This window comes from Ceratotherium simum, chromosome 7, assembly GCF_057802395.1.
Source record: "Ceratotherium simum simum isolate JZ-2026a chromosome 7, ASM5780239v1, whole genome shotgun sequence".
NCBI lineage: Eukaryota > Metazoa > Chordata > Mammalia > Perissodactyla > Rhinocerotidae > Ceratotherium > Ceratotherium simum.
Window position 1 is genome coordinate 24,981,373 of NC_141906.1, and position 72,089 is coordinate 25,053,461.

The 72,089-nt window shown below is 38.5% G+C and overlaps 1 protein-coding gene and 2 pseudogenes across 2 annotated transcripts; all 3 read right to left on the reverse strand.

The window, feature by feature from the left end:
• Positions 1–8,903: 8,903 nt before the first annotated feature.
• On the reverse strand, positions 8,904–23,203 carry LOC101403177 (tripartite motif-containing protein 5-like). 2 transcript variants are annotated; one of them, XM_087433330.1, is made up of 8 exons: positions 20,852–20,912; positions 18,455–18,937; positions 17,762–17,857; positions 16,885–17,115; positions 13,231–13,253; positions 11,899–11,999; positions 11,597–11,623; positions 8,904–11,323 (listed from the first exon to the last, which is right to left on the reverse strand). In XM_087433330.1, the coding sequence occupies exons 2-8, from the start codon at positions 18,875–18,877 to the stop codon at positions 10,731–10,733; spliced, it is 1,494 nt and encodes a 497-aa protein (XP_087289456.1). In that variant the 5' UTR covers positions 18,878–18,937; positions 20,852–20,912; the 3' UTR covers positions 8,904–10,730. The 2 variants fall into 2 exon arrangements, with proteins under 2 accessions (XP_087289456.1, XP_087289455.1); XM_087433329.1 differs by lacking the exon at positions 20,852–20,912 and adding an exon at positions 23,116–23,203 and having other exon boundaries at positions 8,905–11,323.
• A 14,015-nt stretch (positions 23,204–37,218) lies between these two features.
• Positions 37,219–39,417, reverse strand: LOC106800751 (ankyrin repeat domain-containing protein 40 pseudogene; annotated as a pseudogene).
• Positions 39,418–39,626: 209 nt separating this feature from the next.
• LOC101402645 (E3 ubiquitin-protein ligase TRIM22-like) lies at positions 39,627–48,080 on the reverse strand (annotated as a pseudogene).
• Positions 48,081–72,089: the final 24,009 nt, after the last annotated feature.

Consider the following 72,089-nt stretch of genomic DNA (forward strand, 5'->3'; position numbering starts at 1 on the left):
CATCTGATCGTCCAGCTTGTCTTATCAGGCTGCCCAAAGGGCTAGTAATTTATAAGAAATATTATGAATAGCTTCCTAGAACTTACCAGGACTAGTAGAAAAGATGATCTTCAAGAGGTTCTTATCCTGGCAGAGCCCTTAAGATCCCTTTCCCTCCATCATGAATCCAGATAAGGGATCTCATCTCTGCTGCCTCTCACCAGAAGTTTGGGCTTTTATGAAGAGAGAAAACAGGGTTCCATCTCACATCTTCTCTGGAGGAGAGAAGGAAGGAGTTTTCTGCCTCTGAAATAAGACTATTCTGGCTCACCTTGGCAGAGTAGAAAGTCAAAACTAAAAAATAGGAAGAAACTGATGGTAAAAGCCTGGGGAAATAATGATTCCTTGAAGAAACAAACAAAGATCTTTACTTTTTTAAACCTCTCTTTCTTAAAGGACACTCCTCCCTCAGATTCAATGTCCCATCTTCTGCCACCTTAGCAGAAAACCTACAAGCTGGCTTTTTTTCTTATTTCAGAGCAACGTTGGAACCATAAATTAAACTCGCCCAAACACATTTAACCTGTTCCTCCCAAAGACTCCTGCCCGTTGCCCTCACAAACTACCCTACACACCTTCAGGAGAGGTGGAGGAGTCTTGACTCAGTGGAGATCAGATGCAGGTGTGGTCAAGATTCATGCACCAAGCCAGAGGCCTGCTCTCTACAGAGGAGTTCACCTACAGGAAATGGGTGAGAAATGAAAGTTAAGTCTATAGAAGCAGAAATGAAAGAAAGGAAGCAGAACAGAAACTTAAATACAATAACAATGGTGGGACACCACGTAGGACACGAGAGGAGGGTCGTGGTTTGGTATGTTCTAGAGCCTGTACCAGCTAGGCACCCAATTACTGCATCCTTATCCTACCACAGTTTATTTCAGCAAGAATATTTGAATAATAAGAATGTGAATTACAATGATGCATTCCCCAGGTTGCCTGAATACTCAGAATTTCAATTCAATCTTATAATTATTAGTTAAGCTTACCCTATATTCAGATCCTAATGAAGTCTCTTGCGATAAAATAACGATCCAGAAAGGCTCGGCACCTGACATCTTATAATGCAGAGTGTGATGGAAAAAATAATGAGTTATAAAGCCTTGTAAATTTGAGCTGGCACAGTGAGTATTAGTGGCTGTCATTGTGAGTGGTAAAAAATAAAATTAAAAAAAAAATTTCTTCAGTGTGAGCCTATTGAGAAAATATTTCCACAACATTATTGAATCTTAGAAGTCCATCAGTTTATTACCAGTTTCTGCTCCTTATCCAGGCAGGCTAGAAGAGGAAGGATTCCCAAGACTAATAATGGTAAACTATGTTATTTCCATGTTACCCAGCAACTTGGAGGAAGGTGAGAATATGGAGCTTAATAGATGGTGCTATTCCAGTATAATCTTTCACTGAGTAACACTCACACCTCCAAAATTTGTCCACTTTTCCCAACTTCCTTCAGGAAACATTTGTTCCTTTCTACACCATCAATCAAACATTTTAAATTTCCTACACATGCTCTCATGCTCTATTATCTATTGTGTTCCTGTTCTTACTACATGTTCCAGATGTTGCAGTTACAAGATGGTGGAAGCTCCATTATATGTGTCCCTGACAGACAGGACTGCAGAGCACACCAGTGTTCACACGTTAACTGATATGAGACATGTAGGGCACGTTTTTCCACTTAAAGCACAGATATTTTCATATTGCTTATAACCCACAGAAGAGTAAGCTGATCTTGGTTTATTAACTCTTTCTGACTCATATATCTGTGAGCTACAAAATGAAAATTATATAGACATATTTGTGGAGCCATATTGACAGTTTCCATTTCTTGGGTATGTAGAAAATTTGTTCTAACAACAAAGTCATGATGCTTTTAAAGTACAGTGATAATCCTCCACATTTTGTATAAATTGCATTTTTTCCTTTATCATCTTTGTTATCACATAATACTGTCATTGGGTATCCCTCCTCATCTAGCCCTGTGTCCAACAACAGTAAGTTATCTGAAGGCAGAAAAGGACCTTGTCTCTGTTGTTCCTTCTTGTCTCAGATCTATTACAAAATGTTGTATACAGATAGTGATATCTACATAGAAAAACTTGCACTTACATAGCTGTAGATATCATTTTAATTACATTGAACGTACTGAGGATAATCACGGTCATCTTTTATTGTTGTTGTTGGAGTGAACATAATCGCCATGATACATAATGAAATTCTTGTATTAGTATTAGCATTTATATGAACTCCCTTGACAAATTATAACCAACAACTTTTCATATCTTCTTAGGGGTTTTGTTCCTAAAATTGAGTCAGATACTTACTCAACACCTGTTGTTTCATCTATCTACACCACCACATTTTAGCCACATTACTTCCTGTGCCATGTGGTTTTTCAGACTGTAAACAGTAAAAAATCATGGTCTTGAAGTGGGAGATCTTTCACTAGACCCCTCTCCAACAGGAGATGTAGGGATTGGAGGGAAACACAGAGCCCAAAGGAATATTTATTATTCCTTGGGCCCTGGGAACATAACAAGCTACAATGTGGACCATAGCAATGTTTTCAGCTCTGCAGATAGACTTTGGGTCTTGGGAGAAGGATCATGGTTTCTTCTGGTTTCCTTTTGGAAGACATTTTCTTATACCCTGACAAGCTCTGATTTCCTTCTTGGTTTCTCTCCACCTTAAACCTGATGTCTCAGAGAAGGTTCCCAGGACATAAGTGACACTCTCCCTACCCTCCCTTCCTCTCTCAGGCCTCTGATTCTCTCCTACATTTTCCAGATAAATTTTTTATAATCTCTTGCCAGGCAAGCTCAAAAGCATCAGGTTTTCTATGTAGTCACAATTTTCAACTTATAGATCGATTCAAGGCTTATAGCCTAAACTATCCTATCTCAGACTACTCAGAAGTGAGTAGTGTGTACTGGGGTTAGAGGGTTTTTTTGTGTGTGTGTGAGGAAGATCAGCCTTGAGCTAACATCTATGCTAATCCTCCTCTCTCTTTTTTTTTTTTTTTTGCTGAGGACGACTGGCTCTGAGCTAACATCTATTGCCAATCCTCCTCCTTTTTTTCCCCCAACGCCCCAGTAGATAGTTGTATGTCATAGTTGCACATCCTTCTAGTTGCTGTATGTGAGACGCGGCCTAAGCATGGCCAGAGAAGTCGTGCATCGGTGCGCGCCCAGGATCCGAACCCGGGCCGCCAGTAGCGGATTGCGTGCGCTTAACTGCTAAGCCACGGGGCCAGCCCATCGAGCTCTTGAAGAAGGAGTTCTTTGGGGCCAAACAAAAGGGATCCAGATCAGCTAGCTTTTACACCCTCTACTGCCAAACAGATTTCTTTCTTCACATTCCAGAAGCACTTGCACCTCATACAAATATCTCAAAGAGTCTGGAGGGAACCCGTTAGTTGTCTGGGGCTCAGGACATGAGGCCAGATTAGAGATTCAAAGGGAGAAAAGACTACAGGCATGCCTTTCTTTATTATGCTTCACAGATATTGTTTTAATTTACAAATTGAAGATTTGAGGCAATCCTGCATCAAGCAAGTTTATTGGCACCATTTTTTCAATAGCATTTACCCACTTTGTGTCTCTCTGTCACATTTTGGTAATTCTCACAATATTTCAAAGGTTTTCATTATTATTATATTGGTTATGGTGATCTACGATCTGTGGTCTTTGATATAACTGTCATAGTTGTTTTAGGGTCCCACGAACTGAGCCCATATTAGACGACGAAATTAAACAATAAATGTTGTGTGTGTTCTTACTGCTGCACTGACTGGCCATTGTCTGACTCTCTCCCTCTCCTCAGGCATCCCTATTACTTGAGACACAACAATATTGGAATTAGGCCAATTAATAACCCTAAAATTGCCTCTAAGTGTACAAGTGAAAGTAATAGTCACACGTGTCTCACTTTACATCAAATGTGAGAAATAATTAAGCCTAGTGAGGAAGGCATGTGAGAAGCTAAGACAGACTGAAAGCTAGGACTATTGCACCAAACAGTTAGCCAGGGTGAATGCAAAGGAAAAGTTTTTGAAGGAGATTAAAAGTGCTAGTCTGTGAACATATGAACTATATGAAAGGGAAACAGATTTATTGTTGATATGGAGAAAGTTTTAGTGGTCTGGATAGAAGGCTACAACATTCCCTTTAGCCAAAACCTAATCCAGAGCAAGGTCCTAACTCTCTTCAGTTCTATGAAGGCTGAGAAGGTGAGGAAGCTGCAGAAGGAAAGTTTGAAGATAGTAGACGTTGATTCATGAAGTTCAAGGAAAGAAGTCATCTCCATAACACAAAATAGCCTTGTTTTGGAAGAAATCCCATCTAGGACTTCCATAGCTAGAGAGGAGAAGACAATGTCTGGCTTCAAAGCTTCAAAGGACAGGCTGACTCTCTTGTTACGGGCTAATGCAGCTGGTGACTTTAAGTTGAAGCCGATGTTCAGTTACCATTCTGAAAACCCTAGAGCCCTTAAGAATTAGGCTAAAAATACTCTGCCTATGCTCTATAAATGGAACAACAAAGGCTAGATGACAGCACATCTTTTTACCACATGGTTTCTTGAATATTTTAAGCTCACTGTTAAGACTCCTCAGAAAAAAGATTCCTTTCAAAATATTACCCCTCATTGACAATGCACCTGGTTACCCAAGAGCTCTGAGAGATGCACAACAATACTAATGTTTTCATGCCAGCCAACATGATGTCCATTTTGCAGCCCATGGATCAAGAGGTAATTTCAACTTTTGAAGTCATATTATTTAAGACATACATATTATAAGGCTGTAGCTGCCATAGATAGAATTCGTCTGATAGATCTGTGCAAAGTAAATTGAAAACCTTCTGAAAAGTATTTGCCATTCTAGTTGCCATTAAGACACTCATAATCCATGAGAAGAGGTCAAAATATCAACATTAACAGGATTTTGGGAGAAGTTGACTCCAATCCTCATGAATGACTTTGAGGGGTTCAAGAATTCAGTGCAGGGAGTAACAGCAGATGTGGTGGAAATAGCAAGAGAACTTGAATTATAAGTGAAGCCTGCAGATGTGAGTGAATTACTGTGATCTCACGATAAAACTTGAATAGATAAGGAGATGCTTCTTATGGAGGAGCAAACAAAGTGGTTTCTTGAGATAGACTCTACTCCAGGTGAGGATGCTGTGAAGATTGTTGAAATGACAACAAATGATTTTGCATATTACATAAACTGAGTTGATAAAGCAGCACCTGCGATTGAGAGGATTACACTAATTGTGAACGAAGTTCTACTGGTGGGTAAAATGCTATCAAACAGCATCACATGCTACAGAGAAATCAATCATGATAGAAAGAGTCAATCCATGTGGCAAATTTCATTGCTGTCTCATTTTTTAACTTTTTTTTTTTTCTTTTTGGTAGGGAAGACTATCCTTGAGCTCACATCTGATGCCAATCCTCCTCTTTTTGCTGAGGATGATTGGCCCTAGGCTGACATCAATGCCCATCTTCCACTACTTTATATGGGACACTGCCTCTGCATGGCTTGACACGCAGTGCATCAGTGTGTGCCCGGGATCCGAACCTGCTAACCCCCAGCCGCCACAGTGGAGTGCACACACTTAACCACTGTGCCACCGGGCCAGTGCCCATTGTTGTCTCATTTCAAGAAATTGCCTCAGCCACCTCAACCTTCAGCAACCACCACCATGATCAGTCAGCAGCCATCAACACCAAGAAAAGACCCTCCACCAGAAAAAAGATTACAACTTACTGAAGGCTCAGGTGATGGTTAGCATTTTTTATCAATAAAGTATTTTTTTTAATTAAGGTATGTACATTGGTTTTTTAGACATGGTACTATTGCACACTTCATAGAACACATAGTGTGAAGATAATTTTTATAAGCACTGGGGAACCAAAAAATTTGTGTGACTTGCTTTTTTGTGATATCTGCTTTATCACATTAGTTTGGGACCAAACTTACAATATCTCTGAGGTATGCCTGTAAAACGATGCATATGGGATTTGTGGGAGGCATGATAAGGAAGAAGTTTAGAGGAAAGGGAGGGCCTTGTACAACAGAGCTCATGTCCTTTGGTCCTCACAATCAATTCCCCTACCCTGTGCTGTGCTTGCCACATAAACACACTCAGACACACTGAGCCCTCCACTCCCCCCAGTTGTCAACAAGATTTACAGATCAAAAATAGACTACACCAAATGTCATGTCTACTGTATAGCTCTGCATTAACCACCATACTCCATACTATTGTCTTCTTTCTGAACTCTGAGAATGAAAAATGGGACAACCACTTTGAAAGAAATCTGACAGCTTGTTATGACATAAAATACACATGGACCCTAAAAACTTTTAAATCATCTTATAGTATTTACTCATGAAGAGTGATTTGTTTGTATTTCTAAAAGGCTGGATATGAGGATCCCACTAAGCCCTGTATGAATGAACACTGCAGAAACAATTCCCCTCCTTTCTCACTGAGGGAGGAGAAAGGGTTTTTGTAATTCTTGAGGACTGCCCTAGTCTGTCAGCTCACTGGAAAGAGTGTGGCTGACACGAGAAACGAAAGTGTGGCCTACAACATTATTGAGAAATCCCACAAAGTACGCTTGACTCTTCCTGTATTTCCATGAATAATAATTTTTTGAAGCCAGGCAAACAGAGAAAAGGAATTCTAATGAAACAGAATTACTGCAAAAATAGAAAAGAATATTAAATCAACTTTTAATTAGTATATTCAGTGAAATAAATTATTATAATTATAATATAAGATGAGGCAGCTATGAAGATGATAAAAAAATGTTTCACTCTGCTAAAATATTTATTTTACAGTTAGACAAAATTTTCTAAATTAACTTTGATTTCTAACAAGTTATTCTATTACTTAAAACCAATTAAAAGTAATAATTTTGAAAGCAATCTAATATATATTTTTAAAATAATTTATTTCAAGTCATAGGTAAAGGGAATAAGAAAAACAATTAACAGACAGCATTCTGGATCACTGCTCATGTGTTAGGAAACAGCAGCAGTAATTAAAACTATTCTACTGTTTAATTTTCACAATAGCTCGTCAGGTGATTTTCATTATGTGTTTTTTGTAAATGAGGAAGTATATCTCATAGAATTTAGATTAGCTGATAAGGCCTGTATGTGGCAACACTGGAACTGTAATAAAAGTCTTTCTGTGATATAGAAAGAAAAATATTGCATGATCTCACTTATATGTAGAATCTACAAGAGTCAAACTCATAGAAGTAGAGAGTAGGATGGTGGTTGCCAGGGGTTGGGGAGAGGAGGAATAAAGAGATGTTAGTCAAAGGGTACAACTTCTCAGTTATGCAAAATGAATAAGTTATGGAGGTCTAATGTACAATATGGTGCAATCGTCTGAATGTTTTGGTCCTCCCTCCAAATTCATATGTTGAAATCCTAATGCCAAGTGTGATGGTTTTAGGAGGTGGGGTCTTTGGGAGGTGATTAAGTCATGAAGGCAGAGAAGTGTATAAGGCCACAGTGAGAAGTTGGAAGTCTACAACACGGAAGATGGCCTTCACCAGAATGGCAACATGATCTTGGACTTCCCAGCCTCCAGAACTGTGAGAAATAAATTTCTCTTGTTTATAAACCACTCATTCTGTGGTAGTATGTTACAGCAGTCCAAACAGATAAAAACACATTGTGACTATAATTGAAAATATTGTATCATATACCTGAAATTTGCTACGAGGATATATATCTTAAATTAAATCTTCTCACCACACACACACACACACACACACACACACACAAGCACAGTCACAAAATGTTAACTATGTAGAGGTGATGGATTTGTTAATTAGCTTAATTGTGGTGATCATTTTACAGTGTATCTATATATTTAAACATCAAGTTGTACACTTCAAATATTTACAATTTGTATATGTCAATGTTATCTAAAAGCTGTCAAAAAATTAAAAACAAAAATAAGGCTGTGAGGAGCTGGCCCGGTGGTGCAGCAGTTAAGTGCACGCATTCTGCTTCGGTGGCCCAGGGTTTGCAGGTTTGGATCCCGGGAGGGCACCGATGCACCACTTGTCAAGCCATGCTGTGGCGGAGTTCTATATAAAGTAGAGGAAGATGGGCATGGATGTTAGCCCAGGGCCAATCTTCCTTAGCAAAAAAGAGTAGGATTCACATCAGATGTTAGCTCAGGGCTGATCTTCCTCGCAAAAAAAAAAAAAAAAAAAAGGTATACGGCTGTGAGATATGTGTGTGTGTGTGCGTGTGTGTACACCAAAAGCAGAACTGGAGTAATCTTGACAGAGGTATCAAGGACTTAAAAAATGAGCAAAATTGTACAAGGCTTATATTTTTATTATTTCTTCCATCTGTGTGTGAATCTACAATTATCTCAATTTTTTTTTAAATGTTGCCAATTTTACAAAGCCTTCTCTAGGATACAAGCGTTCCTTTGATTGTGCATCCTCCATTGAGCTTTTCATCTAGGTGTCAGACATAGCCCAAGAGAAGCATGAATGAGTTTGTTGTATACAGAGATCTGTTAGTATTTATGAAGGACTGGGCATGGGCTTCATTGTGGGACCACAAGTCTTTGTTAAAAAGGAGAGTCAGTCAGTGTGCAGATTTTTTCGGTTATATGTAAACATTCAGGTCTTTATTTCCTTGTAACTAGGTACTTCATCCTGAACTGGAGGACTGGGCATTCCAGTAAATGAAAAGACATGAATGTCCCTGTAGAGTCATTTGTCAATAATTAAACAGTCCAGATTTTAGCTAGTGAGTGAGAGCCTCAGTCATTGTAACAAAGGGTTGACAGAAAGGCAGAGGTCAAGGGAAAATTTAGAAGATCAATTTCCTCAAGATTCCATTGATGAGCAGTAAGATATGGATGTGTACATACAGACACAGACATACACACACATATACTGGAAATATTCACCTTGGAATCTCTCATCTCATAAAAGTTTATCCAAAGATGAAGAAGTTGGGAATTCCTGTGGACAAGCAGAGATGAGAGCAGATACTACTTGACCAAACAGCCTACTTTTTTTTTTTTTTAACTCTGAAGTTGGTTGAGGAAAGCGTTTTGAATAAAAATACCAAAAGACATAAGGAATCCCACCAAGTTCTGAATGAACACCCATTGTAGAAATAATCCCCTTCTATCTCACTGAGGGAGGAGAAAAGTCTTTCCTCTTTGTCCGTGAGAACTTTCACGTCACTGCAAAAGTAAAGCTGACCAGGACAAACAAAACACCTACACTGTTGTTAAGAAAAAACCCACAATTGTACTTCTGGCTCTTACTGTATCACTGTGAATAATAACTTTTTAATGTTGAGTAAAGAGAGCCCAAATTGAAATTCAATTTCAGTGACATAGAATTACTGCAGAAAATTTAAAAAAATAATAAAATAAGACTGGGTGGCTAGACAGAAACATTTATTTACAATAAGTTAAATTTAAAAGAATTGAAATTTTTTGCTATTGTATTTCTTAAAAAAAAAAAGCAAGGTTAATAATGTTGAAAGTAAACTAACATATATTCTTAAAGTCATTCATTTCAGTCACAGTGAGAAGGAGGCAAAAAATGATAGACACCATATTGGATACTGCTTAAGTGCTGGAAATGACAGGAGTTATTGAAAGCATTCTTTTTTTTTAAAATTTTCACAATATTATATCTGGTAAATTTCATATATTATTTTACAAATGAGAAACTGAATCCTATGGATTATACTTTACTTGATAAGGGCCAGTATGCATCAATACAAGAATTACAATAAAATTCTAACTGTTATACACACACCCACACACACACACATGCTTATGTATTACAGGCAGAGCAGGAGTAGTCTTGACAGCAGTACAGTGGTATCTGGGATCTGAAAAATGAGACTTCAGTGAAAACAACACTAGTGCCCCTGAAGACACAAACTTGTTTCATGAGACACTGACACGGCTTATGTTTTTCAGTAATTAGTAGAGCATATATATATTATTAAGTTGAGACTTACATGCTGTATACTTAATGGCATTTATCTACTCACAATGATCCTAAGTATGGTGTAATTCTTATACCAATATTATTCTAAGAAAATAAACACAGCAGTTAAGTATGTCATTCAAGTTTACACCGCTGAGATATAGAGAGACAGAACCTAAACTCAGACACTCTGGTCACAAAATATCTACTCTTAGTACATAGTATTTATGATATTTTCTCCTTTACTCCTTCATGAATAAGGGGTACCATGAGTAAACTGACACACCAATAAGGACTCCTTCTTTCATGGATAACTCCTATACAAGTACTTTGATAATATGCAAAAACTCTTGAAAATCTTTCCTTCATCTTCTCAGTCAATGGCAGAGGAAATGAGATTGTAAAAATTTGGCAGAGGTGTTACTTCAATACTGATCTTTCCTCATGAGTCATCAGTCATTTTTCCTTGGGACTATGGAAAATGATGAATTAAGATTCTCTCCTAATGATATTGGGAAAAATATGACACAAGGCAAATTGTACAACCAATTAGTGAATGAAGGACATTCAAGTGGAAAAAAAGGAGGGAGTGAGAAAAACATCATAAGAATGGTGCAAATAACCTGAGTGCTTTAGATGCACCCAAGGCAAGAGGTACTACAAAGTGAGTGAGGATGTAAGAAGGTTCAAGAGCTTGGCGAGCACAATGTCATGGGGGCAGGACATGTCATAAGACTGAAATATGGAAAAATTTCCTGAGAAAAGTAACACGAAGAGAATTTATAGATGAGAAACCCATGGTTTGTAACATTGAAAAATGAGACAGTGCGAGCCTCGTAGTCTAGGAAAACCCCCACACGACGGGGAGGAACAGTCAGAGAGAGGGTTAAGATCAAGGGATCTGAGGAGGAAGACTTCTCAAAAGCATTATATTCGAAGTGATTCCGTAACCCTATAACCCAGTAGCCATTTCTAGGTTGATATCTAGAGTAAACATGTGGATAATTTTCACCTTGTCTAAATAAAACCTTCATGTTGACTTCAGGGCACTTTCCACCATATACCCCCAGGATCCAGGCACGTTTCTCTGACACATCTACCTCCCAGTAATGTTTCCCTGATCTGATAACTGGGGAGCCCAGGACACTACAATCATCATAATCGTCATTCCGATATGTATTTCTCCTTGGTCTCAAATCGATCACATATCTCATTTGTCTCCGATCCGCAGAAATGGAAACATTTGATTTAGAGTTGAGAGGATCCAGTGTCACGTGAACTGTAAAAAAATTACAGGGTTGGGTGAGAGAGATGATGCAGCTTTATTATACATCATAAATGTATGACATTGTGAGAGGGATCTTGAGAATAACCTGAATGGGAATTAGGAAGAACTTTGTTCTGTTCTTGGGGAGATATAATACTGCAGAAACATAATATGTATATGTGTGTTAGACAGGAAACATGGTTCTTAAACATGTAGCCTACTAGAAATTCACAATTCTGAAAGATAAGAACAGGGTAACATGATGATACTGTGATTTCTACTTACCCCAGTAGCGTTGCACATCTGTGAGCTCTGAAATGACAAAAATCCATTGTATGAAAGGAGTCAGTACTGAAAACTATTTCCTCTCTGCATTAGGGGGAGGATTGGAGACTACAGTGAGATAGTGAACTGGTGAATGAGATGATGAACCAGAACCAAATAATAAATATGACCATATAATCAGCACATGATATCCATCCTTCTTTGTCTCCTCCATGCACACTTAGAAATTGTACCCTCTTCCCCATTCAGCCCCTGCTATGACAAGATTCCCACAGCCACCCACTTGCTCTAGCATTCCTCACCATTAAACACTCGCAAGATGCCTCTCAGATCAGGAGCTTGGAACACTCTCCTTTGTTTCATGGAATGAGTTTTTGGCTTCTTCAGAGTAAAGGTCTCACTCCTAAGGATGACAAACATTGATCCACACACTTCTGACTTTTTGTCCCTCCAAAGCCACTGACTTCCTATCATTTCACCCATTGATTCACTTGAAACCTCTTCCTTGGAGGCTCTGAGAAAGGAGATAGTACACTGCTGATCTGGGAGACAGAAGAAATGTGTTCCTGTCCACCTTCCCATTCACACCTTCTGTGTGACCTTGGGAAGATCTTGACCTCTCAGGTACAGATTTTTGCTTTTAAAAGGATATCAATAACCGGTCCCTCTCTACCTCCTAGAAATAATATGAAAAAATATGAAATAGTAGATTTAACAGACAAAACAAGATACTGTTACTTAAAAAAGATTAATATGTGGAAAAGCAACTGCATGGATGTGAGTTCCCACGGAGATGACCAGAAAATGAGGTTGCAGAATTGGTTTCCTGGGTGTTTCAGACATATCAAGTGTGAGAATACTGTCTAGAGACAAACATCTTCAAGTGTGCTCGTCAGCAAGCAGGCCCTCAGAATAAATCTGAGATTTCAGGTTCTCAGGGAACAATTACAAACACTTGGAAAACAAAACATTATGAGCACCAAACTAATAGTGGTCTGAATTTCATGTGTTTTGAAAGAGCTTGATGCTGCCATGTAGGTGTGCAAATTTAGACATAAGGATGTCGCCTTTCCATTCTGGATTCTCAAGTACGAGACCAAGATGGATCAGTCATTTGCACCAGGGCTAAAATATTCCATGACATTCAAGTCTATTTTTTGAAATCTAAACAGAACCATACAGAAAGACGTGGTCTCTTCAATTTCCAGGGCAGAAATTTAAATACAAAAGAGATGTCTCCCATTCTAGGTGCTTGGAAGATAAAGAAAACAGGACCTTCTCAGGAGAGGTTAATTGCCTGTGAAATATGGGAACCTGAGTTAGATACAGGCACACAGGGAAAATAAAATTTAGCAAGTCACAGGGGCTGATAATTGCAGCCTTTTCCCTAATACTGCTACTGACCCAAATCGGCAATTTCCCACCACCTAAATTCCCTACCCTAGAATCTGGTCCATTTTCAATAGTTAGAGAATACTCAAGCCATGATTTGTGAACAGAAATTTAAGATAAAACTGCACCCAAATTTTCTTGCCCTGAGGAATATTTTATCCTAATTGACTACCAGATAACTCTAATGGCTTTAAACCTGTCTTCATAGCACGAAAGGACTGTCTCTGGTTTCCCTCACTTACCTTTCCATGACGCAATTCACATCCTAGGGAGAAAAGAGGAAACGAGTCAAGAAGTGATACACCCTTCCCACTTACAAAACCTCATCACATCCCCACCACCCCCTGATTTGGGAATAAAAATGGTCCCAATGTGAGTGCCCAGGTCTTAAGAAAAGACTCAGGGCATTCCTTCCCGAAACTCATGTGATGTTGTCAGTTTTCCTAACAGGTAGAAACAGCTTTGGCCCTGTTTGGCCCTGTGGTGGAAGCACCACATGTGTTTTCCAGTATCTGGAGATGAGACTGAGGAAAACAAGAGGACCATAATATTTTCCCCAAATGCATAAGGCTCCTCATGAGATGATTTGAATAACTCATGGTTCTTTCATTTATTTGATGGAAATATAAAGTGATATACTATTATTTCCCAAGCATTATGGAGGGCTTTGAAGAGTCAAAGATGAGTAAATAATCATAATATTCCTCAAGATGTTTGCACGGTTTTTGCTGAGGGAATAAGCAAACAAATGTATCAATGTGGGCAGTTCTCAAGTCTTTTTCTTTTCATTTTATGTACTATCTAAAAATGACAGATATCTATTCCCTTTAATTCAACACACAAATATGTTCAGTTAGTTTCCAAATCTTTATTTTTACTCAATTTTGCCTCTTAAATGCAGTAGTAAAAAGGCCACAGGAACCAGTAACTTAGGCTATCTAATAGTTAACTTTCTATTCACCAGCCAAATTATCTCCTCTCTTATACCCCATTGTCCATAATGTTACCAATACCTACTTGGTCACTGTCCTAAAAACTACAATATTTACTGTGCACATCAGTCTCTAAGAAGCCAGTTTAGTCCACATCCTTAGCAGTTTTACCCATCAGATCTTCTTTATCATCACAGATATAGTGTTTTTTTCAGTCACTGCCACAGCATGGCTGAGAAGTGGTGTAGGTCCACACACGGGATCCAAACCTACAAACCCGGGCCACCAAAGCAGAGTGCATCCAACTTAACCACTAGGCCACAGGGCCAGCCACACAGATATTGTTTTATTTGTTTCAACAGATATGTACCAATATATTTGGTCATTTTTACCTCAAGCTTACTTCCTCCATGTCACCAACTAGGCCAACAGCTGGGTCTACACACACCGTAAAAATGCTTTTGCCCTGTGTTAGGGCTTTTTTATTGTAATATGACAAAAACCAAATAAAACTAAACTAAGTATAGAAAAGGATTTTGGGGGGCTGTTATAGCTTTAGTCAAAGCTTAATTTTGAAGTTCAAATCTTGTCATCAGGTTCTGGTCTATGTCTTTCTCCAAATTCTCTTTATTCTCTCTATATTGACTTTATTTTCAGTTCATGAAGGAAACATGAATCTCTGATATAAACTCCAGAAGAAAAGATAACTTCTCTTCCCAGTTATCACAAAAAATTCTGAGATATGCATAGCATTTTCTGCATTGGATCAGGTGCTCATATTAAAAGAATTACTGTGTTGTTGCTGAAAGGAAATGAAGTAATGTTGGTAGCAAATTTCTGTATTTTACTGGAATGAAGTTCATTTTAATCTGAAGTAGATCCTGATAGGATAAAATGCATATTCTAAGCACTAGAGCAAACACTAGGCAAAAACTTAAAAAAAATACAGTCAGAAAAGAGGAAAACAAAATTTCGTACTAAAAACATTTGTTTAACACAAAAGAAGCTAGTTAAGAGAAAGAGAAGAATAAAATCTACAAGAAATGTAAAGAAAGCAAATAGTAAACTGGAAAATTTAAATACAGTGATATCAATAATTGTATTAAATGTCATTGTCTGAATACTCCAACTAAAAGGCAAAGATTGTTGGACTGGATAAAAAGTAAGATTCAATTACTGTTATCTACAAGAGATATATTTTGGATTCAAAGACAGAAATAAGGGAAAAGTTGAAAATAGAGCAAAATATACACCATACAAATAGTAATCATAAAATTTCTCATCTATATTAATATTAGACAAAATAGACTTTAAGAAAATAAATATTATGAGAGATGAGAGTACAATTTCACAATGATAAAAGGTTCAGTATTTCAAGATATAACAATTATAAATGTACATACACCTAACAACAGAGCTTCAAAATACACAAAGTGAGACTGAAAAGATAAAAGCAAAATTCAATAATAATATTTGGATATTTCAATACCTCTCCCTCCCAGTAATTGAGAGAATTGCTTGTATGAAAACAATCAAGGATTAGACGACATGAACTATACTATTAACCAACTTACCTTAACTAACATCTTAGGACCATTTCACCCAATTAATGTAGAATACACATTCTCTCAAATTTGCATAGAGAAATTTCTACATTTAATATTTTAGGTCATAAAAAAGAGTCAATACATTTAAAAGATTGAAATACTGAAATATATGTTCTCTTACTACAGAGGAATAAAATTGGAAATCCATAGCAGAAGAAAAATTAAGGAATAGCTAAATATTTTTTAACTAAATAACGCACTTGCAAGTGTCCCAAGGGTTAACAAAAAATCACAGAGGAAATTTGAAAATAAATTGAACTGAGTGAAAATAAAAACTAAATAATCAAAATGTGTGGAATACAGCTAAAGCAATGCATTTATCATTAAACACTCTATCAGAAAAGACAGTCTCAAATCAATGATCTAAGTTTCCACTTTAAAAAAACTAGAGAAGGAAAAGCAAACTAAACCCAACACATACACACATGTACACACCTGCATATACACACACAAACAGACAATGAAAACATTAAAGGTGAGAGAAGAAATAAATGATATAGAAAGGTTACATAATAGATAAAAATCAATGAAATAATTAAATTTGTTCTTGAAAAAAGATCAACAAAATTGACCTAATATTACTAACTGACGACAAAAAAAAGTGAAAAAGAGAATCACCAAAATTAGGAATAAAAGAAGGAACATTATTGTGAGTGCCATTGAAATCCAAAGTTTTATAAGTGATTATTATGGTTAACTTTATGAATACAAATCAGACAACTTAAATAGAATGGACAAATTCTTACAAATTCATACATTACCAAAAACTGACTCAAGAACTGTAAGAAATATAAATAAACCTAGTATAAGGAAAAAAATTATTGTAAAGCTTTCCAAAAAGAAAATCCCAGAGAGACATAACTTCCCTGATGAATTCTATTGAATATTTAAAGATAAATAAGGTGAGTTCTGCACAAACTTTTTGCAAAAAATAAAGAAAGAGCGTGAAAACCTCAACTCATTCTATGAGGGAAAAAAAAAAACAGAAAAAAATTCTTGGAATCTGAAGAGCATTTGTTTCTCTGTGACTAAGCTGGATGATGACGAAGTACCTGATAAATGTTTAACGTGGACCCCAGATAATACAGGTCTATAGAATATCACTGGACAAAACGGATCTTCTCTCCACAGTCAAATTTTTGCACTGTACTTGATAAATTAATAAAAATGAGATTTTCTCTTGTTGTTTATGCATTTAATTATTCCTATAACCTCTGAAATAAATGCAGCAAAGGGGTACTACAGGGCCAAAGGAACCTTAGCGTCACCATGAGAAAGAGCACAGCAATATGACAAGAGGAAATTAGTCTTCATTTTTCTCAGATCTCAGAAGCTGAGGCTTCTTCCCAAGTCTTACCTGCAGCATCTCCATTGTTGACCCCTGCAACCGATGTTCCACGTCTGAGATGAGATCTCTCACCAACTGGCTCTGCTGGACCAGCTCATTCTCAGACTTGGCCAGGTTATGTAGAATATCTGTCGCCTCCTGCCCCAGCTTCTGTAGCTCCTTCTGCTCCTCAGAGTCCAGGATACCTCTCATTTGTTTAAACTCTGCCTGGACACTTTGTACCTCATTTTGTATTTGATTCTTCAGGGATGAGAAAGAGAGAGAGGTACTCAGGCTCTCAGGCAGAGACCGGGAGCCAGCAAAAGAAAGATTTTCTTTGTGACGTTTTCAAGGGAAGTGAATTAGAAGCATGGGAGAAATTCTGGGGAACCTGACTTTTCCTAATATTTTGTCTTCATCGTATTCCAAAATAACGCTCACAAATCTGCATTATTGAGACCACCTCTAAGCGAAAGTGGATAACTGGGTGTGGCTCAGCTTTCACAAGGCTGCCCAGGACAGTCAAGAGTTCATGCCTTACTCCCGACCCCTAGCCGAACCCTCTGTCCAAAGTTGAACACTGAGGATAGAACCATGAGCCATTGCCAAATGCCTTCCCTGGGGAAAGTCAAAGGCTCAAAAACATCACAGGACAGGAACGCAGAATTCACTAGCCATCCTCATCAGATAGTCCATCTATTTGAATACCTCCCTCCTAGTATCCATGTCCATTTGTTACATGTTCACTTTTCATCCACCACCCATAGCAAGGTAAGGATAAGAAGAGGGCTAATCAAAGGACTTTTGGACATATCGGCGGTCAGGGAACAAAGAGGAAGGGAGCTCTTTGTGACTAATACCCAAGAACTGCCCAGATTTCACTCCCTCAGGAAGTGTCTCCTCCTACCTTCCAGGAAACTCTCTTTTCTCTGATATCAGCTTCCAACTTCTCAGCTTCCTTCTGCTCCTCCCTCAGCCTCTCCAGAGCTGCCTGAAGCTTCTCCTGTGAGAAAAGAATCAAACGAAAGTTAGGCACTAGGCTTTCTCAGCATCAAAATACAAGATAAATAGGGAAGAAATCAGGATCTTCTCCAGAGAGACTTGAGTTTACAGAAAACGTGAGAACAGTAATTAGGATCTATGACTTCCAAGAAAACATGAGGTGGTGAATGTGTTCTTTAAGACTCAGGTGATAGAAGTCAGCATCCTCTCACCAAGAGAAGACTGGTTCTCTTTCTTCTAGAAGAAACCTGATCCTGAGGGAAGGAAAGTACTTATGTCTCAAGCCATCCAGCTCCCCAGTTACTCCTCCTGTTCAAAGGGGTAATGAGAGCTTTTCTTGGGCACCACATCTTCACCTAATAGCACAAGGTACAAAACTACATATTTCTGGCTGAGAGTCTGTATTGTAGCCTTATCCTTTTGTAATTGGATGGAATGCACAGAAATGGGTTTCAGGCCGAGGAAGGTGAGTGCAGGAAGAAAAGAGAGCACAGACCTCAGGGCTATGGTGACAAGGCAAGTAAAGTCCAAAGCAAAGTGGAGAATACCCATCAAGTACCATTTTCTGCATTGTCTTTGTTCTATCCTGGTCTCTTACCTGATATTCCTGGGCAACCTCCTCCATGAGGAATGTGTGGTGACCACGGTGCTCCTGAGACCGCTCGCAAAGCCAGCAAATGATCTTCCCATCCTCCTTACAGAAAAGCAGGAGTTTCTCTTCATGGCGCACACAAAGATTTCTCTTCTGCTCCTTCTCTGGGCTCAATTTGACCTCCCTGAGCCTCTCCACTATGCTGGCCACGTGCCGATTATGCCGCAGGTTGTCAGGCTGGTAACTGGCTCTGCACACAGGGCAGCTGTTCTCTCCTTCTTGGCCGATCTTGGACTCTTTGTTGTTTGTGGTGATGCAGGCTTGGCAGAAGCTGTGGCCACAGTCTAGGCTCAGGGGTTCTGTCAGGAGCTCCAGGCAGATGGGGCAGGTCACCTCCTCCTTTATGTTCACCAGGATTCCTGAAGCCATCACGGCTGCTCCCGTGTCCTACCTGTCCTGACTTCTGAGGCTCCTCTTGCTCACAGATCCCTACATGATTGGAAAGGTAAAAGGGGGCAGAATAAGAAAGGAAGGACCAAAGGATACTAATTGTGTAGACATCAAGGATCAGACAAGACCAAAATATCGAGGAACAAAAAAGAAATGGTAGAGAAACAAGGACAGGAGCTTGGTGACCTGGTAAAAAGGACTTTTCATAATAATTTCATATACTTACTCCCAGTTCATGTCACACGACAAATCCCATTCATACTTGTGCAATGATTGATATTTTCCTTTACTTTCACTGAGTGAAAGATGACCTTAGTCCATTTCTAGCAGGATCCTCATGTGACCCAGCATCTCTTGCATGTTGTTTCCCATGCCGAAAACATATCCTCAATGTTAAAAGCACCAAAGCACTCACGCCTCTGGGCTATTATACCTGCTCTTCACTCAGCATGGAATGCTGCCCCTGATATCACTTTGACTCACTCTTACACTTAAATGAACTCTCTCTAGACATGTTCTCATATGAGAAAAGTCTGCTGTGACTAACTTATTTATGATGTATCCATTGCCATCACTTTCTATACATTTGCGATGATTTCTCTTATTATCATGACATAATATATGACAATGTGTGTGTATGTGATAAGAGAAAACCCTTTATCAGATGTGTAAATAGAGATAATAAGTGACTTACAAAGATTATTTATCTTCAATAACACAACTGGAATTAACCTAGTGTTTGGGGTCCTACTTCAGAGATCTGTCTCCTCCTACACCAGAGTTATTCAAAGAAAAACAGAGGAAACTTCATGGACACAATCAATACCCAGAGCAATCAGGCCTGTGGTTGTGAAGAAATCCATAACAGCAGGGAGTTTCTGGGGAGCCTTGTGTTTGTAAATGGTGAGATTTCAACTTGACCTGGAAATATGCCAAGGACATTGACAGGAGCCTAAATGTGTGTATGTATGTGGATGGTAGAGAGGGAGATACTATGGATATTCTCATAAGATCACACGTGTCAGACCTGGACAAATAAAAACACAGATAAAATGAATTTGAATCTTCAGAAAGAAGTCTCAATATATTTGTCAAGATTATTCAACTAATTATGAATTATGTTAGCATATTTAACTCTGCCCATGGGCTGTGAAATGTTAGATGGATCCAGAGAGGAATTGGGAAGATCAGTTAGGAATGCATGTACAGTTGCTCAGGGGAGAGATGAGGATAGCTTGAGGGTCAAGGTTATAAAGGAAATGGTGAGAGACAAGATGAGGTAGAACAATAAGACTGAGGCTTAGATTGGGTATGTGGGAACAATGGGTTACCTTCATGCCTGAGCTCTTTCTTCCTGTTAAGAGGATATTGGCTTTCTCCTAGTAAGGTTTTTTTTTTTTTTTCTTCTCTGAGAAACCTACTGAATTACAATAAAGTGGAAGTTCAGCGTCTTGATAGTAAAAATGGTCTGATGTATAAAGTATATTTGTATTGAGAAGACTTTATATAGACTTTAAAAGCCAGTCAGTAAGCACACACCTCATTTTTCTCAAGGAAAATGTGACGCTTATAATCAAATATGTCTATTTTAGGCCCCTGGAAGCTATACTCATGGGCTGTCACAAGGTAATCAGTCCTTTGTAGTCCTAGGCTTGCTTAACCTATGATAGTTTCAAACATATCTACCTGGTCTGGCTTCTTATAGCCTAAGATGACAGGGATAAAATATATCCTGCACCACTGTAAAGTCCATCCTGAGAACTTATCTGAGGCAGCCATGCTGGCCTGCTGTGCCTCCTCTCTTGTATCCACCGGCTACACTAAGGGAACATGGCCGTATGTTTCTTATTAGGTCACATGGATGGAAATGACCATCCAGATTGCAAACCACTACTAATGATCAGTCAGACAGCGTGACACAGAGTGGTTGCACAATGATGCTTATATTCCTACCTGGATTCAATTTAGCTCTGTGGCCACAGTCCAGGATCAGGTGTTCTGTCATGAGCTCCTGGAAAATGGGGCTATGAGGCAGTAAATAAAAAAAGGGAAGATCTCAGTAGATAGTAATGTCTTGATAGTCACCAATGTTTGATGGTAAAAGTAAGATCTCCAGCATGAGACAATCAATAAATTTTCCATTTGCTCTACACAAGGGAGGTAAAAGCTATAAAGGCTGTGTGGAGATAAATTTAGACATATGAAAAATGTCTACTTTGTCATATTCATCATACATGAAGGGGCCCTGGTGAAGAATGAGGCTGAAGATGAACCAGAAGTGTAATCCAGCTAATGGTACAGATATTGAAAATTGCCCTGAGGTCATAGGCAGTTAGCATGTGGCTGCAGAGACTATGGCCTACATCAGGCTCTGATGAAATGCAAGATCAGAGGTAGTCACTATACCAGTGGTAGATATTACTTGATAATGTCTACCCCTGTTTATGACTCAAGCTGTGATCCAAACATGGGAGTGGGGTCTCAAATCATTTCTCATCCCATTCAAGATTCAACCAATTTTGAGATGCATCAAGAGCCTATAGAGGAGGGAGGAGCAGAGCATGGTTTCTGCCATGGGATTATGGAATTTCTTTTCACAGTGGGGCTAAAAGGAGCTAATGTCAAGGAAGCTGTTACTACAATGGACAGAGAAGAGCAAGGTGCAGAGGACCTAGAGTCCTCATATGGAGGATGACCTAGCATCTACCTGAGCAATGACCCAGTGGTTCCACAACAATCAGGGAGTTAGATATGGGAACATGTGTGGTGTCTGCCTGATGGAACTCCCAGGTCAGTTGCCATAGCTGTGAGGTGATTGCACCTTACAAATTAGTTTTGTCACATCTGAGCTCATGAGAATGTAAACTCAAAATGTCCCAGAGGTCACAGCTAAAGACAAGCAAAAAAGATATTAAAAGACAACGACTATGTAAAAGTCCAAATGATAAGGATATAAACAATACTTTCTTCTTTTGTGACTGGAGTAAAACTGTTTCTCTAATAATGATAAAGCCCCAAATTACCAATGTTATATGGGAAATAGTCACTTTTTCTAAATGGATGAATGGAAGGTGGAAAAAGGAAATTGTGCTATGTTTTAATTACCAGGTAGTCATCAAATATTACTTAATATAAACTCCTCATAATACTAGCAAATTAAAAATTGGAGCAGAAAAGTGACAAATCAATTCTAAATCCCTGTGATAACTGGCTTGACAGAGGTGTACCGTATGAGTTCAGAAGACAGGCACATAACACTGACTTTTGACTGAGAGGAGGACAAGAATATGCTGTAACGGTGATGAATCTTCAAAGTCAACTTTGATAAAGTAAGATTTGGTCACATGAGGGGAAGTCAGAGTGAGAAAAGAGATTTGAATGGTGTCTTCCACATGCCTGAGTCAGGCGGGTGCAGCTGTACCCTCTATAGGAAGGGGGAATAAACAGAGGCTCCCCTACTCTAACTTCCTTCCCTCATGGAACTCAGAATGCTGTCATCATACTGCTTCTTCTGACATCATTTTATATTATTAACACCAATGAAGAACTCGTTTTGTTTATTAAAAGTTAGAAAAGATACCACTTCCGGAAATTCTTCCTTCGTACACCTCTTACTCTTGATGTCTCAGCTGAGCTCTGTTTCTGGGTGGCAGATATGGCCCAAGGAGAAGGATGAACAACGTTAGGGATTTTTAAGAACCTGCAGCAATTCCCTTTGTCTGGACAAGTGAATGGATAAAGGCTGCGCTGTCACCCCAATAAGGCTGCTAAGCACAGACAGGCCAAGGAGACGAGACTTTATCTGCTGACTCATGCAGAAATACTAGATTGTTACACCGATAGGCAGTAAACTATCAGGATTCAAAGATCCTTGGGAATTTCTACCTCTGAAAACTCAAGTCATCTCACAGTATTTAGCAAAGTGCAATTCAAAATTATAGAAGGTGTAGGAGATGTGGGTAAATAGTTTGGAGAAATAACAGTCCCTCTGTAAAACAAACAAAGCCTTTCACTTCTCCAAACCTCTGTTCTTTTTAAGCCCACTGCTCCCCCAGACTGCACTTCAGTCAGCACTCTCAGCAAGGAGCCTGCAAGCTGTTTTTTTTTTCCCTCCGTTCAGAATAGCTTCCTGAAAACAAATTAAACTCACCCAAGCAAATTCAGTTTTTTCCTCTGAAGTTTCCCCACCTCTGCCCTCTACAGACTACTCAACTCACCTGCAGATGACAATGGAGAAGCTCCTACCGGGGCAGGAGTGGTCAGGATTCACTTGCCAAACCAGCTACCCGATCTTCACAATGTGATAAAGTGGAGCCAAGTGAAACAGAAAGTTAAATTCTGCGGAGAGGGCAGAAAAAGAGAAACGAAACTATAGACCAAGCGGAGGCCTCTATCAAGCCTCTGCCAAATGACAAGACTTGCGCCTGGGGCAGATGGACCAGCGATGATATTCTTATCCCTAACTCAGTTCTAGTCCTGGAAACTCTTTCATGGCTCTTCAAGGTAATTCATCCTTTGGAGCACTAGGCTTACCTAGGCAATGGAATTTCACACACCCACCTTGTCTTATTTCCTTACAAATGAGCTGTCCTGAGGAGGAAATAAAGTACCTCCCTTACCATGGTGAAGATCCACACTGAATTCCCACCTGAGGCAGCCATACCAGCACTCTCTCTCCTATCCTGCATCCATCAGCTAAGCGAAGTGAATCTGGGCAGTTTGTGTCCTGTTAGGTCATGTGAGAGGGAATGGCTATCCAAATCTGAAATTATCTCAGGTGGTCACTCAGAGGGGCTATCACATTGGAAACACAGTGAAGCTGACTTTTAGAACCTGGATTCAGTATGACCTAAATGCCACTTTTCTTAAATAGACTGGAAGATGAGACTGTATGAAGTGTCATTTGTTGGGCAATGTCATTTAACACTAATTGACATGTAATTTTTATATCTTAGCATAATAAAAATAAAGTAGGAAAATAATAGTGATGGCTACTTTTATGTGTCAACTTGACTGGTAACAGGGGGCCCAGATTAAACATTATTTCTGGGTGTGTCTGTGAGGGTGTTGTTTCCCATTGAGATTAGCTTTAACTCTGTGGAGTCAGTAAAGTAGATTGTCTTTCCCTTGTAAGTGTCATCGGCCAATCTACTGAGGAACTGAATAGAACAAAAAGTAGAGGAAGAAAGGATTTGCACCTTTTGCTTCCTTCTACCTGTTTGAGCTTGGCATAGGTCTCCTGCCCTTGGAGTACCACTTGCACCATTGGCTACCCTGGATTTAACGCTTTCAGACTTAGACTGAATTATGCCACCAGCTTTTCTCAGTCTTGAGCTTGCAGATGACGGATCCTAGAAATTCTCAACTTCTATAATCATGAGAGTAGAGTCTATCTATCATCTATCTATCATGTATCTATCTATCATCTATCTATCTATCTATTGCTGGTGATGGGGTTCAGGGCAGGCCACCCCAAGATTTGCCACTCTGGTATGCAGATTATTTCGAGCTGAAGACGATAAAGGCTAAAAAAGACTCTGAAAGAAACTTTGGTCTTCCCCCCTAACTGCCTAAAAGAATTTAAGATAGAAAGCCTGTTCCAGGAAGGAGCTAATACCAGGAGTGAACTGTAGTATAATGTAAAATAGGTGTGATAAGAGAGGCACCAACAATCCCATCTTATCGAAATTCTGTCTCTCTGGCCACATTCTCGAATATTTGCTTTTCCATCTCCATGTGAACTGCTCCACCCCTTGGAAGTCCCAAACCACTATCCCCAACATCCTCCTTTGTCAATAGGTGAGGATGCTATTTAACCTGGCAGCTCGTCCATTTTGGCAACATACCCAGCTTTTCCTGGGTTTCTCCCATGTATACATGTTATAAAGCTTTGTTTGATTTTCTCCTGTTATTCTGTCTCATGTCAATTTAATTCATAGCCCAGCCAGAAAGGACCCAGACTAGGTAGAGGATAAGTCTTCCTCCCCTTCACTGGGGCCGGGGAGAGGCCATCCCAAGATTCCCATCATAGCATATTTATTATTTTGAGTTAAAATTACTTGAGAAGCAAAAATGGCGTTCTGACTCTCCTGTCTCTGTTCTCCCTGAAAGCAGGACATCAGTCTCCCATGTGAAAGGTGCTCTCCCTGCATCCTTATCACTAGATCTACGGAGTTCAGGGCTGAGAAGCCTAAATAAACAAATCTTGCTAATATACTACCTCAAGCCTAAACTCCACTTAAAGTCTACACTAATTATGTACCTCAAACCTAAGTTTCTTTGCCCTGTCATTCATCACAAATTTATCATCTCTTTTTGTAAAAGATATATGTATCACCTGCTTCATTCACTCTTTGAGCATCACTTCTCTATGATCTCCAATACATACGTATTAAACTGAGCTTTTCTCCTGTTCATCTCATCTTGTGTCAATTTTATTTTTAGTCCAGCCATGAGAACCCAAGTAGGGAAGAAAAGGGAGTCCCCTCTCTCTGAAACTGTTGACTAGCCAGCCAGGAGAATCATAGGCTTGGAAACTGCTTTCACCCTGAGGCTGCTGCAGCTAAGAGACCCTGGGACATCTGACTCAGAAGCCAGCAAAAAGGTAATACTTCTTACCCTGTCAGCCTCCCAGACCTCTGTTTGCAGAGTCAAATGCGAACAAAAGTGGTGAGAGTTTCTCTCTCTAAATTTAGACCAGTAGGAGAAAATACTTGTGAAACTAATTTCTTGGACAAAAATATGACTCTAGTAAAGATTTGGGATGAGTACTCTTGGTTTTGTTTATTTTTCCTGCCACAGATGGTCAGTATTTTCCTTTGTCTCTTTCTGTTGCGTCATTTGTCTTAGGGAGGAAGAACCGTAGGGTAGGACAGCAGGCATATGCCCTTGATAAGCCCACTGTTCCAGTAAGTTTCACAGACTGGTGAGTTTTACAGTTCTCAGTAGACTGGCATCTATTTATACAAACTTTGCTGTGAGTTTATGAAAAAAAACTTGGTGATGCTTTTCCTTCTGTCTTGCCCTGTGTCCTGAGATCTTGGCTTTGTGACCAGCAACTATCTTCTCCAGCCTTCTCCATATGGAAGGTGCATTTACTGGAGCCCACCTGGTGGCCAGTAGAATGGCTGTGGTTCTAAGACAGCACTCTCTCTGTCTGGCTATGCCAGCTCTCAAGGGAGTTTATCATAAAGGGGTCCAGTCCATAAGGGGCCTTAGTTGTCTCAACCTTCCTTGTTTACTAGTACTGGAAAAATCCCATTCCAGTTTCACCTGCTTGGTGTCCCAAATTAGAAGGTCTATGAATGGAGGTGTCCTATATTCCTGCGGGGGACCAGAGACACTGTTTTAGCTACACCATCCTTACAGCCTGTGCAACAAAGTTCTTTGCTTTCTGGACTATTTTGTGGAGTGAACCTGTGGATCTTGTGAGGGCTGCATCCTTTGCACTCTCTTTTGGTGATGGCTTTTGCATCCATAGTTAAACCATTAAAAAGCTTATTAGTTTGAGTTGCTATTAAGATCCTACTCATCAATGGCCAGACAAGGGATCTTTTAAATTGGAAAAACTTCTAAATTGGAAAAATAATTTTAAAGAGCTCTCATATTAGTATAATTGCTAGCCATTATGATGCCCTTAATAAGATGGAAGGATGGAAATTAGAACAAAAAATCAAGTCCACTCAGACCACTTCTTATTTGCTTCAGACATTTACAGATATTATTTAAAACATCAGGGCATTGGAAGTATAATTTTTTGGGCCTTAAGAACAAAAAGGAAAAAATAATATAAAAGCTAGATCTAGAGACTCCCTAACAAGATGAAAGAACAAAAATTTGGACTTAACTCAAAAATCCAACATAAAACCCCCTTTTCAAGATCTAGCTCCACCTGCCTCTTTTAGCTTCCTTTTCCTACAAGATTTACAGAGAACACTCCAGCCTAATCTTTAATGGTTTGTTACCGGCAAAGAAGGGTCATCTGCCAGCTGCAAGACATTCTGATAGTGGAGAGGCAAGATAGTAGGAGAGAAAGGGTTTTATTATAGCTCGTTAGCAAGGGGGAAGATGCCTGACTAATGTCTGAAAGAACCATCTTACAGAGCAAAGACTATAGACTATTTACTTAGGGTGATGGTCTCTGGGTGGGGGAGGCAGCTAGTCTCCAGACAGGGGCATCCATCTCATCTCTGGGTTGGGGAGACATCTGGTCATAGTTCCTGATAATCCTTGGTTTTACTGGATGTGCATTAGAGACTAGAGCAAAGCCTTATACTCAGCTCTTTCAGTTGTCATTGATGATGGCTGTCAGGATAGACTCTCTTCCTAGGGGTCATTAGATTTTTAAGGATGTCAAAAGAATAAATTTATTGACATATTGCAGCTTGGAGTGGCTACAATATCTACAAAGCATGTATATCTTCTGGAGGGTGCAAATTAAGATGGGTTAGTTAATCAGAGGTCATTCAAAGTTACCATATGTTTTTTTCCTACAATATGGCTTCCCATATGTCAACCTGGAGTTGAACCAGTTTCAATCCCCCCCGCTTTTATTGTTCATTCCTCAGTCTTGAGGGATATCCTGTTGATGAGTGGCATAAGTTGTTCTGTCTCATTGAATCAATCTCTTAGTAAGATAGTGATGCAGGTATGCTCCCAAAGTTAGGCCTACATTGTTTAAGCAAGAAACCAGGTATTTAATAAGAAGCATTTCTAGATAGAAAAAGAAAAACGAGGTTAATGATGGGAGCAAATTATAAACCAGTTCTGATCCCAGGAGGCAGCCACATCATAAGATTTCTAGAAGTAAGAATTGAAGCACCTTTTGCAGTTTGAAATGTCTCTGCTGATGTCATTGGGTATTCAGGTATCTTTCTTTCTTTTTTTGGTGAGGAAGATCAGCCCTGAGCTAACATCCATGCCAATCCTCTTCTTTTTTGCTGAGGAAGACTGGCCCTGAGCTAAAATCTATTGCCAATCCTCCTCCTTTTTTTTTGTCCTTTTTCTCCCCAAAGCCCCAGTAGATAGTTGTATGTCGTAGTTGCACATCCTTCCAGTTGCTGTATGTGGGACACTGCCTCAGCATGGCCAGATAAGCGGTGCATTGGTGTGTGCCCAGGATCCAAACCCGGGCCACCAGTAGCGAAGCGTGTGCACTTAACTGCTAAGCCATGGGTCTGGCCCCTCAGGTATCTTTCTGAGTGGCTTACACAACAACAGACATGAATCTCTCTTAAGTTTATATCAAGTCCTCCAGCTTCAGTTTACAAGGCTTCAGGAATAAAGGCAGGTTCAGTTCTCAATGATTCCAAATGAAAATGATGGAAAAAATTGAAAATGTGAGTTTGGAGATTTGTAGCCAGGTATTTCAGGAGACTAAATGAATTCAAGATCCAGTCCAGTTTAAAGATAGTAAACAAAAACCTCAAAGACAATTAATAGAAGTAGAATCTATTATCCATGAATGTGAACCATAGTTTCTACCAACATAAAATTTTTCACTTTAAAATCACCATAATTTTTACCAAAGATAGTCAATTAAGACTTATTGATCTAAAAAATAAGTCTAGTTTCAATAAACTTGGCCCAATTATTTACACAAGTACAGCAAGAATAGCAATTGATTATATAAGTTCTTTCAAATATACTTTGCTGGAACTTTTTATAAGGAATCTCAGATTGAACTTTAAGGCCTCTTGAGGCCAGGAAAGCTAAGCCAAGGATTTGTCATGAGGCTCCGCCTGCAGTACCTTAGATTTGGGTGAATTCTTCTCTTTTCGAGTTCCCCCAATTATTCTAAGGTTCTTTACACCTGATAGACAAGTGACCTACCTTCTTTACTCACCTGGAAAGGTTGCTGGATAACCTGTAAACAAGGTACCAGGATAGTATTTCCAAGTATTCCAAGCTAGTATTTAATAGAGTCCAATTTTTGTTTCTCAAAAGTTGTCTGGTAATATCTGAGTCTATGTATGTTTCTCTCAAATATGACATCCCAGTCAAAACGTTGGTAATATAACCAATCTTTCCAATTGTGTCCTGCTATAAGGAGAACAGATCCTTATTGAAGTTAGGCAAATAACTATATTGCAATGAAAATAAGAATACTCACTTATTCACTAAGAGTTTCCAAATTCTGGAGGAATTAGGTAGGGAGAAAAAGATAAATGTTTCAATTCTGATTACAAAGGTATAATTTACCAAATTGCTATAAGTCAGAGTTAGTTTAAGAGAAAAGAGAAAAAAGATTTCCGTAAATCTGAAAAAAAAAACAAGATATTAATAAAATCAGCAATATTTCAACCAAAAGTCATAAAAATTATAATCATCCTCACAGTTCATTCAATTCTGTGTAATCAATTCTTGATCTTAATCTTTTGTTAGCAGTTTCATGAAGTCAATATTTCTGTTAAAGTTCTGTAAATTTTTTTATCCCATTCAGTTTTACGATCTGAACATTTATCAGAAATCTGTATTCTAGAGTAAGTGTCAGAGTCCTTTCCATGAATTTCTCTGAAGATGAAACATATTTTACAAAAGCATCAGAGTAAAACAACAACTGTCTGTAAATGACAAAAGACTTTGGAAAGGCAATTGAGAAAGAAATTTGGTTAATTTTGTGACATGCAGCACTTTAAAAAAACAACTAGAATTCTGACTGATAACCAGCACAGATCAGAACAGTTGGGTACTCCCATGCCAAGGGTCAGCCCCACACAGCTGCAATCCTCAGAGAGCTGACAAGAGCCTTATTGGCCATAGACCTATAGCAATTTTAAGCCCCTGAGCCTAACAACCACCCATGCTGGGGGCCTAATCACTTAACAGAAAAAGTGCAACAGGAATGTGCTATTAGTCCTTGCAGCCAACTGTGCTCGTGCTTCCCACACACAATAAAGAAACTAAAGGATAAACAAAAACCACATGCAGTCTAGCATTACAGCTAGTCAGCCAGGGGGACAGCTCAGCCTCCCTTGGTGCCTAGGGCAAGAGCAACCCTGCTGCAACAGAAGGACACATGTAGCCCATACAAGGGTCACTCCTGGAACATTTGTAACTGGTGAAGAGAGGGAAGCACAGTGCTGGGCCTCATAAGGCATCACTTATATAATGTCACCTCTCCAAGATCAGGAGATGTAGCTGACCTACCTAATATATAGATTCAAGCACAGAGAAAGAGTCAAAATGAGGAAGCAAAGGAATATGTTCCAAGTATGGGAACAGGGCAAAACTCCAGAAAAGGAACTAAATGAGACAGAAATGAGCAATCTACCTGACAGAGTGTTCAAACAAAGAGTCATAAGGGTGCTTACTGATCTTGGTAGAAGAATGGGTGAACTAAGTGAGAATGTCAACAAAGAAATGGAAGATATAAAAAATAGCAATTGAGAAATAAAGAATACAATACTGGAAAGGAAAAATTCACTAGAGAGACTTAAAAGCAGACTAGAGGATACAGAAGAATGGATCAGCGAGCTGGACAAGAGACTAGAGGAAATCACTCAAGCTGAAGAGATAAAAGAAAAAAGAATAAAAAAGAATGAGGACACTCTGAGGGACCTTTGGGACAACATCAAGTGCACTAACATCTGTGTTATAGGTGTTCCAGAAGGAGAAGAGAGAGACAAAGGGGCAAATAATCTATTTGAAGAAATAACAGCTGAAAACTTCACTAACTTAAGGGAGGAAACAGACATCCAGGTACAGGAAGCACCGAGAGCACTAAAAAAGATAAACCCAAGGAGGCCCACAACAAGACATATTGTAATGAAAATTGCCAGAATTAAAGATAAAGAGAGAATCCTAAAATCTGCAAAAGAAAGGCAACAGGTTACATCCTAAGGAAACCCCATAAGGCTATCAGCTGTCTTCTCAGCAGAAACCTTACAGGCAAGAAGTTGCATGATATAGGTAAAGTGCTAAAAGGAAAAAACCTACAGCCAAGAATACTCTACCCGGCAGGTTATCATTCAGAATAGTAGGAGAGATAAAGAGTTTCCCAGACAAGCAAAAAATTAAAGGAGTTTGTCACCAAGAAACCAGTCTTACAAGAAATGCTAAAGGGACTTATTTAAAGAGGAAAGAGAAGACCACAAATAGGAAAAATTATCTATTTCCATGATAAGAGGGTAATGGATACAAATGCAGAAACAAGATGTTAGACATGATATCAAAAACATAAAATGTGGGAGGGAGGAGTAAAGGAGTAGAGCTTTTAGCACTAGGTCAAACTAAAGAGACCATCAACTTAATATAGATTGCTAAATATGTAAGTTATTTTATATGAACCTCATGGTGATCACAAACTGGAAACCTATAATAAATACAAAAATGCTAAGAAAGAAACCCAAACATAATACCAAAGAAAGCCTTCAAACCACAAAGGAAGAGAGCAAGAGAAGAAGAACGGAACAGAGAAGAACTACCAAAACACCCAGAAAAAAAGTAAAAAAACGTGGCAATAAGTACATACTTATCAACAGCTAGTTTAAATGTCCATGGACTAAATGCTCCAATCAAAGTGCATGTGTAGTTGATTGGATAAAAAGCACAAGACTCATATATTTTCTGCATACAAGAGACACATATCAGACCTACTGACACTCACAAACTGAAAGTGAAGGGATGGGTAAAGATATTTCCTGCAAATGGCAATGAAAAGAAAGCTGAGTCAGCAATACACATATCAGACAAAATAGACTTTGAATAAAAATTGTAACAAGAGACAAGGAAGTTCACTAACTATTGATCAAGGGAGTAATCCAACAAGAGGTTATAACATTCATAAATATCTATGCACCCAGCATAGGACCACCAAAATATATAAAGAAATTATTAACAGACATAAAAGGAGAAATAGACAGTAGCACATAATAGTAGGGCACTTTAACACTCCATTAACACCAATGAATAGATCATCCAAACAGAAGATCAATAAGGAAACATTGGCCTTAAGTGACACACTAGACCAGATGGACTTAGTAGATATATACAGAACATTCCATCCAAAAACTGAAGAATGCACGTTCTCTTCATAGGTACATGGAACACTTTCCAGGACTGATCACATACTAGGCCATAAAACAAGTCTTCAAGCATCTTTTCTAACTGCAACTATATGAAACTAGAAATCAACTATAGGAAGAAAAGCAGGAAAGCCACAAATATGTGAAGATTAAACAAAATGCTCCTGAAAAACAATTGAGTCAATGAAGAAATCAAGGGAGAAATCAAAAAATACCTGTAGACAAATGAAAATGAAAATAGTAAATGCCAGAATTTATGGGATACAGCAAAAGCAGTTGTAAGAGGAAAATTTATAGCAATATAGGCTTATCTCAACAAACAAGAAAAATCTCAAATAAACAATCTAACAGTGTACCCAAAGGAACAGGAAAAAGAACAAACCCAAAATCAATAGGAGGGAAATAAGAATAATCAGAGCAGAAATAAATGAAATAGAGACTAAAACAACAATGGAAAAAAATCAATGAAATCCAGAAGTGATTCTTTGAAAAGGTAAACAAAATTGACAAACCTTTAGCTAGACTCACCAAGCAAAAAAGAGAGAAAGCTCGAATAAGTAAAATTAGATATGAAAGATGAGAAATTACAATGGATACCTCAGAAATACAAAAGATTATGAGAGAATACTACAAAAGGCTATATGCCAACAAATTGGATAATCTAGAAGAAATGGATAAATTCTTAGAATCATACAACTTTCCAAAACTGAATCAAGAAGAAATAGAGAAGTTTAACAGACCAATCACCAGGACAGAGATTGAAACAGTAATAAAAAAAACCTCACAACAAATAAACTTCCAGGACCAGACAGCTTCTCTGGTGAATTCCACCAAACATTCAAAGAAGACTTAATAACTATCCTTCTCAAACTTTTCCAAAAAATTGAAGGGAGGGAGCTTTCTAACTCATTCTATAAAGCAAACATTACCCTGAAACCAAAACCAGACAAGGACAACACAAAAGAGGAAAATTACAGGCCAATATCACTGTTCAACATCAAGGCAAAATCCTCAACAAAATACTAACAAACCTAATACAACAATATATTAAAAGGATCATACACCATGATCAAGTGAAATTTATTCCAGGGACTCAGGGATGGTTCAATGTCTGAAAATCAATCAACATGATACACCACATTTACAAAATGAAGAATAAAAATCACATGATCATCTCAATTGATGCAGAGAAAACATTTGACAAGATGCAGCATTCATTTTTGATAAAAACTCTGAATAAAATAGGTATAGAAGGAAAATACTTCAACATAATAAAGCCCGTATATTTCAAACCCACAGCTAATATCATCCTCAATGCTGAAAAACTGAAAGCTATCCCTCTAAGAACAGGAACCAGACAAGGATGTCCACTCTCACCACTCCTATTTAACATAGTATTGGAAGTCCTAGCCAGAGCAATGAGGCAAGAAAAAGAAATAAAATGGATCCAACCTAGAAAGGAAGAAGTGAAACGGTCACTATTTGTAAATGACATGATTTTATATATAGAAAACCCTAAAGAATCCAACAAAAAACTTTTAGAAATAATAAATGAATATGGTAAAGTTGCAGGATACAAAATCAACATACAAAAATCAGTCACATTTCTATACACTAACAAGGAAGTAGCAGAATGAGAAATTAAGAATACAATCGTATTTATAATTGCAACAAGAAGAAGAAAATATTTAGGAATAAACTTAACCAAAGAGGTGAAAGATCTATATACTGAAAACTATAAAACATCATTGAAAGAAATTGAAGAAAACACAAAGAAATGGAAAGATATTCCACGCTCTTAGATTGGAAGAATTAACAAAGGTAAAATGTCCATACTTCTTAAAGCAATCTATAGATTCAATGCAGTCCCTATCAAAGTTCCAATAACATTTTTCACAGAAATAGAACAAAGAATCCTAAAATTTACATGGAAGGACAAAAGACCCCAACTAGCCAAAGGAATCCTGAAAACAAAGAACAAATCTGGAGGTATCACACTCTCTGATTTCAAAATATACTACAAAGCCATAGTAACCAAAACAGCATGGTATTGGCACAAAAACAGACACATAGATCAATAGAACAAAATCGAGATCCCAGAAATAAACCCATGCATCTAAGGACAGCTAGTGTTTGAGAAGGGAGCCAAGAACATGAAATGGAGAAAGGAATGTCTCTTCAACAAATGGCATTGGGAAAACTGGACAGCCACATGCAAAAAAATAAAAGTAGACCATTATCTTACACCATACACAAATATTAACTCAAAGTGGATTAAGGATTTGCATGTAAGTCCTGAAACCATAGAACTTCCAGAAGAAAACTTGAGCAGTACCCTCTTCAACATTGGTCTTAGCAACATGTTTTCAAGTACCGTGTCTGACAGGACAAGGGAAACAATAGAAAAAATAAACAAATGGGACTATATCAAACTAAAATCTTCTGCACAGCAAAGGAAACCATCAACAAAACGAAAAGACAACCTAACAATTGGGAGAAGATATTTGCAAACTATATTTCTGATAAAGGGTTAATATCCAAAATATATAAAGAACGCATACATCTCAACAACAAAAAAACCAACAACTCAATTAAAAAATGGGCAAAAGACATGAACAGACATTCCTCCAAAGAAGATATACATATGGCCAACAGGCACATGAAAAGATGTTCAAAGTCATTAACTATCAAGGAAATGCAAATCACAACTACAATAAGATATCACCTAATGACTATCAGAATAGCTATAATTAACAACACAGGAAACAACAAATGTTGGAAAGGATGTGGAGAGAAGGGTACTCTCATACACTGCTGGTTGGAGTGAAAATTGGTGCAGCCACTATGGAAAACAGTATGGAGACTCCTCAAAAAATTAACAATAGAACTACCATATGATCCAGCTATTCCATGTCTGGGTATTTATCCAAAGAACATGACAACATGAATGCGTAAAGATATATGCACCTCTGTGTCCATTGCAGCATTATTCACAATAGCCAAAACTGGGAAACATCTGAGTGCTCATCAAGGGATGAATAGAAAAAGAAGATGTGATATATATACATAATGGAATACTACTCAACCATAAGAAATGATGAAATCCAGCCATTTGTGACAACATGGATAGACCTGGAGTGTATTATGTTAGGAAAAATAAGTCAGAAGGAGTAGGTCAAGTACCATATGATTTCACTCATAAGTAGAAGATAAAAACAACAACAAACAAACACACAGAGACAGAGATTAGATTGGTGGTTACCAGAGGGGAAGGGAGAAGGGAGGAGGGTGAGAGGGATGATTAGGCTCGTGTGTGTGATGATGTATTGTAATTAATCTTTGAGGGGTGAACATGATGTAATCTAAGCATGAATAGAAGTGTAATGACATACACCTGAAATTTATACAATGTTATAAACTAATGTTACCTCAATAAAAAAAAAAGAAAGCAAAGATAGACAAATCTATGCCTAATAATCCGTTTCTAATATTTTCTCTTATGTGAAAATAATCTAGATATGCAACAAATTTTTATCATTTAAATTAATTTGGCAAAATTCTAAAGTTTAAAGTTACTGAAAACAATATGGAAGCTGTTTTTTAAGTAGACAGACCATAAAACATAATTCTCATACCCCAAAACTGTTACCGATTTTCATCTATCTAAAACATTTGTTTCCAACAATTATGTTTAGATTACCTGTAAAAACTTCACGAGACTTTAGACAAAATTAGCTATCATTTAAAGCAATTATTTGGCTGACGAATTTGTAACAGGATAAACAGAGTTTATTTGGTTAGTAAACACAAGCTGCATGTCTGCATTTTATCCAAATACTGACAACTCTGAGGACATGCCTATTTCATCAAACCAACAATATTAAATAAGCTTTCTGTTACCAAAGATTAATTTATATCATTGATATCAGCTCAAGACAAGGTTGACATAAGAGAAGCCATATTGTAGAAAAGAAACCCTACTGTAACTTTGAATGACTTCTGAATAACTAACCCCACTGGAAATGCACTCTCCAGGAGACCTAACTGCTTTGTAGATTTTACGACCCCTGCTTGTGCATATACCTCCTAGCTGTGAGAAGATTACTTTGTTCTTTTGAGTTCCTTAGGAATGTGATGACCCCTGAACAGAGAGTGTGTGCTGATAGCCATCATCAATGAAAACTGAAAGATCTGGCGTGGTGACTCCCAGTCTGTAACACCAGAAGGTCAACATTCCTAACCCCCTCCCCTATAACCCAATGGCCTATATAACTGCTGTAAGATTTTGTGCCACCTTAAGATGATGTTTTCAGATACTAGTTGGCCAAATAAAAAGTCCTTTTGCTCTTACCACCTTTCCTCTTGACTATTGGCATGTCTTGCGGCAAACAGAAGGCCCCACATTGGGCTGTAACATCATGTTAACTTGAAAGAAACTTGGGTTAGTTTCTATTACATTTAGAAATATTTTATATAAGTGCTTACTTTAGGCTAATTTCATTAGAGCTCTTAATTTTGGCCATACCATCCAGAGGTAGAAAAATATTTCACATTTACAACACATACATATAGACATACATGAGCACACAGGTAGACACAGAGACCTTATAGCTTCCATTAAATTTTTATGAATCAGGGGTAATACAAAACTCACTAGTTTGTGGAACATTTGCATTTCAAACAATGGCTCTTAGGTCCTAAAGAAGATGGAAGCAGAAAATTTATATCATAAAGGCACAGAGAAAGCAGTCAAGTTTTCTCCACCGTAGAGTTTCTAGGGTGTATTTCCCTTATCAGTTTCTAATGTCCCACTATCTAGGAACAGCGGGGGCTTTGGGATTGGCAAAAGGACATGTAAACTTTGAATTGCTTTCTAGTGCCATTCCTGCAGGTTTGCAGAGATTTGCAAGACAAAGATGGTTGCTTCTAGTTCCCCAAAGAACTGGATTACATTCTGAATGAAAAAAGAGGTGGACCCACACTTCCAGCTACATTTTTCCAATTGCTTCTTTATATCAGGGAAAATTTTAACTTAAGAGGTGAATCAAAAGATTCTTATGTTCCAAAACTTCAGGGCAGTACATCGCACCTTTAAAGGTCTGCACAAAGTATTTAACAAAGGTCCTCTTTCTAAGTGTACAATTTAACCTTAGACCAATTTACTTTGTGTGTGTAGGGGGGCTTTTATGATCTTTTTATTAGCACCTAATATTAGCCTCTAGTTTTTATCCCATGCTATGTGTTTTAAACCAAATGGCATCTTCATATACTCCAAAATATACTACTGCTTTTCATTTATTCACAGGGACTGACAGTCAGTTCACAGTAAGTCACTCTGAGCAATTCTTGGTAGGTGAGCTCCTGTTGGTCCAGTTCAATTTCAGTGAAATCACTTTCTGAATCCTCACCTTGAGTACTAGCTCTTGCATATTAAATGGAAATGCTCTGGTGAAGAAAAATGGATGGAACACTGGCACTGACCCTATATGCATCCCATTTTTAGGCTCCAGAGACACTGGTGGCTTAGATGGGGCGGAAGAAAACAGGGAGCAACTCTGACTCGCTGGTGGCTGACAATCGCTTTCTGATGTTCTGAGTATGACAGAGGGGGCAGACACATCTCAGTTCTGAACCAGGGTCAAGAGGTGTGGTCCCATGGAGAGGCTCCTAGCAGGGGAGTTCCCCCAGGGTGAGCAATAGAATCCAGCTAACCACAGTGGGTGATGCAGGAGGTATGGAGAGACCTCCTTTGTGCAGCAGCGCTGAGTCCTCTGTTGTGAGGGTATAGACAAAAGGGAAGGGTGGGTTGGCCAAATAGTTGGGGACAAAGGGCAGTTTTGAATCTTTCTTCAGCTAGGGGAGGTTGTCTTCAGCATCATCATCTTCCACTTCCCTAATCTTCCTGATTTCTCTCTTTGATGTTAATTAGACTGGCATTTCTCCTTTTGTGGTAAGAATCTCTTTGTCAGCTCCTGATTTTATCAAGGAGGAGACCACTTGGCCATGATTTCATTAGATGACCAGTGTAAACAGATCTACCTGTTGAATTCATTTTGGGAGTTCACATTCACCTAACTCCCCACCAGTTTCTGCAACTCTTGGTGTCCCCCAAGCCAAGGCCACCTTCCACTCCCCTGCTCCTGGCCCAAGGGCCAAGCCTCCTCCAGTCCTGCAAGTCTCAATTCAAATTTTGCACAGTGATATAGCCTGCCCTAAGTAATAAGGCATAGTTTTCTAAGAACACTTTATATCTTTGCTATTGTAGGTAGTTCCATTCTTCATCCTAAATTTGAAAATGATTTTCTTTTTTTTTAAAAAGAAAATTGCCTAAGGTAGTAAATACAATGGTATACCCAAGTGTTTCACCACAAGGAAAAGGACTGAACACCAAAAAGCTGTCCCTCATAGGGACATCTGAGTCTAGACATGACATTACCTACAGGACACATCATGAAAACTCATACCGTCTGCAGTGTGGTTTTTGGATTTGAAAATTGAGACTTTAATAGAACGAATTATCATTTTATTGAAGCAAAACTAAAAGAAAACTGTTCTTCGGTACACTTCCGTAGCTTATATTTTTTGAGTGATAGTAACAAATATTCTTACATATAAGATTCTTATAAAAGTACTTTATGTTTAATTGAATTTAGTTTCTCAAAGTGATACTAGTACTTAGGTACAATCTTTAATATCAATTTTTATTTTAAGAAAATGAGACAAAGAGATGTTAAGTAACTTGTTAAAGGTTACACAACTTATAAGTTGAGAGGATTTGACGTCAGAAGTGCTGAGTATTAAAAATTTACTCTTGATAAATATTTTATTCCTGTACTTCCTGCTTTAACTCTGTGATAAATATGGAGTACCATTGATAAAGAAACACATTCTGAAGGATTCACTATTTAGGGACAGATTCCTATGCACTGTCCTAGATGCTGTGGATAGGGTTAACAAGTTTTCCTTTACTAATTCTGTTAAGCAGCAGAGGGAATAAGGAAGAAAAGAGATGTCAGAGGAATTACACCAATATTATTCTTTCTATATGCAGGATTAGATGTGTTTCCCTTGTAAATACCAAAAAAAAAAAAAGCATTCTCTCCTGATGAAAACAAGATATTAGTAAGAAAACGATCAAGGTTTCACCGCACAGTAGAGAAGTATAAAAGACTTATGGGTTGTATTGTGTTCCTCTAAATTCATATGTTGTAGTCCTAACTCCTAATATTTCGAATGTGACCTTATTTGGAGATAAGGTCTTTCCAGAGGTAATTAAGGTAAAATGATGTCAGTAGAGTGGGCTCCACCACAGTATGCTTGGTGTCCTTATATAAAGGGGAAATTTAGGCATATGACCATGCATAGTGGGAAGATGACATGAAGAGACGTAGGGAGAAGACAGCCATCTCCATGCCAAAAGGAGACACCAGGAACAGATCTTTCCTCACAGCCCTCAGAGAACACCAACTCTGCTGATACCTTGATTTTGGACATTTACTCGAGAAGTGTGAGACAATATTTTTCTGTTGTTTACATCACCCAGTCTGAGGTACTTTGTTATGGCCAACTAATACAAAGACATCCTCAATAAAGAAAGGGAAAAGAAAGGAAGAGGCGGTCAAATGGTGTAAATAAACTCAGGTGCAGGAGATGAGCCCCAGGACAAGGGCATTAAGCAGAAGTGGGTGAGAGAAACAGAAGGTTCAGGAGCTCAGTGGGCACAGATTCCTGGGAAATGGACAGTTCCAAGGATTGAAATATGGATAAATAGTCTGAGAAAAGTGATATTTAGAGAACTTGTAGATGAGTGATCCATGATTTGTGACATTCCAAAATGAAACAGTGCCTGCTTCATAGTCTAGGAAAACCCCAACACGACAGGAAGAAACAGCCATGGAAAGAGTCAAGACCCTGGAATCAGAGGTGGAAGAGTCTTCAAAGGCCTTGTACTCAGATTCATTCTGTGTAACCCTATAACCCAGTAGCCATTTTGAGGTCTGTACCTGGAATAAGTGTATGGATGTTTTACTTTTGGGCCGAAAATAAACTCAGGAATCTTATTTATACTGAAGTTACTTGTTTCACTGTTTACCCCCAGGATCCAGGCAATCTTCCTAGACACACCTACTTCCCAGTAATATTTTCCTGAGGAGAAACATTGGTGGCCCAACAAATCAAAAGCAGAAAAATTACATGGATACATATTAAAAACCTCTAAAACATAAGAAAATGTCACTTTCTCTTATCCACAGGTATAACAATATTCCAAAAGGCATTGACTGGTTTCCGCATCATGTCCACTATAGGAAAAAATACAGGATCAGGCAAGGGATATAGAATGGATGTCCCTTGTCACGCTGTGAAGAGGAATATTGGGAGTTGATTGGGAGGAACTGGTGTTGATGGGCCAGAGGTGAGTAGGGCATTTAAGAACTGTTGTATGTAGGCATGTATGGGGAGGAACACATGAAGCAAAGATCATGGGTACTAATAGTAACCACGACTTCTGAAAAGGGATCAGAACATGGAGAATTGTATAACCTGTAACTTCTTCTTACCCCAGTAGCACTGGACCTCTGTCAGCTCTGAAATGACAAAAGTTGCAATGATGTTGTTAGAAGCAAAGGAGTAAACACGGATACCTATCCTTTCTCTAAGAGAGAGTCGGCACAGGAGAGGGGAGACTTGTGAGCCTGTGATCCGGTAAACGAGAGGGCAAAGCAGACACCTGGCTGTTCCCCGCTTAGATCTGATCACCTTCATCACAGGATCTCTCTCTCCTTGTGAGGCCTACCTCCCCTCTTTTACCCTCTCATAGAAAGAACATCTACTCCCCCATTTTGCTCTGATACTACAAGAATCCTTCACCCACACCCTTCCCCTGGTTCTCCTCACCTTTAAACACTTGGAGATTCTCTATTAGATCTGAAGCTCAGATTTGAACACTCTTCTTTGTTAATTTGTTCATTTGTTTTTGGCTTCTTCAGAGTCAAGGTCTTACTCCTAGGGATGACAAAAATGGACCCCCATACCTCTGACATTTTGTCCCTCTAAAACCCCTGGCTTCCTATCTTTTCACCCAATTGATTCACTTGAACCATCTTTCCTGGAGATCCTGAAAAGGAGAGAGTAGACTGCTAACATTGGAGCCAGCAGAAATACATTCACGTCCATCTTCCCATTTAACCTCTCTGACCTTTGGAAGGTCTTGTCCTCTCAGAAGCATAGTTTCTTTCTTCCAATAAGGAATCATTTACTTCTACCTGTCTACCTCCTAGAAATAATATGAAAACATATGAAATTAGGGATTTAGTAAAACAAAACTTTGGTACTTTAAAAAAAATTAATGTGTTGAAGAGTCAGTACACAGATGTGGGTTCCCAAGGAGTTGATCAGAAAATGAGATTGCATAGACTGCATCTTGGGTGTTTGAGACATCCTTTTGGGAGAGACCAAGACCTTTTGAATCAGCTCCCTGATAGAGAGCCCTCAGAATAACATCTGAGATTTCAGGTTCTCTGGGGACAATTACAAACACTTGAAAAAGAAGACATTATGGACATAATGGTGGTCTGAATTTCATGTGTTTGGAGGAGCTTGATATTGTTAGGTAGATGTGCCAATTTATGCAAAAGGATACTCCCTTTTCATTCAGGCTTCTAAAGTATGTGACCAAGACAGATCAATTGTTTGCACCATGTCTAAAATATTCCCTGATATTCAAGTCTGTTTTTGAAAATCTAAATAGAATCATATGGAAGGAACTTGTCTCCTCTATACTCAGGTCGGAAATTTAAATATAAAAGGAGTTGTCTCCAATTCTAGATGCTTGGCCAATGAAAAAAACACAACCTTCTGACAGGAAGTGAAGCCAATAGGAAAGATGGGGAACTATGTGAGATACAGACAACCAAGATGAGAAAAATTGCTAAAGTCACAGGGGTTTAATACCACAATGCCTTATCTCTAATACTGCTATTGACCCCAAATCTGTGACTTCCCCCAAACAATTCCTACCATAGAATCTGGCCTATTCCCAATAGTTAGAAAACACTCCAGCCATGATTTGTGAACATAAATTTAAGATAAATGTACATCCAAAATCCTTCCCTGAGCTATATTTTGTTATAATCGACCACCAGATAGCTCTAATTGCTTTAAACCTCTTCTCACGGCACAGAAGGACCATTTCTGGTCTCCCTCACATACCTTTCCAAGATGCCATTCACATCCTAGAGAGAAAAGAGAAAACACTAGTCAAGTAATAATATATTCTCCCCACTTACAAAGCTTCTTCATATCCCTACCACTGACTGATGTAGTGGGAATTGCTCTGGTCCCAATGTGAGAGCCAAAAAATTAAAGACCCAGGCCAATCATTCCAGAAGACTCCTGTGAGGATGCCACGTTTCCTAAAAGGTAGAAACAGCTTTGATCCTAGTGGAAAAATGTAATGAGGCTTTCAATATCTGGAGATGAGACATATTTATGAGGAAAACAAGAGGTCAATAATTTTCTTCTGAAATACATAAGGATCCCATGAGATTATTTGAATACTTCATGTTTCTTTCATTTATTCAACAGAAATGTAAAGTGATATAGTATTATCTGCCAAATATTATGCCAGGTTTTGTAGAATCAAGGATGAGTAAATAATCATGATATTCCTCAAGAAGTTTACATGGCTTTTGCTGGGGGAACAAGGAAATAAATGTATTAATGTAGGCATTTCTCAAGCCTCTCTCTTCTCATTTTATACGGTATCTATAAGTGACCTCATCAACTCCCTTCAATTCAATATGTGCAGTTCATTTCCAACTCTTTACTTTTACTCAGTTTTGCCTCTTAAATACAGGTGAGTATATTCAATAGTAAAGTAGCTACAAGAACAAGTAACTTAGAAGGTCTCATAGGTAACTTACTATTCACCAACCAAATTGTCTCTTCTCTTATACTCCATTGTCCATAATGTTAATAATATCCACTCTTCATCGTCCTAAAAACTGTAATGTTTATCCTCCTCTTCAATTTCAACCTAGCCAGTTTAGCCCACATTCTTAAAAGTTTTTAGCCATCTGAACCTCTCTAATGTCACAGATAATATTTTATTTCTTTGAATAGATATGTATCAATATATTTGATCTGTTTTACCTCAGACTTACTTCCTCCATGACACTAAAAATTAGGCTAGATGGGTCAACGCACACCAAAAAAATGATTTTGCTCTCTTATTAGGGTTTTTTTAAATGACAAAAAACAAATGAAACTAGATTAAGTAGAGGAAAGATTTTGGGGGCAGTTATAGCTTTAGTCAAACCTTGTCATCAGGGTTTCATTTACATTCTTCTCCAAATTCTACTTATGCCCTCTATATCGACAATATTCTCAGTTCAGGAAGAGAACATGAATTTCCTGACATAAACTGCAGAATAAAAGGGAACATTTCTTCCCGGTTACACAAAAAAAATTATGAGGCCAGCATGGCACTGGTCTGCACTGGATCATGTGCCCATATTAAAAACATCACTCTGTTTTTGTTAGAAGGAAATGAAGGAGTGTTGGAGGCATATTTATATATTTTACTAGAATTAAATTAGTATTAATCTGAAGGAGGTCGTGATACAATAAGATTCGTATTGTAACCACTAGGAAAACCACTAGGAAAAAAAACTATAAAAATTACAGTTAGAAAATAGGAAAAATTATATTAGAAATATTTGTTTAACACAAAGAACCTTCTTAAGAAAAAATAGGAGAATAAAAACTACAGGAGACATATAGAAAGCTAATAGCAAAATGGTAAATTTAAATACAGCCATAAATGATATAATACACTACATATATTAAAACGTACAATGGACAAGCCTTGACATATGTACATGCACATGAAACCATCACCACATTCAAGACAGTGAACATATCCATCACTCCCAAAAGTTTCTTCATGCCCCTTTGCGACCTCTCTTTCTGGCTCCCTGGACCCTTCCTCCCAATGCAACCACTGATCTGCTTTTACTCATAACAGATTAGTTTGCATTATGCCTCAATAAAACTGTTTAAAAAATTAAAAAAAAAAATTTAAATACAGCCATATCAATAATTGCACTAAATGTCATTGTCTTGATACTCTAATTAAAAGGCAGAGATTGTTGGACTGGATAAAAAGCAAGATTCACTTATTGCTATCTATAAGAGACATATTTTGCATTCAAAGACACAAGTAGCCCAAATGTAAAAATATAGAAAAGTATATACCACACAAGTGCTAAACATAAGATAGCTCAAGTGTCTATATTATTATTAAACAAAATAAACTTTAAGACAATAAATACTACGAGAGAATGAGAGGGAAATTTCATAATGATATACAGTGTGGTACATGAAGAAGGTATAACAATTATAAATGTATATGCATGTAAATACAGAGATCCAAAATTCATAAAGAAAGATTAAAAGGAAAAATAAACAATTTAATAATAATAGTTGGAGATTTTAATAATTCACTCTCAATAACTGAGTGAACAGCTTGCATGTAAACTGTCAAGGATATAGAAGACATGGACAACGCTATAATCCATCTTAACCTGACTGACATCTATAGACCGTTTCACTCAATTAATGCAGAATATACATTATCTGCATTAATATAGACAAATTTTCCAGACATACAATATTTTAAGCTATAAAACAAGCGTCAATACATTTAAAAGACCAAAATGATAAAATATATGTTCTCTGATTACTGAGGAATTAAATTATCCCAAAGGTTAACAAAAAAATCACAAAGTAAATTTGAAAATAAGTTGAACTGAATGAAAATAAAAACCAAATGATCAAAATGTATGGAGTACAGCTAAAGAAATGCATTTATATCATTAAACACTATATCATAAAAGATGGTCTCACTTCAGTATTCTCAGTTTCCACATTAAAAAAAGTAGGAAAAAAACACAAACTAACCTCAAAACACACACATATGTGTGTACACCTGCATACACATACACATACACAAATAAAGAAAACAAAGTTGACAGCAGAAATATATGATATAGAAAGGTGAAAACATAGATAAGATAGTGAAAGAAAACATTTCTTATGAAACATCAACAAAATTGACCAAACATAACTAAACTGATCAAAATAAAAAGAGAGAGAGAGAAAGGAAATCATCAAAATCAGGAATAAAAGAAGAAATGTTACTGTTAATGCTGTAGATATTAAACAGTTTATAAGGGATTATTATGATTAACTTTACGTCTAAAATCAGACAAGTTAGGGGCAGGCCTGGTGGCGCGGCTGTTGGGTGCACGCACTCCGCTTGGGCGGCCTAGGGCTCGCAGGTTCGCATCCCGGGCACGCACCGATGCACCGCTTGTGAAGCCATGCTGTGGTAGTGTCCCATATAAAGTAGAGGAAGATGGGCACAGATGTTAGCTCAGGGCCGGTCTTCCTCAGCTAAAAGAGGAGGATTGGCAACAGATGTTAGCTCAGGGTTAATCTTCCTCACGATAAATAAATAAATAAAATCAGACAAGTGAGACAGAATGGACAAATTCCTAAAAAGTCAGACATTACCAAAAACTGGCTAAAGAACTGTAAAAAACCCAAATAAACCTAACACAAGTAAAAAGGTAAAAATTATCTTAAACATTTCCAACAAAGTAAAGCCCAGAGTGAGATGGTTTCCTGGTGAATATCATTGAATATTTACAGAATAAATTGTACAGTACTTCACAAATTTTTCTTTCAAAAAATGGACAATGTAGGAGGAAATCTCAAATCATTCTATGAGGGAAAAAAAATTTGGAATCCAAAGTGAATAGTTTGTGACTAAAATAGATCACGAAGAGATACCCAATAAATGCTTTACACTAAGACGCACGAAATCGGCCCATAGAATATCACTGGACAAAATAGATCTTCTCTCCACAGTCAAATTTTTGCACCACAGTTGATAAATTAATAAAAATGAGATTTTCCTTTGTTCTTCATGCATTCAATCATTCCAACAACCACTGACATAGATGCAGGGGAAAGGGTACTGCAGGGCCAAGGAACCTTAGTGTCATCACCAGAAAGACCACTGCAATACAGAGGAAAAGGAAACTAGTCTTCAGGTTTCTCAGATCTCAGTGACTGAGACTTCTTCCCATGTCTTCCTGCAGCATCTCCGTTGTTGATCCCTGCAAACTATGCTCCACATCTGAGATGAGAGCTCTCACCAACTGGCTCTGCTGGACCAGCTCATTCTCAGCATCAGTCAGTTTATAGAGAATATTTGCCTCCTCCTTCCTCAGCTTTAGCTGCTCCTTCTGTTCCTCATAATCCAGGTTACCTCTCATTTGATTAAACTTGGCCTGGACATGCTGTGTCTCACTTACTATTTGATTCTTCAGGAATGAGATAGAGAGTGGGGTACTCAGGCTCTCACGCAGAGACTGGGAACTAGAAAAAATCACTATTCTCTTTGGGAAGTTCTCACAGGGAAGTGAGACAGAAGCAGGAGAGCAATTCTTGGGGAAGCCCCCTTTTCCTATGATTTTTTCTCCATCATACTCCAAAATAATGCTGTCAAATCTGCAATATTGAGACCAACTCTGAACAAATTGGATGTATGTGTGTGGCTCAGCTTTCACACAGCTGTTCAGGACAATCAAGCCTCCCTCATTCACTCCTGACCCCCACCTTCCACCCTGCAAAAGTTGAACAGTGAGGACAGAACCATGAGCCACTGCCAAATGTCTTCCACCAGTGGCGTCAAAGGCTCAAAAATATGACAGGAATGACACACAGAATTCAGTAGCCATCCTCACCAGAGAGTCCATCTATGTGAACACTTCTCTCTAAGTATCTGTGTTCATTTGGGACATGTTCACTTTTCAGCCCTCACCCCGATCAGGGAAAGGATAAAGAAGAGCATTAATCAAATGACTTTTGGACATATCAACTGTCAGGAAACAAAGAGGAAGGGAGCTCCTTGTGACTAACACACAAGGACTGCCCAGATTTCAGTCTAACTCCCTCAGGAAGTGTCTCCTCCTTCCTTCCAGGAAGTTCTCTCTTTGACATCGGCTTCCAACTTCTCAGCTTACTGATCCTCCTTCCTCAGCCTCTCCAGAGCTGCCTGGAACTTCTCCTTTGGGAAAGAATTCAAACCAGAATCAAACACGGGGCTTTCTCAACATCAGAGTAGATGAAAAAGGGAAGAAATCAGGCTGATCTCTGGAGACACTACAGTTTACAGAAACTGTGAGAACAGCAATGAGAATCTAAGACTTGGAAGAAAACCCGAAGTGGTGAATGTGTTATTTAAGACTCAGCTGGTAGAAGTCAGCGTCCCCTCCCCAAGAGAAGACTGATTCTCTTTGTCCTAGAAGAAGAAACCTGATCCTGAGGCAATGAAATAACATACATCTCAATCCACCCAGCTCCCTGGTTAGCCTTCCTGTTCAAAGTGGTCATGAGAACTCTTCTTGGGCAACAAATCTCCACCTACTAGCACAAGGTACAGAGATATCTACTTCTGAATAAAAGTCTGTACTATAGGCTTATCCTTTTGTAATTGGATGGAATGCACGAAAATATCCTTCAGACCTCTGAATGTGAGCATAGGAAGAAAAGAAATCACAGTCCTCAGGGCTATGTTGACAAGGCAATTAAAATTGAAAGCAAAGTGGACATTTCCCATCAATTATCATTTTCTGCCCTGTCTTGTCTCTATCCTGGTCTTGAAACAGATATTTCTGGGCAATATCCTCCATGAGGAATGTGTGGTGGCCACAGTGCTCCTGAGCCCTCTCACAAAGCCAGCAAATGACCTTCCCATCCTCCTTACAGAAGAGCAGAACTTCCTCTTCATGGCGCACACAGATTTCTCTCTTTTGCTCCTCCTCTGGGCTCAACTTGACCTCCCCGAGCCTCTCTACCATGTTGACCATGGGCCGATTAGGTCACAGGTTCCCATACTAGTAAGTCACTCCACACACAAGGCAGCTGTTCTCTCCTTCTTGGCCAATCTTTGACTCTTTGTTGTTTGTGGTGATGTGGGCTTGACAAGAGCTGTGGCCACACTCCAGACTCAGGGTTTCTGTCAGGAGCTCCAGGCAATTGGGGCAGGTCATCTCCTCCTTTATGTCCACCAGGATTCCTGAAGCCATCCCAGCTGCCCCCATGTCCTACCTGTCCTGACTTCTGAGGCTCCTCTTGCTCACAGATCCCTGCAAGATTGGGAAGTTAGAAGTGGACAGGATAAAAAAGGAAGGATAAAATGATACTAAAGGTATAGAAATCAAGGGCAGCAGAGACCAAAATGTTGAAGGACAAAAAGAAAAGGTGGAGAAACAAGGAAAGGAGCTTGGTTCCCTGGTGGAAAGGACTTTTCAAAATAATTTCAAACACTTTACTTCCTGTTCATGCCACATGACAAAGCCAATCCTTAGCTGTTCAATGATTGATATTTTACTTTACTTTCAAGGAATGAAAAGATGACCTGAGGTCTTTTCTACCAAGATCTTTGTGTTACCTACCATCTATCCTGTTTGTGTTTTGATTCCCATGCCAAAAACACATCCTCATTGTTAAATAAAGCAAACCATTTATGTCTCTGGGGTTTTATACCTGCTTTTTTCTCAGCATGGAATGTGGCCTGAGATATCAGACTCAAGTACTGTTATACTTCAGTGAACTTTTTCCTTACATGTTCTCTTATCATAAAGATCTGCTCTGATTAACTTATTTATAGTGTAAACACTGTAATCACCTCCTGTACATTTGTGAAGATTTCTCTTATTATCATGACATAATATATGACAATGTATGTGCATACATGGTAAGAGCAAGCATTTTATAATGTGTAAATAGAGATAATAAGTGACTTATAAAGATGATTTATCTTCAATACACAGAGTTGAGATGAATCTAATGTATTTGGGATTGCTCAGAGGTCTGTCTACTCCTACACGACACAGTAACTCAAAGACAAACAGAGGAAACTTCCAGGACCCAATTAACACCTAGAGCAGTGAAGGGTATGGAAATAAAGAGATGCAGAATAGCTTCAAATTTCTGGTGAGTTTTGTTTTTGTAAATGATGAGATTTCAACTCAGCCTGGAAACATGTTGAAGGTGTTAAAAGGAGCCTAAATGTGTGTATGTATGTGGATGGTTGAGAGGGAGATGGTATGGATATACTCATAGGATCACATGTGTCCGATACCTGGGCAAAGAGAATTACAGATGAATTGAATGTTAGTCTTGAGAGAGAAGTCTCAAAATGCTAGGCAAGACCATTCAGCAAATTATCATTGACAATGAATTATGCTAGCAACTGGACCAATTCCAGAAACACAAAGTGAGCCTAAACAGAAAATTTAAACCTCTAGGCACTTGACATTGACCCGGAAATTCATAGTAAATGGAATATTCAGCCTTATGTGTACAAAAGAGTGTATGTGAAAAACACTACTAGAGAGACATCCATGTTGTTGGGAAATCAAATAATGGGGGCAAATGGAGGGTTATCCAAGAATTCCAACTTGAAAGCATAATTATTGAGCTGAAAGCAGAAGAAGATGAATGAAATAAAGGATGAGGACAAAATGTATTAGGTAGAAAAAATGATCTTTTCATGGAAGACATATTATCATGTGTGAGTTGAAATGCCAGTGTGGCTGGTGTGAAGAAAACTGCTGGGCCTTTCATATTACATGAGCCTGCAGTGACCATAAAATATGACACTTCCCAAATTAAGTAACATTTAGGGACTTTTCTTCAAGAGCAAGGAGAAACTATCAGTTTTTTCCCATCAGAGAAAAGTAGGGACATATTTAGCTCAAAATATGGGCTGTGAAATGTTAAATGGATCCAGCATGGAATTGGGAAGATCAGTTAGGATTCAAGCACAGTTGCCCAGGGGAGAGAAGATGATAGCTTGTGGGACAAAGTTATGAAAGAAATGGAGAGCAGCAGATGAGAGTGAGAGAAAAGATGAGGTAGAAGGATAAGAATAGGACTTAGATTGGATATGAAGGAACAACCTGTTAACATCAAGACTTAACTCTTTCTTCCTTTTAAGATGGTATTGGCTTACTCTTCTCCTAGTAAGTTTTTTTTTTTTTTTTTCTGAGAAACCTACTGGGTTGCAATAAAGTGGAAGTTCATTTGCCTTGATGGTAAAAATGGTCTGATGTGAAAAGTGCATTTGAACTGGGTAGACTTTATATAGACCTTAAATACCAGTTGGTAAGCATTGACCTCATTTTTCACAAGGGAAATGTGACTGTTATAATGAAAATATGTCTTATTTAGGCCCTTAGAAGTTGTGCTCATGGCCTTTCATAAGATACTCAGTTCTTTGTAGCCCTATGCTTATCAAATCTATGGTAGTTTCACACACATCCACCTAGTCTGTCTTCTTAAAAAGCTGAGATGATAGGGATAAAGAATTTCCAGTACCACTGTAAGATCCTTAATTGAGAACTCACCTGAGGCAATGTCGGCATGCTGTGTCTCCTGTCTTGTATCCCCCAATCAAACTAAGTGAACCTGGCAGTTTACGTATTTTTAGGTCACATGGATGGAAATGGGCATCCAGATTGCAAACTACTGCTGGTGGTCAGTCAGAGCAGGTATCACAGAATGGTAGCACAAAGACGCTTTTTCCCTGAACTGGACTCAATATGGCCCTGTGGCCACAGTCTAGGATCAGAAGTTCTGTCCGGAGCTCCAGGCAAATGGGGCTATGAAGCAAGAAATAAAGAAAAGGAAGATCTCAGTAGATGTTAATGTCATGATAGTCACCAAAGTTTGATGGTAAAAGATCTCCAGCATGAGACAAACAGTAATATTCTTTTTCATCTGCACAAGGGAGGGAAAAGCTATAAAGGCTGCATGGAGATAAATTTAGACCTGCTAAATGTGTCTACATGTACCATGTTCATCATACATGAAGGGAACCTGGTAAAGAATGAGGTTGAAGGTGAACTGAAAGCGTAATGCAGCTAATTGTACAGATACTAAAAAGAGACCAGAGGCCATATGCAGTTACCTCCTGGCTGCAGAAATTATGGCCCAGATCAGGCTCTGATGAATAGCAAGGTCAGAGATAGACATCGTACCAGGGGTAGATTTTACATGACAATATACACCCTTGTTTATGACTCAAGCTTTGACCCAAGCATGGGAGTAGGGCCTCCAATTATTTCTCATCCTATTCAAGATCCAACCAATGCTGAGATGCATCAAGAGACTATAAAGGAGGGAGGAGCAGAACATTATTTCTGCTATGGGGATACAAAATTGTTTTCATAGTAGGGCTACAAGGAGCTAATGTTAAAGCAGCTACTGGCACATGGACACAGAAGGGCACTGTGCAGAAGAGCTAAAGTCTTCTCACATGGAGGATGACCCCGCCTCTACTTAAGCAGTGACCCAAGGATTCTACAGCATCAGGGAGATAGATGTAGGAACATGAGTGGTGTGTGTCTGATAGAACTCCCAGGTTAGTTGGCTGCCATAGGTGTCAGGTGATTGCACCTTACACATTGGTCTTCTGACATCTGAGCTCATGAGAATATAAACTCAAAATATCCTAGAGGTGAAGGCTAAAGATGAGCAAAAAAAAAAAAAAAAAAAAAACAGAAGACAATAACTAAGTAAAAATCCAAATAGTAAAGACATGGACAGAAATTTCTTGTTTTGTCACTAGAGTACAATTTTTTCTCCAAGTATGATGAAGCGATATATCGCTGATGTTAAATGAAAAGAGTCGCTTTTCCTAAAAAAGAATGGAAAAAGATAATTCTGTTATCTTTTATTTACCAGGTAGTCATCTAAAACTATTTACTACAAATTCCTGATAATATTAGCAAATTAAAAACCGAAGCAGAAATGCAACAAGTCAATTCTAAATCCCTGTAACAATTGACATGAGAAAGGTGCACTGTATGAGTTCAGAAGACAGGTGCCTAACACTGATTTATGACTGAGAGGGGCACAAGAATATGTAACAGAGGTAGTAATCTCCAAAGTCAACTTTGATAAAATAAGATTGTTCACATGAGGGGTAGACAGAGTGAGAAAAGAGTTGTGACGGGTGTCTTCTATATGCCTGAGTCAGGTGGATAAAGCAATACCTGTTATAGGAGGTGGGAATAAACACAGAGGCTCCCCTGTTCTAACTTCCTTCCCTCGTGTATCTCAGGATCTTGTCATCACACTGCTTCTTCTGACATCTTTTTATATCTTTAACACCAATCAAGTAACTCATTTTGTTTATTAAAGTTAGAAAAAATACCACTACGGGAAATTCTTCCTACGTGATCATTTTGCTCCTGATTTCTCAGTTGAGCTCCAATTCAGGTGGCAGATATGGCTCAAGGAAAAGGATGAGCAAGGTTAGTAATCTTTTAAGGAGCTGCAGCCGTTCTCTGTGTCTGGATAAGTGAATAGATAAAGGCTATAGAGCTTGCCAGCTGTCACCCCATCAAGGCTCCTATGCACAGAGAGGCTAAGGGATGAGAATTTATCTACAGTCAAACAGAAATACTAGATTGTTAAACTGATAGACATTAAATTATTAGGATTCAAAGATCCCTCAACTTTTGTTCCAGTTGTTGGGAGAAAGGACTTTCTACCTCTGAAAATTCTAGGAGTCCGGCTGTCCTCAGTAAGGTACAATTAAAAATTATACAAGGTTTAGGAGATGTGGGTAAATTCAGCTAGGAGAAATAACAATCCCTCCATGAGACAATCAAAGCTTTTCACTTCTCCAAAATTCCATTCTCTTAAGACCACCCCTCTCCAAGACCGCAATTTAGTCAGCACTCTCAGCAGGGAGGCTGCAAACTGGGTCTTTTTCCCCCTTCAAACCAGCTTCCCGAAGACAAATTTAACTCACCCAAGAATATTCAGTTTTTTCCTTTGAAGTCTCCAAACTCTGCCCTCTACAAACTACTCATTTCACCTTCAGATATCAATGGAGAAGTCAAGATTCCTTGAAGAAGAGTAAGGCAAATCAGGGGCAGAGGTGGTCAGGATTCACTCACCAAACCAGGAGCCGGATCTTCATAAAGAGATTCAGAGTAGCCAATTGAAAATGAAAGTTAAATGCTTGGAAGAGGGCAGAATGGGAGAGGAGAAACTATGGACCAATGAGAGGCCTCCATTGTCAGGCTCCTGGGTACTGACAAGGCTTTTGTGCTTGGGTCAGACAGGCCAGTGGTTACAATCTCATCTCTATCTCATTTCTAATCCTGGAAATTCTTTCATGGCTCTTCAAGGTAATTCATCCTTTGGAACACTAGGCTTACCTAGGCAATGGAATTTCACACATACCCGCCTTTTCTTGTTTCCTTGCAAATGAGTGGTCAAAAGGAGAGAATAAATTACCTCCCTTTACCACAGTGAGGACTCACACTGAAGGCTCATGAGAGGCAACCATACCAGCACACTCTCTCCTGTCCTACATCCACCAGCTAAGTTAAATGAATCTGGCCAGTTTGTCTCCTGTTAGGTCATGAGAAAGGGAATGGCTATCCAAATCTGAAATTACCTTAGGTGGTCGGTCAGAGGGGTTATCACAGTGGACTCACAGTTATGCTGACTTTAAGAGCCTGCATTCAATTTGGCCAAAATGAGACTTTTTGTAAATAGACTGGGAGGATGAAACTGTATAGTGTCATTTGTTGGGCAGTGTCATATAATACAATTTAACATATAATCTCTCTCTCTTAGTATAATAAAAATGAAACAGGAAAATAATTGTGATGGCTAATTTTACGTGTCAAATTGGCCACAAAGTGTCGAGATTAAAAATCATTTCTGGGGGGCTGGCCCCGTGGCTGAGCGGTTAAGTGCGCACGCTCCGCTACTGGTGGCCCGGGTTCGGATCTCGGGCACGCACTGACGCACCGCTTCTCCGGCCATGCTGAGGCCGAGTCCCACATACAGCAACTAGAAGGATGTGCAGCTATGACATACAACTATCTACTGGGGCTTTGGGGGGAAAAATAAATAAATAAAGTTTAAAAAAAAAAATCATTTCTGGGTGTGTCTGTAAGGGTGTGATTTTAACGTGAGGTTAGCATTTATATCTATGGACTCAGTCAATGAGATCGTCCTCCTCATTGTGGGTGGGCATCATCCAATTCCTTTAGGGCCTGAATTTAAAAAAAGATGGAGGAAGAAATAATTGGCCCCTTTTGCTTCCTGCCTGCCTGTTTGAGCTGGGGCAGAGGTCTTCTCCTGCCCTTGGACTAACACTTGTACCATTGGTTACCACGATTCTCAAGCCCTTATCGTGGAATTGATTACACCACCGGCTTTACTGGGTGTCCAGCTTACAGACAGCAGATTCTGGAAGTTCTCAACCTCCATAATAATGTGAGCCAATATATGATTTATATATATAACACTGGTTCTGTTTCTCTTGGAAACCCAGATTAATATAGTAGTAAAACAGTTCTAAAACTTTGTTTTAAGTGGCAGAGTTGAACTGTGAAATGATAATGATAATGACACAGGTAAACTGTGTCATTTCAAAAGATCTATGCCTAAAAAAGACTTGGGGGAGTTAAAGGTACAAGGATGTGGTAGATGTGACAATGCCCAGTGAGATCTGGTCATATAAGGGGAAGTCAGGGTTATAAAACGAAGAGAATTGACTGGGATCTACCATCTGAGTGAGTCAGTCTGGGGTGTAGTATGCCTTTCACAGGAAGAGAGGTGTTCAAATAGACACATTGTGACTTGAACTCCCTTTTCTTATGGGTCTCTGGATCTTGTTATCATGTCACTTCTGATATCTTTTCACATTATTAACACGAATCAAGCATTTTATTTTGTTTTATTAAATTTGCAAATATGCCTCATATGGAATTTTTTCCTACGTGTTCCTCTTGCTCCTTATCTTTCAGCAGACCTCTGTTTCTGGGTTCCAGATATGGCCAAATGAGAAGGAGGATCAAGGTTAGTAGTTTTTCAGGAACTGTAGTAGATCCCTGAGTTTGAACTGGGAAGTCTGGTAGGACTAGTAAACACAAAAGAATCTTCAGAGCAAGGCAGCTGTCACACCACTAAGGCTCCCAAACCCAGAGAGGTCAGGGTGCTAGGATCATGTGGTGAGCCATGCACAAATCCTACATTATTACACAGACAGATGTTAAATTAGTAAGCTTCAAAGAACCGTCTGACTTTGCCCTATATCTTCCTCAGAAGATCTTTTTTATCCCTGAGCAGGGTCAAGCATAGCATTCTTCTCTGCTGCTCTTTGTGCAGAACTGGTCCACAAGCCTGAGCTGTGGACCAAGCAGACTTTGTAGGCTCTTTCTCTAGGACATCTTTTGTTAGGATTTATCAGGAAGTCCTTGCTGGAACTAGAATTTTCCTAGAGGTGATGTCTCAGTCACTTTACCCTGAATTAGGAAATGAAAATACATGAGAGGAAGACAGTGACAACTGCGATGGGAGCCTGGTGTCATCACTAATACCATCATTAGTGATCTCCTTCCCCACCCTTCATTGCAACTCCAACTGTAAGTTTCTTGAAGTCAGGTAGAAACTTTCTTATTTTGTTGCTTATTGCCCCAGACCTGTTAGAAGTTGTTGCCTATAAGCATGATAAAGAGATAGACATACAAGCCTGTACTTATAATTCTCATTTTAACTGAATTGAACATCTGAATGATAAATCATGCTTCTATTCTACTCTCCTTGCTGTGAACGTAATTGCTGTTATGTAATGAAATTCAGCTATTCTTATGGTATTACTAGTATATAAATATGATTCCCCTTTGTCAAATGTTTTCTTTTTATTTTCTGAGGAAGAGTCACCCTGAACTAACATCTGTTGCCAACCTTCCTCTATTTTGTATATGAGCTGCATAACAGCATGGCCGCTGATAGACAAGTGGTGTAGGTCCACACCTGGGAACTGAACCCGGCTGCAGAAGCAGAGCCCACTGAACTTAAGCACTAGGCTACTGGGGCTCGCCCTCCTTTGACAAATTTTAACCAACAATTTTTTATGTTTCCTGTTTCTTCCTAAGGTTTATTCAGATTGGTGTTTAAACTGTCCCCACTACCACACTTTAATCACATTAACTCTTACTTTGTTTTAAGGTTTTCTCAAATGAGAAAATGTTAAAAATCCATGGGCCAAAGAGAGAAATATTTCATTAGTTTCCTCTCCAAGTAGGAGATGTAAAAGCTCTAGGGGAAACACAGACTTCTAATGAGGTTTTTTTTCCCCCTGTAACACGGAACACAATAAACTGGAATGTGGAGCATGCCAACATGCTCAGCTCTGGTGAAAAATTGTGTGTGGCGAGAGGAGCATGATGAATTCAGGTTTCCCGATGGCCCTTGTTTTAAAGTATCTTGACAGGACCTGATTTCAATAAGCTGCAAACCTAGTGCTTCTTTGGAAAGTCCCAAGATATAAACCAAGGATATGGGGCCAGTTCAGAGATTCAAAGTGAGAGTGGTAAAGAAGGGATGTTTATCTGTGGAAGGATTGGGAAGGGAAGAAATATTGGACAGAGAAAAGGTCTTTGGAGAAGGGAGCTCGTTTCTTTTGCACATTGCAATCAATACCGCTGTGCTGTGCTTGTCAGACAAGCACAGTCAGATACTGAGCTCTCCAATCCCTCAAGTTTCAATTATATAATATACTTAAAAGACATCTATTCTTAATATATCTGCATTAACAACCATACTCCATATCATCATGGCTGAATATGCAAAGCAAGCAAATCTGAGGTTTCCTTTCCACTAATAGAGGTATTGATTCTAACAAAACAGCACCCTTAACCCATAGATCAACTTTACAAACTTTGGACAAATATAAAAAAAAAGAAAACTAAACATGAAGGCACTAGAGAGTAACAAAAGCTCTACCAATCTATAATGTAATAGACACGTGGAAGAAGAAAACAATATTGAAGGGATTTTCTGGTTTTATGGCTTTTCATTTGAAGGCAGACCTCAATCGGTAGTGGGTGGGATAGTGAAAACTCAGTTAGCAACATACAGATTTATTGGCTTGAAGAACATAAGAATGATTTGGGGCCACCACAGCACCTGGAAAGTGGTGGAGAAGATCTGTGAAATAGAGATCCAGAAGATGAGATACCAAATTGCACATAGCAACTTTGACCAAGTCTCTGAACTACACATGCGTGAGACAGATAGCAAGCAGCCTAAGAAAGGCTAACGGAACTGAACAGAGATTTCAGCAGCTGCAAAATGCAGAGTACAATTAAGAATTTGAGTTTAACCAAGTTAACTGCCAGAAAATAAAAATATAATATATTCAGAGAAATAAACAAAATCCAGAGTCTCTACGTCTTATTCACAATTCCCCTGGGAGAATTTTAGATACAATCTAAAATCATTCCGCATACAAATAAACTAGAAAACATGGCTTGTACTCAAGAGAAAAGGCAAGCAATGGAGACCTACTTTAAAATAAACAAGACGTTGTATTTATTAGACAAGGACTTCACAGCAGCTATTATATCTAGGGCAATGGATGTAAAAGAAAATATACTTATAGTAATGAGCAAATAAGAAATGTAAAAGGACAAATAAAAATAAGATTTTTTTAATTGAAATACTAAAACCAAAAATGACAATCACTCAAAAAACAAATCGAGCGTTAGCTTACAAGAAATTCAGGATCATAAGAGAAAGCCTAGGTGAACTTAAAAGTAAATTAATAAAAATTATCCAATATGAAAATAATGAACAGTACCTTAATTATCTGTAAAAAAATCAAAGTTATAAGATAACGTTAAACCACAGAACACTTACTAAAATACAACAATACTAAAACTGTATAGGTAGCTGAATTAGGTGAGAAACAAGGGAGTAAAAATCACATGTTATTTTAAATACATGCAGAAAAGCATCACACAAAATCCAAACCCATTCACAATAATGATAAATTAGAAATATTAATCTGATAGAATGAGATAAGAAAAAGCCTATTGTTAACATCATGGTTAAAGGTCAAATATTGAATACATCCTCTCTACGATTGGAAACATATCAAGAAACATGTGAACATTCACCATTCATATCATTGAAGTCTATGTCCTAGCCACAAAAATAAAGCAAAAAAAAAAAAAACAAATAAAAGCATAAATATTGGTACAGGCAAGTAAAACAGTCTCTACTTGCAGATGACACAACAGTTTATATACAAAATCAAAATAAATCTAGAAGAACCTACTAGAATTACTAGAAGTAAATTAAGCAAAGTCATAGGACTCAAGGCCCATCCTGAAAATCAATTATATTTTATAACCTAGCAGTGAATAGTTAGAAAATTAAGTTTAAATATCCCTTTTCAATAATGTCCTCAAGTAAACTATCCTGAGAAGACAAACAATGCCTTATTTCCCAACCGAGTGATTAGATGAGTTACCTGGTCTGAGAGAGTTCATAGCACAGGGAAGCATGGTGGAGTTGCTGCAGATATGAGATGAAAAACAGATCTGGGATGGGACAATATAGATTGACTATGAGACAGAATCAATAGATCTCCCATCATCATCTTTGGGCAAAACGGGTGATAGTTAGAATTCCATATCATTGAGCACAGATCATCTGTCTCTATTTAAATAAGAATCTCAGGACCTCAGGGCTTAGAAACATTAGGTACCAACTAGCGATGGCTAGTTCATGAATGAACCCGCATGATGAAGCCTGCTTATTCTCTGAGATTCCCACGAAACTCTCTCACATAATTTTCATTGTACATACCCATCTCCCCAATTCAAACCTAAGGTCCAGAAATACAAGATGGAGTAATTGCCAGAGAATTTGGACCATGAGAGAACCCACTCTTGATGCCCATTGATCTTTTTATTTTTAGTCCAAAATTCCTTCTCAGAATATTTTCTGAGGAGAAGCTACTTACAGGCTTCATACTCTCATGAGGAAAGAGCTTCATTTGGGGGCAGGGGACCCTGTTAAAAAAAGGGTGTTTTAAATTTTTCCTTTGTGTTTTCTAACTCAGATGCTTTTCTCTTTAACTTGTCCACATCTTGAGCTGGTTTCTATAAAATGTTATGGCTTCAGTCATTGTAGCAATAAGGTGACAGGAAAGCAGAGGTCGAATGGAGTATAGATAAGAATCAATTTCTCCCAGTGCCCATGGATGAGAGTTTGAAGTGTGTGTGTGTGTGTGTGTGTGTGTGTGTGTGAGAGAGAGAGAGAGAGAGAGAGAGAGAGAGAGAGAGAGAGACTGGATATATCTAACCTGGAATGGAGAACTGAAGAATTTCTTGTGAAACAGAGACCAGAGCAGACACTGTTTGACCAAGCAACCTGTTACTTCTATTTGTCTCAGCTCATAAGTAGCTTGGGAAAGAATTGGAAATGAAAATTCCAAAAGACTCAAAGATGCCACCACGCACTGCGGGAACACTCAATGTTGCAGCATCTGCCCTGCTTTCTCACTGGAAGAGGAGAACAAGCTTTACTTCATTCCTGAGGACTACTATAGCCTTTCAGCTCACTGGAAAGAGTGAGGTTGACCAGGAAAAGGAAACATTCATCTACACCATTGCTGAAAGAGTCCTTGCCCAAACTCCTGACTCTTCTTCTATTGCTGTGAGTCATAATGGGAATCAGCAACCTGAAGAATGAAGATTGACCCTGGGCAAAGAGAAAAGGTTTTGCATTGAAAGAGAATTACTTTGGAAATAGAAAAGAATGTCAAATCAACTTGTTCCTGTATATTCGTTTAGATCAAAGAGGCTGTTCCAGTAATTAAAATAAAAAAAAAGAGTAAGTAGCTTTGAGGAAAGTAAAACTTTCTTTTATAATGAAGAAATATTGATTATGTGCACAATACAGTATTGCCAGCTACAGTTATGCACTACATAATGATATTTCGGTCATTGGTGAACCGTGCATATGATGGTAGTCCTATAAGATTAGTACAATCTAGCCTTAGTGAGTAGTAGGCTGTGCCAATAGTTTTGTGTAGGTACATTCTATGATGTGTGTGCAAAGAAACAATTGCCTAATGACACATTTCTTAGAACATTCCTTGTCCATAAGTGATGCATGACTGCATAGGCAGCAGATCTAGAACTTACCTTGCATAACTGAAACTTTATATCTGTTGAGAAGCAACTCCATAAAAATTTGTTATGGGGTTAGATTTCATGTGAAGTGTCCTCACCACAATTAAAACAAGATTGATTGATACCTGACTATAAAATAGTAAAGTCAAAAAGAATATTCAGAGAAAAAAATAGAATTGTGTACTCAGGTAACTACCTGTAAGTTGAAATAAAGATATTTGAAGAATTAAATAAATATATTTATTATTCAAAAGATGAAATGAAGAAATGATCCATGATTCTTCAATCAAGAAATTCTATTTCAAAGCAAAGCCACTACTGTTTAAATTAGATTAGTATTCATTTTTAACATTAATTATTTTAAATCACAGAGAAAATTAATCAACACCAATCTGGATCAGTGCTTATGTGCTAGGAAATGAGGAAGCTATTAGAAACATTTTATTATTAATTCCCATAATATCCTTATCACATAAGTTCATATATTTATGATGATGAACTGAATCCAATTAAATTTAATTTAATAAAGGCTAGTAAGTAGCAACATCACTATATAATGAAATTCTACCAAATTTCAAAGTCCAGGCTACTAACTGTCCACAGTGTTCACTTTCTGCATAGTATTACCTGCAGGAGCACACTGGTCATGAAGTAGCTCAATTTTGTTTTAGCCATTACCATGACCTGCTTAATGGCTACATGGATTGAGCATATCAACCTCTATTTCCTGGCACCCAAGATTTTTCCCATGATGCTCCCAGCTCCTTCTGCAGATCAGCATCCATGGGTTCTCCCTCTTATCCCTCATCCTAGGGAATCTGGCTCCTACTTTTCTTTTGGAGGTGTACTGCAGAGAGGGCACCTGTACTGGCAAAAACCAGACCTAGTTCTACTCCTGCCTCCTCCACTCATTATACATGGGACATTGGGCAGCATCTCATAATTTTATGTATTCTTTTAATCACCTGATAGGAATGCCTTCTTCATATGATATTTTTGAAGATTAACTATGATAATGATATCCCGTATATATATATTTATATACATAATTGTATATATATGTGTCCGTGTGTGTGTGTGTAACCACGAGTGTGTATGGGTGTATCACTCACAGGCCAAGCTCTTTTATTTCATTCCACTGAGACAAGTTATTACCCTTCTCTCTCTCTCTCTATATATATATACATATATATATATATTTTTTTTTTTTTTCAGTGAGGGAGATTGGCCATGAGCTAACATCAGTTGTCAATCTTCCTCTTTTTCCAAGGAAGATTGGCCCTGAGCTAACATCTGTGCCCATTTTCTTCTATTTTATATATGGGACTCCGCCACAGCATGGTTTGATATGCAGTGCCTGAGACTGGAACTGCTAACCCCTGGCCATGGAGGCAGAGCACGCAAACTTAACGACTGTGCCACTGGGCGGGTCCCACCCTTCTGTATCTTGATGTGAGCTTTTTGCAGCAGTCTGCTCTAGATTATAATGCATACTTCTCTAAGAAAATTTGTACCTTTGCTATCCTGGGTAAGTCTATTCCTCATCCTGTATTTGTAACTGGTTAAAAAAAAAAGTGCCTATGATTTTATATACAGTGTATACCCAAGTGTTTTACCACAAGAAAAAGGCCTGAGCTCCAAAAATCTGTCCCTTATAAGAGTGACTGTCCTTAGATATGCCTCCCTCTGCTGGACAGATTTTGGAAAGCAGTTTTCTCACCCATTCCCATTAAAGAGCCTTAAAAACAGTCCCAGCCTTGGTATAAAAAGTTCTATAGATGTGGACTGGAACTGGAGTTCTCTTGACAGCAGAGTCTGGGACCCCGAGAAATCAGACTTCAGTAGTATCAATTATTGCTCCTATAAAGGGCAGAAGTCTGTTGCACAGGACATTCACACAGCTTGTGTTTTTCAGTACTCATGAGAGAAAAGACTTATTTTATTGTGCAGGAAACTTAAATAGCAGCTTTACATTGAGTGACACTTCATTTTACACAACAATCTAAGAGTTAGGTACTGTTTTAAAATCCAACTTGTATTTTAAGAAAAAGAAACACAGAATTTATTCATCATTATATACCCTGTAAAGGAAGAGACGTGATTCTATGGTACTCCACATGCCAAATGTCCACTTCTGTAGCATTACCATCATGGCATGAGGACAAAGGCTAGCAAAGGCACACATGGATGATTTGTCAATACCAATAACACATTCAGCAGTGGAGGCCAACATAATAGAGTTTTGCAGGGGGCGAAAGACACTCACTCATTTTCAGGATTGGACAAGGGTCTGGGTGGTGACAAAAATTTTCTCCTTGACCAAACTCTAGTCAAGATCCTCTGAACTCTCTTCTCAGCTGGGTCCTGATTTTTAGGCTTCTGGTGTTGGTCTATGCATTGTCCGGTTTTAGCAAGACTCCCACTGACTTAATTTAGTGAGTCCTTGTCTCAGCCATGAAGATATGTAGCTGGTCTGACCACCCTCAATATCTTATCATCCTGGTCTGCCTTCAACAAAAATTCTGTTAGGTCTGTTTAGCAAAGAATTACACTACCTTTAGTAATTTTCCATCCACTAGCATCTGATCCTGCTCCTTGCCTATAAATCCCCACTTTTGCTTGTTTTCTTCTAAGTTGAGCCCCATCTCTCTCCCCTATTACCAAACTCCATTGTAGTAGCCCTCCTGGAATAAAGTCTTCCTTGCCTTCCATTCTTAATATGTGTCCTGAATAGTTTTTTCTTTAACGGTGACATTGGCTTCAGAACCCAAATCAGAGAGCACTATTTGTTTTCTCCTCGTCTTGATGCCAGGAATTGGGGGATCACAGTCACCTGTGCACCAATATCTACAATGCCCAAGAAGTGCAATTTTCTTTTATCTCCCTATTAAACTCTAACCTTGGCAAAGAGCTTCTGGTCATTCCTGGAGACAAAGGGACATCTGCTTAACTCCTCATATTGTTTATTTCTGAAACCTGAGATGTCTGATTTAAAGCAGGATGGCCCTCCCACCCACCCCTAAGACCACAGAGAGGAGCATGGGGACCATTCCTGAATCAGTCATGGGCTGCTCCTCAGAATTTGGACACAAGTTTTTCAGGGTGGAGGGAGTGATTGGAGAGCACAGTGGAGCAGTGGCTCAAGCAGACACTGTTTCCCAGCCAGGACATCTCGGGGCAGCACAGGGCAAGCCAGTTTGATCTAAGCCCAGGCTTCTCTCAGGCTTTCCTTGCAGTGCCCTGAAGGATGTGGCTGTGCTGCTGCTGCTGCTCACATTCTATCATTGTGGTCACATCTGCTGTCAAGGCAGCAAATGCCTTCTGAAGGAGGTCCTTTGTAGTAAGGCGCCCACACTGTACTGTTCTTGCTTAGTAACTTTAGCAAGATTTCATACCTTCATTACCTCCAGAGAGGATCTACTTAAGACTTTAAGGTGTCTATAGGGCTCTGGTCAAATGTATCCCAAAGTGTTCTACACTGTGTTTTTTTACCATCTGAAGTTTCAGCATCTGGCTGCACTGCAGGGTGTTTATCAGGGCCAGAGACCTGCCTAGAGTGACTCTGCTGGCAGAAGCCCATTGACCATTGCCATTGGCTGACGACCCTTAGCAGTTGCTGGGGAACAGTTTCCCTAGCTTTCTCTGAACCCCACTGAGGTGAACACACTCCCAATGATCCCCACATCCTGATGTCCACGTCTTTGTGCAATCCATTCCACTAGAGAGTAGCCAGAATTTGTGAATTACTAGTAACTGATGGAATGTGGCATCAGTGATGGGCTGTCACTACTGTGGTCATATTACATTATCTAAGACTATCTCCCTACAGTAGTTCTCTTTCTCCTGTTGGCCTTGAAGAAGTCACAGCCATATTGGGAGCTTCCTATGGGAAGGCCCACACAGCAAGGAACTTCGGACAGTCTGTAAGAGCTGAGAGTCTCAGTCCTATAGGTGCCAGGAACTGAATTCTGTCAACCACCTAGGGTAGCTTGGACCCAGACCCTTTCCTACTCTAACGTGTATCCCAGAAGCACTTTGAATATATAGGGGTGGAAGAAATTTTCCTCCGCTCTTCTAGGTTCTCCCAGCTGGTGTAAGAATTAAACTGACATGAGATAGATTGACAAGAGAAAAACAAACATAATTTAATAATATATATACATGGGAGATATCTAGGAAAACTGAAAAATTCACTAAAATGACCAAAGCCCTCATTTTAAACTCTATCTTTAACTAAAAAAAAAAAAAAAAAAAAAAGAGGGCGTTGGGGTTAGTGGTTTGGGACTTCAAAGTGTAGGAATACAATTCACGTGTAGATGGAAAAGCAAATTTTTTTTTTTTTTGGTGAGGAAGATCAGCCCTGAGCTAACATCTGTTGCCAATCCTCCTCTTTTTGCTGATGAAGATTGGCCCTGGGCTAGAATCCATGCCCATCTTCCTCTACTTTATATGTGGGACACCTGCCACAGCATGGCTTGATCAGCAATGAGTAGGTATGTGCCCAGGACCTGAACCTGCGAACCCCGGGCTGCTGAAGCAGAGTGAATGAACTTAACCACTATGTTTCAGGGCCAGCCTCAGCAAATGCTTGTTACACAAATGTTTGCCATGACTTGCAGAGACAGTGGGACACAGAGAAGACTGATATGTAGACCCTGCTGAGTCTTCCTAACCAAACTTAACCCTTATTGGTTGTTGATACCTCTGGTGAAAGCTCTGTGCCTATTTCAGGGCATTTGTCTAAATCCTTTTAGGAATTTGAGGGAGAGGTAGCAAAAAAAAAACTTTCTGAGTCTTCTCTTTCCTTAAAATAATCATTCTCCCAAAGAGGTATATTTTGGGGTGGCAAATTCTGTTCCCTTTCAAGTACCATCCAGTGAGACCCTAAAGGAGAGAACCCAACAAAGCTGTGCCCAGACTCCTGTCCACAGAAACTGTGAAATAATAAATGCATGTTCTTTTAAGCCTAAAATTTGAGCCTATCACTAAATTTGTGGTAGTTTGCATCAATGCAAATAATCAGTCTAGAAATCTAATTGGAGTCAGTTTATTATGAGCCAATCCTAAGGACCATGTAGACTGGGAGAGAATCTCCACTAAGGAAGGAAGCACTCAGAAGAAGCAGGATGTACAGAGTGGTTATATAATGTTTTGGAACAAGGAACATACATCACATATGACAGGAATATCTCATTTACTATGGTCATGAGATGCTTTGCAGGTACAGCAGGTCTGTGTCACAAGGTGAGCACAGCAGGTCAGTGGTTGGCAAGTCAATAGTCACAAGATGAGCAGAGTAGGTCAGTAATTAATCCTAATTTTTAGGAAGAAATGCTTATCCTTAAATAAATGCTGATATGGGGGGAGGCAACATGCCTATCTTTAAGGGCATCATTCTTTGCTTTGGGCCATTGTAAATGTTTAAAGTGAGTGTTCAATAGATGCTCAACACACCATGTTAGGCCTTTCTGGTAAAACAATGTCTGGTCAAATTAGTTTTGTGGAGGTTCAGAATTTGCCACCCCAATATGTGTCTCTTTGGCTGAAATTTTTTGTTGTTGTTTTGTTTTTTTTTTTTTTGGAAGATTAGCCCTGAGCTAACATCTGTTGCCAATCCTCCTCTTTTTGCTGAGGAAGACTGGCCCTGGGCTAACATCCATACCCATGGTCCTCTACTTTTTTATGGGATGCTGCCACATCATGGCTTGACAAGTGATGCATTGGCCTGTGCCCAAGATCTGAACCTGTGATCCCCGGGCCACCGAAGTAGAGCGTGCAAACTTAACTGCTATGCCACCAGGCCGGCCACTGGTTGATTATTTTTAAGAACAAAAGACTCAGAAAGAAATTTTGAATTTACCACCTAACTACCTAAAAGAATTTAAGATAGAAGGCCTATTCTAGGAAGGAGTAATACCATAAAATAACAATAGTGTATTATAAACTAGGTGTGATCTGGAGGAACCTAACAAGGGCCATTTGATCAAAATCCTTTCCATCTCTCACTGTCTTTATAAGGTATGATCAACATTTGTTTACCAAACATTTGCTTTTCCTTCTCCATCTGAATTGCCTTCCTCCCCTTTGAAGTCTCAAACTGCTAACCCAAACAACTTCCTTTGTCTTTAGCTGATGATGGAATTTAAGGTGGTGGCTTTGGCCATTTTGGAGTTACTCAATTTTCCCGTGTTTCTCCCATGTGTGCATGTTATTAAATTTGTTTGATTTTTCTCCTATTATTCTGTTTCATACTAATTTAATTCTTAGACCGGCCAGAAGAACCTACAGAGTAGAGGAATAGTTTTTCTTCCCCTACAGTTTGGTGACGAAGATGTGAGAAAACTTCACTGGCTGGACACTCCTTGCTCTAGTACTAATGCAACTGAGAGATTCTTGACCTCTGTCAGGAGCTGGCAGGATGTAAGATTCTTACCACATCAGTCTCCCAGATCTCTGTCTGCAGACTCCAGTTGAAGTGAGAGTGGTGAGTTTTTCCCTTTCCAAATTTATAATAGCAGAAGAAAATATTTGTGAAGCTAATTTCTTGGACTAAGCAACTCTGGGAAATTTGATTTGAGTACCCTTTGGTTTATTGATCTTTGTCCTCCCAGAAATGGTAGCTATTTTTCCTTATCTCTGTATTTTATGTCATTTGTCATAAAAAGGAAAAACCATAGGGTGGGATGCATAGGCCCTATAAGCCTTTTGTTTGTGCTGGCCCCACTGTAAGCTATGCTGTGGGTTAACATGCATATGAAGTAAAAGCTATTGCTAAGGGACATCTTAGGAGCCAAACTGTCCACAAAATTGGTGGGCGTTTGTCAAGCATTTAAAAGCCATCAGGGAGCTCACCACCTCAAGATGACTCCCGTGACAGGATAATTTGGTTAAGGAATGAGGTAGATGACACAGCTACCCCACCAACCTCAAGACAATTTCTCTGCAATAAGCTACCTGGTAGCACAACTCACAATCCTCAACCCCAAGGCACATCCCTCTTATTAGTTTGGCTCCAAGAGACACAAGGCTTAGCTAAAGCTGTTAATGTGCATATAAGATGAGGGCTTTTTTTTTTTCTTTTGTTTTGTTCTATGTCTTGAGAGCTTGGCTTTGTGACCTCTCCTGTCTCCATCATCCAGAGGATGCACATCCCAGACTGCATTTTGGTGGCCAGTTTAATAGACTGGGATTCTTTCGTACTTTCCTTGTCCATCTCAATCAGCTCCCAAGGGACTTTGTCATAAGGGGTGTCAGTCCATAAGGTGGCTTTGTCATCTTAACATTCATTCCTTGTTCATCCTGGAAAAAACCCATTCCAGTAGCACCTGCCTAGTGTCACAAATTAGCAGGTCTGTGACTGGAGGCACCCCAGTTTCCCACATGAGACAGGAGCACTGCACCATCCTTACTGCCTGTGCAATGAAGGCCTTTTCTTTCTTAGTCTTTTTTGGGGAGTGAACTTTCTGTACCTTGTGAGGGCTGCTTCTTTTGCAATCTCTTTTGGGGATGCCTCTTACATCTATGATTAAATCATAAAAGGCTTATTGGTTTGAATTTCTATTAAGATCCTACTCATCAATGGCCAGATGATGAATCCTTTATATTGGAAAATCTTCTGAATTGGAAAAATTTTTAGAGTGCTCAGCATAAACAGCTGTCTTATTGGTACTTATGGAAAGACTAAATTAAAAAGGAAATACAAAGAAATAATGACTAACCTTAAAAACAATCTTAGTCAAATTCAGGGTTTCAGCTTACTCTCATGTTCTTATAGATGCTAATGAAAGCATTAAGTTAATTAGGAAAAGAATGAAAAGAAGCTGAAGGGAAAGTCAAGCGATGCTTCTCAACAAGGTAGAAATTTTTAAAAGGGTTTTTTAGGAAATCAGGAAAATAAAATAAGTATTGAATGTGTTACTGGCCACAAACACAGGTTAATTTACTTATTACTCAAGAGGTACCAAAAATAAAAAACTGGAACATAAGGCTTATGGTGAGGAAAAGGGCTTTTATATCAAAAGGCAGCCAGATGCAGAGATGGGAACTAAAACTTAGATCCACTTCCTCAAATGGAAAATGGTAGGGGCTTTTAGGTAGGGGAGGGGAAGCAAGTGGCCTCGCTGATTGGTGCCTTCCTACCAGCCTGTGTTTGTCCTTTTGAGCCTGCTTGCAGGGAGGGGGCTAGTGAGATAAGGAAATCTCCAAGTTAGTGTCCTTGGTTGTCTGCCTCCATGATGGGTGGTGTATTCTGGCGCCAGGAATCCAAGGAGCTGGGGTCTGTGAAGATTCAGTTTCTTGATATTCTCTGATGTCAGTTTTCCTGTAATAAACTTTAAGGACTCATAATTAAGTTTAATGTGAGTCTGGCCTGATGCAACTTGGGCTTTAACAATTTGTAACTTCTATTTGTGTTCTGAAACTTAGGGATACAAAGGTTAAAAAACCCATTATTTACATGTGAATGTAGCTAAAGAAGCAAGGAAAGAGGATGGGTGCTTTTTGTTGTAACCCCATATGTGCTGGGTTAAATGTAGGGGAACCTATATCAGTGCTGGTATCAAAAGGCAGAAAACAAAGAGGAATCAGAAAGAGAAGAGTCATGAGACTCATCCCAGAGGGATGGGAATCTTTATTTTATTCTATTTTTTGTGGCAAGTAAGATTAGCCCTGAGCTAATGTCTGTTGCCAATCCTCCTGTTTTTGTTGAGGAAGATTGGCCCTGGGCTAATTTCCATGCCCATCTTCCTCTACTTTATATGTGGGAGGCCTGAGACAGCGTGGGTTGATAAGTGGTGCGTAGGTCCACACCTGGGATCCAAATCTGTGAACCCTGGGCCTCTGAAGCGGAGCATGTGAACTTAACCACTACACCACTGGGTGGGCTCCAAGCAGATTGGGAATCTTCATATCATTATTAAAAAAAAAAAATAGGCTGACTAAAATGTGTATTAGTGGGGTTATAATACAGCACTGCCTAAGGTTGGGCAGGCCAAAAGCACCTCCAACTGTCCCCCAGCATTAAAGGGCCCCAAACAAGTCTGCTCTATTTATTCCAGTTTGGAGAAATTTAAAAGGCTGGAAAGCAAATGTCACAATGAGAAACCTGACTAACAATTGCTTTGGGGAACACTTATGTTGCCTAATCAAATTAAAGATCGAAAAAATGGCCCGGGTTCCTGGGCTTGACTTCTCCCTGTGGACTCAAAGATTTTTTACGCAGAAATGGGTAAAATAACCAAGAGATAGAGAAGAAAAATTTCCAAGACTCCTTTATGCAGGACCAAAACCCGTTGATGGGACCCTGATTCAGGCGACAATTTGATTGAGAAAACATGAACTTATAAAGGTTGATAGGATTACAAACATTGAAATGTTTGCGCTAGCATTCTATGAAGGGGTTATGAGAACTTTGCCTGAGTGGTTTTGAGGAATGGATGTTGTGTCTGGCTAGAAATACTTCTCTACCTGGTATTGTAAGACTGAGACTTGTTGATGGAGTCCTAACAGAAGCCATGATTAGAGGTATAAGAGTTGATGGAACTAAGATGAAATTTTGTAGGAGAATTGGTGTATTTGAATGAGCTTTATACGAAGTGATTGCATCTTTTTTGCCTGATTCTATTATGGATTGTATTGTGGGGATAAACATTGTGTTTAACAGGGGAACAATTCCTCTGCCTGATATTGTAAAATAGAGGGCATAGAAATCTTCCCTTCAGAAAATATTAATTAAACATGCTAAAGGGGAGTCAGTAGGGCTGCCTGAGCCCACACTGTGTGAGATGAAAACTGAAAGTTTATATTCAGGGGTTAATAGAAAAGATAAGGGACCTGCCCACCCAGGGTAATTTGGTCTAGGGTTAAATGGAGTACTTGGAAAGAGGGCCTTTGTTAAACACTTTGTACAGACTTTAAAGGTGTGGTGCATTGTCCTGAAGTTTTAGAATATAAAAACATTTGATTTACCTTAGTTAAAAATCTCCCTGATACAAAGAAGCAAATTAAAGAAAATGTAATTGGATGAGCAGATCAGCCTTCTAATATCATTCAGGCTACAACCCAAGTATTTGAGAAATTTAAAGCAACTGTCTTTGTCTTACAAAAATGGGATTAAGATGAAATTTTGTAGGAGAATTTGTGTATTTGAATGAGCTTTGTATGAAGTGATTGCATCTTTTTTGCCTGAATTTATTATGGATTGTATTGGGATAAACATTGTGTTTATGGAGATGAAACATGGAGTGGAAATATTTGGAAATTTGACATAAAACAAACAAACAAAAAAACAAAAGATCTTAAATGTCCTCTTCACAAATATTAGTAAAAATATTTAGCAGGTTAACTTATCTCTTTCCAGTTGCTAAATTTTCTGCCTGTGTCTGCCTGTGTATTCATGTGTGTCTATATGTATGTGTTGTAAATATATGCTGTTTTTCTACTTCCAGATGGTATGGCTAAAAATTCAGAGATCTATTTACTTGGCTTAAAGTAAGTGCTTATATAAATTATTTCTAAATGTAGTAGAAACTAATCCACATGTTTTTCAAGTAAACATGATATTAAATAATCTTGGGTAAATAAAAGCTTATTTAAGCTTGTTGATTTGATTTAAACAGCCATGTCAGCAGAGTTATCAGCATTCGATATGATGCAGATATGCAGCCTTTGTTCTACCTGGGTTTATTAGTCAAACAAGCTTGTGTTGCCTGTTCCAAAATTTATCGGCAAAAATAAAATCTTAAAATGATAGCTAATTTTGTCTAATGACTCATGAACTTTTTGTAATCTAAAACACAGCTATTGGGAGCCAATAATTTAGATAGATGTAAGTGAGATAAGAGTTTACAGATAAACTTTTAGCAGTAATTATATTTGATGGCATGTATGTATGAAATAACTTTCAAAATCTCTTTGTTAATTTGGAATGTTGACATTTTGCTAGACTAAATTAAATGAAGAAGAATTCATTGAATATCTAGATCATCTCAAAATAAGATAAAATATTAGAGATTAATTAACAAATATAGTTGTATCTACTTTTGGCATCTTATTAAAGAGAAACTAAAAGATGTTTGGGGTTATTAATAAACATGTCTTGTGCTTTAGTAAATTATTGTATTATGAAATAATATGTTTCTAGAGATTATAAAAAGTATTCATGAATTTGCCAAGCCACACAATGATAATGTAAAAAACAGTTCATAATTGCTTCTTTCTTAGTTTTCACTAAAAATTAAGGTTTCTACAGGTTAAAATTTTCAATTAATATATGAGATTAAAGCTACTCAAATTCTAAATGTAAAAAAAAAGTAATTATAGAAAGTTTGTGGAAGAGGAACTCTGAGAAAAGAGTTTTGTGCATGGTCAAGTTGGCTAAGATTGAAATGAATTTAATTAAGCAAATGAGTTTTAATATCAAAAGTAAGCTGGTGCAAAATTAGAACTTGGTTGTATCTCTCTGAAAAGGATAATTTTCTTGAACTTTTAGTCTGTTCTTGATAAAGAGATTATAAAAAGTTTTTCTTTACGTTTCAGTAAGTCTACCTAAAAGCCAGAAATGTTATGTTTTGTCAAAATAATTTTCTATCTTTAAAAAAAATGAGGTCTCTTTATTAGGGTTTTCTAACTGTTTAACTATGTTTGCCTTAACAACTGCTGTTGTCACTTTGGTTAAATGGATAACTAAGCACTGTGTCACAGTGACCTATATCCTATTTGACCAAGTGTTTTAAAAACTTGATTTTTTGACAAACTTTCCCCAAATTCAAATCCTATGGCTCTGTCTTTCTTTTGACCTGAAACTAGCTTTTAGAATTTCTAGTGGCCCCTTGGGACTTCTCAAAGAATTTGTTCTCTCGTCCTGTAAAGAGGAGATGTTAAACCTATTAGGCTTATTTTGTATGTTAAATTTCATGGAAAGTATTGTCAAATAAATGATGCTAAACATTCTTAGGTTATATTGTGTGGGTGAATGTTATTAATATAAGTGTTTTAAAAATTATATGACATTCCTACAGTTCTAATCTATCCTGGTTATCAGATACAATTCTAGTTATTATCTTAAAATGTTAT

Coding starts and splice junctions, on each gene's coding strand:
- LOC101403177 (XM_087433330.1), bottom strand. CDS start 18,877: ATGGCTTCAGGAATCCTGGTGAACATAAAGGAGGAGGTGACCTGCCCC. Junction 17,858..18,454: donor AGGTTGCCCAGGAATATCAG/GTAAGAGACCAG, acceptor CTTTTCTCACAG/GAGAAGCTTCAGGCAGCTCT. Junction 17,116..17,761: donor AAAAGAGAGTTTCCTGGAAG/GTAGGAGGAGAC, acceptor TCATCCCTGAAG/AATCAAATACAAAATGAGGT.